At 37.6% G+C, this 60,554-nt stretch overlaps 5 protein-coding genes and 1 non-coding gene across 6 annotated transcripts in view; 3 read left to right on the top strand and 3 right to left on the bottom strand.

The window, feature by feature from the left end:
• Positions 1-8,506: 8,506 nt before the first annotated feature.
• LOC133297402 (extra-large guanine nucleotide-binding protein 1-like) lies at positions 8,507-15,063 on the bottom strand. Its single transcript, XM_061496540.1, has 9 exons — positions 14,002-15,063; positions 13,761-13,898; positions 13,526-13,630; positions 13,252-13,437; positions 12,772-12,949; positions 11,536-11,777; positions 10,371-10,534; positions 8,627-9,404; positions 8,507-8,550 (listed from the first exon to the last, which is right to left on the bottom strand). Exons 1-8 carry the CDS (start codon positions 15,061-15,063, stop codon positions 8,819-8,821), a joined length of 2,661 nt encoding a protein of 886 aa, XP_061352524.1. The 3' UTR covers positions 8,507-8,550; positions 8,627-8,818.
• Positions 15,064-19,110: 4,047 nt separating this feature from the next.
• Positions 19,111-19,665, top strand: LOC133297401 (serine/threonine-protein phosphatase 7 long form homolog). The gene has a single exon (XM_061496539.1). The coding sequence runs from the start codon at positions 19,111-19,113 to the stop codon at positions 19,663-19,665; it is 555 nt and encodes a 184-aa protein (XP_061352523.1).
• Positions 19,666-24,875: 5,210 nt separating this feature from the next.
• Positions 24,876-24,981, bottom strand: LOC133297409 (small nucleolar RNA R71). Its single transcript, XR_009749633.1, has one exon. It is a non-coding gene; the product is annotated as a small nucleolar RNA R71 (small nucleolar RNA).
• A 13,548-nt stretch (positions 24,982-38,529) lies between these two features.
• Positions 38,530-41,029, bottom strand: LOC133297400 (pentatricopeptide repeat-containing protein At1g62260, mitochondrial). Its single transcript, XM_061496538.1, has 2 exons — positions 38,882-41,029; positions 38,530-38,767 (listed from the first exon to the last, which is right to left on the bottom strand). The coding sequence occupies exon 1, from the start codon at positions 41,027-41,029 to the stop codon at positions 39,059-39,061; it is 1,971 nt and encodes a 656-aa protein (XP_061352522.1). The 3' UTR covers positions 38,530-38,767; positions 38,882-39,058.
• A 7,701-nt stretch (positions 41,030-48,730) lies between these two features.
• On the top strand, positions 48,731-49,918 carry LOC133297399 (uncharacterized mitochondrial protein AtMg00810-like). Its single transcript, XM_061496537.1, has one exon. The coding sequence runs from the start codon at positions 48,731-48,733 to the stop codon at positions 49,916-49,918; it is 1,188 nt and encodes a 395-aa protein (XP_061352521.1).
• An 8,210-nt stretch (positions 49,919-58,128) lies between these two features.
• LOC133297407 (GDSL esterase/lipase At2g23540-like) overlaps positions 58,129-60,554 on the top strand; it is a 3,553-nt gene continuing 1,127 nt past the window's right edge. The window contains exons 1-4 of the mRNA XM_061496544.1: positions 58,129-58,387; positions 58,749-58,879; positions 59,189-59,437; positions 59,562-59,817. Of these exons, the coding sequence (XP_061352528.1) occupies positions 58,129-58,387; positions 58,749-58,879; positions 59,189-59,437; positions 59,562-59,817 (895 nt within the window). The remainder of the gene's footprint in view (positions 58,388-58,748; positions 58,880-59,188; positions 59,438-59,561; positions 59,818-60,554) is intronic.

The raw sequence follows: 60,554 nt of genomic DNA, 5'->3' as shown, positions 1-60,554 counted from the left end.
ATGAGTAACAAAAATGAGAATGTTAAGGTACAATTATAGTTATAAAAAAATTAATAAGACAAGAAATGAAAATATTTGATAAAAAAATTGAAATAGTATCTACTAAAAAAATGAGAAAGGAAATTAGGTTAATATATTCTTTAAATGTTGCAATAGGAAAAGAAGATCAATAAGAGCACGACATAAAAAAGGAAACTAACATCTGAATCTTAATGAGAAATAGATTAACATATAGCTTGTATTAAGATGAAATTGAAGAAAGTTATTAGCATTATAGAAAGTGTTGAGTTGGGTTTATAAAAATTAAAATAAATTATTAATTAAATTAGTGAAATAATAAGAAGTAAAATAATTATAATAATATTTACAAAATACAAAATAGAATAAGGATTGAGTTTGATACAAAGAGAGAAACTCAATTGTAGTGATTAGCGAGCTGTAAGGATCATTAATTCATAAGAGAGATGCGTTATGAGAAGAAGAGAAGAGTTTTAGAGTGAGAGAAAGGAAGATAGATATTTCCAGCAATTTTCTATATTTTCCATTCCACCCCTCTTGGGCTATATAGTGCATTGATTACATATTTGTTCCCATTTACTCATAAATAATAGCAACAGAAATTATAAAGGACATTTATTATTAAAAAGGCTTTCACTACTCATTGTGAGTAGTCCAGTAAATATGTGGGCTTCCTAATAACACGTCTGGGCCTCAGGGTATCGATTTGGGCTGCAACAACCCCCCTCCATCGAAAGAGACCTCGTCCACGAGGTTAGGTGAGTCAAGAGTCACGTGCTGGGGTTGGACAATTGGGGTCAGCTTAAGAGATGGGGATAAGGGAACAGGTGGAAGCATGTGAGTGGGTGGTGAAGGAATAAGAATCGCTGATGGTCGCGTGTGATTGGGCGAGCTGTCGGTGGGCTGGGAAATGTCTCTATCCGATAGAAGTGGGTGAATGTCTTCAATGTGGTTCACATTAATCTCCTTGGAACTGTCGTTTGTAGCTGAGTCCTCTGGTCGACCAAAAGAAGGCTTCTTTGAAAAGGAGTCAAGGGAAATGAAAGACTCATCTTCCCAGGTGGAAGCTTCGGGTGGAAGACCTTGCCATTGTACCAAGGCCTGAGGAATATGCCGTCCCTGTCTCCAAACAACACGTCGAGCAACAATGGCCGCCGATGTATGGACCGGAGTTGGCCGATGCAGATCAAGTGGCCAATCGTGGATCTGGTAGTTTCCGGTGGGTACAAATGGACGCAAAAGGGAGACATGGAAGACGGGGTGAATGCGAGATCATGCGGGTAGTTGAAGGCGATAAGCCATGGAGCCTATCTTCTCCAAAACTTCAAAGGGTTCAAAGAACCGCAAACTGAGTACTGAGTGTGCTGGAGGAGCGACGGTGAACAGACAGCTATCTGAAAGGTTGAAGGCGCAGAAGCACGCGGTCTCCCACTTGAAAGGTCAAATCTTTGCGCTTGCGGTCTGCCTGTGCTTTCATTAACATTTGAGCTTTTTTTAAATTATTTTTTAATGTTGTCAGAAGCATGGAGCGCTGCTGGAGGTCGGAATCGACTGCCTCCAAAAAAGTAGTATACATGGTATATTCCAGAAGGCACGGTGGGGAGCGGCCATAAGTTGCCTGGAACGGTGAAAAGCCTGTGGAACGATTATGGGCGATATTGTAGTGAAATTCTGCCCCGCTCAAGTAGCGGTGCCAGACAGAGGGTTGGTCATACACAAAGCAACGCATGTATTGCTCTAAAACACTATTTATTCTTTCGGTTTTCCCGTCTTCAGGTGATAGGCGGAGCTGAAGTGTAACACAGTACCCTGGAGTTTGAACAGAGTTTGCCAAAACTCACTCATAAAAATGGGGTCTCTATCAGAGACAATGGACTTAGGTGGACCGTGGAGTTTGCCGATGTTATCCCAGAAGACTTGGGCCACCTTGGGTGCTGAGTATTTAGGGGGAAGGGAAACAAAATGGGCCCCTTTTGTGAGTCTGTCGACCACCACCAAAATGGCTGTAAAGCTAGCAGAAGGAGGGAGGTAGGTAATGAAATCCATGGATAGGTCGGACCAAATATCATGGGTAAGGGTTGTAAGAGGCCATATGGGTAGTGGTTAGCTGGTTTGGACTTCTGGCAAATGTCACATTGTTGGACAAACTGTTGAATGTCTCTTTTCATATTTCTCCAGGTGAATTTGGCACCGACACGAAGAAGGGTGCGACGGACGCCAGCATGCCCACCTATTTTCGAGGAATGGAATTCAAGCAACAGTAGAGGAATCAACGTCGAAGCAGCAGGAATGTACAACCGCTGTCGATGGAAGAGCAAACCATTAGTCAAGGTCCAGGAAGGCCTCTGTGAAGGATCTGCTTGTAAATCCTGTAAAATTTGCTTAGCATAGGGGTCGTGTTGTAAATCGAACTGTATGATGGAACTGTATTGAGATGTGGGACTGCTGAGGGATGTGAGAGCAGGGGAAGAATTCCCCTCTGGCTGACGTGAGAGTGCGTCAGCCACCGTATTAGACTTTCCAGACTTATATTGTATCGTAAAATTGAACCCCAACAATTTCGCAAGAAATTGTTGTTGATCTGGAGTTTGAATCACTTGAGTCATCATGTGATGTAAGCTCTGATGATCAGTCTTAATAACGAAAGAAGTGCCAAGAAAATATTGGCGCCACTTAGCCACAGCAGACATGATGGCGAACATTTCTCTGAAATAGGTAGATTTGGCTTGCATAAGCTTGGACAATTTGCGACTAAAAAACGCAATGGGATGCCCCTCATGTAATAGGACCGCCCCTACTCCTGCGCCTGAGGCATCAGCTTCTAGGATAAATGGGAGTTTAAAATTTGGTAAAGCTAAAATTGGAGCAGTAGTAAGCATGTGTTTAAGGGCAGTAAAGGCCTGATCGGCTGCTGTGGTCATAGAAAGGCATCTTTGGACAGTAGGTATGTAAGGGGTGCAGCAATCATAGCATAGCCTTTAATGAAACGACGATAATATCTGGAGAGGCCAAGAAAAGCCCATAGTTCAGTGTCGGATGTAGGAATAGCCCATTCGCGGACCGTTTAAACCTTAGACTGGTCAGGGGACACCCCCTCAGCTGAAATAATGTGCCCTAGGAATTGAATTTTCTGTACAGCAAAGGAACACTTGTAAGCTTAGCAAAAAAATGTATGAAGCCGTAATGTTTACAGTACTTGCAACAAGTGGTCCACATGAGCCTCGAGGTTAGGGCTGTAAACGAGTATGTCATCAAAAAATATGACAACGAATCGTCGTAAGAAACGTGAGAAAATATGGCTCATAGTAGCCTGGAAAGTGGACGGGGCATTAGACACCCCAAAGGGCATTACTAGGAACTCAAAATGTCCACTATGAGTGCAGAATGTTGTCTTGTGGACGTCACAGGGCTGCATCAGAATCTGGTGATAGCCAGATCGCAAATCGAGCTTGGAGAAGACTCGGGCACCATGTAATTCATCCAGAAGTTCATCCATTGTTGGGATAGGGAACTTATCGGGGACAGTAATGGCATTAAGGGCACGATAGTCCACACAAAAGCGCCATGTGTCATCCTTTTTGCGAACCAAGAGAACTGGGGAACTATATGGGGAGTGGTTAGGTTGAATAATACCAAATTCCAACATTTCACCCACAATCTTTTCAATCTCAGCCTTCTGGAAGTGGGGGTACCGGTAAGGTCTCACCTGTATGGGTTTGGAGGACGAAATCAGGTTAATAGCGTGGTTGGTGTATCTATCAGGGGGTAAGGAGGTGGGTTCATGGAATACATCCTGGAATTGGTGAAGAAGGGCTTGGATGGGCGGTGGTAATGGGATCGGGGATGCAGGTGTTGTGGGTTGGTAGCTAATGTTACTAGTGAGACACATAAAATAGGAGGAAACTGAATCCTGGGCCACTAGTTTCTGTAATTGGGCTAGAGATAGGGGCTGGGAGCAATAGTAAGATCCCCTTGGAGAACGATAGGTGAGCCCTCATAGGTGAAAGACATTGTCATCAGCAAATAATCAATGAGGATAGGTCCTAAAGTAGACAGCCATTGGATCCCTAATACGATATTAGCACCCTTGAGTTCCATAACAAACAAGGAAGTGGAAACCACCTGAGATTGGAGAGTAAGTGTGACATTAGGACAGTAAGCAACATACTGCAAGGAGTCACCGTTTCCAACCTGTACCTGGAAGAAAGTAACTAATTGCAAAGTTAGATTGAGAAACGTGGCCATACGTTCGGTGATGAAATTGTGGGTACTACCCCCATCAATCAAAACCTGCAATAATTTGCCCTTGATTGTGCCGGAAAGACGGAAAAAGCGTGAACTTCTATTACCAAAGAGAGCATTGAAACTGATTTCCGGGGAAGGCTCGTCAGGAACTATAGCCTCAGTCAGCTCTGGTAGGTCAGTGTCAATAGTGTCGTCAGTACCCTCCATATATAACAGGGCAGCACGACCTTTGCACTTATGGCCGAAGGAATACTTTTCGTCACATGTATAACATAAATTTTTTTCACGTTTCACTTGCATTTCTGTCAGGGATAAACGTCGAATTGGTAAAGCAGAAATTGGACTGGTATTTGGGGTGGGAGTTTGGGTTGTAGGAGAAATGGAAGTATTAGGGTGAGGTTTAGGGAATGTAGTCCAAGGACGGGTGGGTCTTTGATCAGCAGCGTGGTCTTCATAAATGCGGGCCAGGGAATAAGCCGCGTGATATTAATGTGGCCGTTATGTGAGAATAGGCCGACGAATATGGGGTTTCAACCCCGATATGAATATGCTGCGTAAAAGGGTGGCTGAAAGACCTGGTACCTTGCTGACGAGCTTCTCAAAAGCTGATTGATAGTCTACAACGGATCCAAACTGCTGTAATTTAACTAACGCACCTACAGGGTCCTCAAATTCGGAGGGACCAAAACGGCAGTGCAAGGCGATGCAAAACGGCCTCCATTCAGTGAGTAAATCGTTCTGTTCAAAACCGTAGAACCAGCTATTGGCGGGATCTATTAAGTGGAATGCAGCCAAATTAACACGATCTGGTAAAGGTACTTGATAGAAGGTAAAATACCGTTCAGCAGCGATGATCCATGTAGTTGGATCATCGGATGAAAATCTGGGGAAATCAAGCTTGATTTGGCGAGATCGAGGTGGGCCACCCAGGAGCAGAGCCACCGGAGGGACCAGAACCTAATAAACCACGATTATCAGGAGAAGACTGCTGTAAATCGAGCAAGCGTTGCTGATCTTGATGAATCCGATCTTGGGAAGCCTGCATTTGTTGTTGGGATTCCAATAAATTGAAATGGGATTCATGTAGAGTCAAATATTGTAGTTCCCTGACAAGATCGACAGATCGAAATTGCTGCTCTAGAGTGTCTAGTTGTTGCTGTAAGTCACGCGAATGAGTATTTTCCGCCATTAAAGGGAAGGTTGAGGATCAATGAAAGCACCAGCTGTAGGGATCATTAATTCAGAAGAGAGATGAGTTATGAGAAGAAGAGAAGAGTTTTAGAGAAAGGAAGAGAGATATTTCCAACAATTTTCTATATTTTCCATTCCACCCGTCTTGGGCTATATAGTGCATTGATTACATATATGTTCCCATTTACTCATAACAAATAGCAACAGAAATTATAAAGGACATTTATTATTAAAAAGGCCTTCACTACTCATTGTGAGTAGTCCAGTAAATATGTGGGCTTTCTAATAACACGTCTGGGCCTCAGGGTATCGCTTTGGGCTGCAACACGAGCCTACATCCATTCTCTCAAGCCAAAAATAGTCTGGAGTTTCCATTCTCTCAACCCAAAATACTCGGATATTACACAAGTAAAATTTTTTTAGAAAAAATAATAGAGGATGAAAGAGAACGAGCTAATTGGCTAACATATATTAAATTAAGGAAAAAGTGTTTGTCATTTTAAATGACATAAATTTATGTCATTTTAAGAGAGAGATAGACACAGAATAAATTTTTTTATTTAAATTTTAAATTAAAAAAAAACCACCTACTTTCTCTCTCCCCATGATTTTCATTTTCGGTGTCTGTCTCTCTCCTAAAATGACATAACTTATGTCATTGAAAATGACAAACACCAAGCCCATTAAATTAAAGGGGCAACTAGGAACATAAAAAAAAAATAGAGGTTAATGGCATATAAGGATATAGATGAGCTTGTCCAACACCATAAACAACTGCCTTGGTGCCATTAGCAAAAGTAATAGAGGGTAAATTATCAGAATAGTTAAGAGATATCCTTATCACCATAGAGGTGATCAATAGCATCAGAGTCAATTATCCAGGGCCCAAGAGATATTTGAGAAAAACAAGCAATATGATTCCTAGTTTTTGGAGCATGAGGTTGGGAAACAACCTTGAGTTGGTGGAGAGCCTCATAATCTGCACTTAAGATAGTCACAGATCCAACAGAGTGTGATGTAGTGTCAGTTTGAGCTAAGTTGGCAATAAATGACCTTATATAAGGGTGATTCTTATAGCAATGCTATTCCATATTGCTTAAGTTATGACAATAATTTCAACGAGACCTTTATCCACGGCCATGATCACATCCAATATTCTCGTTATAATCATTAGTATGAGAGATAAGAATAGTGGAATTTGACATGAGCATTGTTGAAAAAGTGGAGACAGATTTTGGCACATCTGTGATGTTCAGTAAATGCTAGAATGTCTAAGACAAAGCAGGAGTTCTAGACTGGTTAACATCTACTAGCGATTGACATCTAACTCATGTCGAAGATAAGAAAGAGGCATAACCATAAAGAAGCATTCATGTTGCTTCTTGTGCTCAAATAGATCCTTAATAGGGTGTAGCATAGTAGATAACTCATGCATCAAAGAATAACTTCACCAAAATAAGTTTCCATTCGAGTGGTTAATGACTTGCGCAATTCCATCATACGGGAAATAATCGAGTAGAATTGTTGGACATCATTCATATAACAATTTTGGTTTCCTCCTATACTTTATAGCATGTCTCAAAGGGAATAAAAAACTCAATGGCTACTAGATTAATGGATTGCCAAAAGATATAAAAGAGCTGGGCATCAACATTAATACAACCTGATACAAGCCCATCAAATGAGCTAAGCCCAACAACTCCAAAGCCCACGATGGATACACTGCATGCATGGCCAACTAACCACAACAGATTACCAGAAATCTGTTAACTGCATTAGTTTGTTATCTAAGTAGTTAGATAATTTGTTATCCCTTTTTTACTCGTTGATGGTAGAGTATATATACGGTTCTTGTAAGTATTGTAATCAGTTTTTCAATTAATCAATCAAGAGGTAATACAGTTTTCAATGACTTCTCTGTTTTTTGTTAAACATTCTTCCATTCCGAGTGTCGGTCCTTCAGAATATCATCAAGTTTTGTCATGAGATGGTTCAAGTATCCTTGACCTATAAACCAAATATTAACAGATGTGTTTTGACCACCGTAGAAAGGAGCGGCACATGTGAGAACGTTCGGTGACTTTTGGTCTTTAGAGTTGGACGGTTATGTGGGCAGGCCTGAGTCCGTCATGATGAAGTGGTCATCTATCAGAATGGACACTAGAAAATTTTCTAGTGGCAACAATAGTCAGAAGGTGGGGATCAGCCGAGAACAATGGCTAAAAGGATGCTTGGACGATAAGAGGCTATCAGAATGACCCACAACAAGGAAGAAATGTTATAAGTATGACATCGGACAATGGATGACGACAATTGCTGTGTAGTGGGTACAATTTGTAAAAACAAAGTTCCCTAGAACGTAAGCTCTGGTATTAATTTGAAATTAGAAATTGTGTCAGTTGTGATTAATAGGGATTATATTTATAATAATAAGATACATGGGCTTAGGCCCTATTTACATGATGTGAGACAATACACTAAAACAATAACCTATACATACATGCTATCACTTTTCACTTGGTTGCCTCATTATCTACATACTTAAGTATTCAAATTTGACATCATCAATGATATTAACAAAATACCTTACTTAGAGTTTAACTTAACATTATGGAAGATAATATCATTTTACATTTTGTCCAATTCAAATTCATTCAATAATCTTTTTAATTTTTATTTATTTATTATCATGACATATTAATTCTATTAGCACAACGGAGAGATTTTTTCTTTATCTATTATTATTATTATGCAATTTTTTTGTTCTCAATCAGTTCTTGCTTCTACCTCAATTCATAGACTACCAGTTCCAACTAATTAATTGTTTGGTGTATAATTCCAACTAACATAGTGTATATAAAAGGTAATTTTGATGTTGATGAGTCACATGCTCTGTTCCAGTGTCCAAAGCCGATTTGCTGGCTGAAAAACATCATCATCTTCCACACACTTAAAGAGGGAAATACGCTAGCTGACTGGATAGCTTCTGCTGCCCACCAATTTTATGATTGGAATTCTACTCATATTTTTGTTGATCCTCCAATAGGATGTCGTCCTCTTTTAGCTAGAGACTCTATGGGCATTACTAGCCCTCGTCTTTGTAACCTGTAATTTGTATTTTCACTCTGTTTCCAAAAAAAAAAAGAAATATGAACATCAAAATATTACTTACCATGTGAAAAAATGAATTTGAACATTACATCTTGATCTGTGTGGCATCTGCTAACATACCCTAACAGCGTGAAGACTACAGGTGTCTAGTGCATATTACAACTCGATAGCCTATGGAAAAAATGTGCTTCCATATTACTGCTCCTAGTTAACAATGTATGTACATGAACCAGAATCTTGTCTGAACTAGGAATCAATGAGAGAATGAACCCGCGTCAGTATTATACATCGAGTCATCACTTATGCTAAAGTTTGGTCTCTCTTCGTTCCACTTTAAAATCTCTTTTGAATAATTAAGTGCTGCATCAACACTACCAGGTTCCAGACCCTTCACCAAGGACACATACAAGTTTCGCCCTGTAAGAGAGGAATAGAGCCTCTTGAACTTAACTGCTATGTAATGGGAAGCCAGATGACCAAAAGAGGGGTTATTATTAATGCTGTTGCTGCCAATGCCATGACGGCTAATTACTGGATGAAAATCAGAGAACCACTCACACTGAGTCAGTGGAATTTGTTCTGTTTTCTCCTCAAACTCATCTAGTTTGTTTAATATCAACAGGAAGTCCATTTGCTCAAAAGTTGGATGAGTAACTATAGTTTCAAAAAATCTCCTGCTCAATATCATCTTGTTTGTGAGACAACCATTTCCGTCAACAGAAAACTGATCATAGTCGCTCAAGGCAACACAGAAGATGACCATTCCAACATCCTCAAACATTTCTAGCCACTTGCAATTTTCTCCTAGCCTTTTTGCATGTATTGTAATTAGTTGATACCTGCATCGCAGCCAAGGAGAACAAAAAGCACCGTACAGATCAGAAACATTTCATAGCGGTTCTGCTAATGGGTTTTTTCTCCAAAAAAATTAACAAAACATAATGTATTTAAACGCAGCCATGTGAGGCCTGTTTCTACGTACATAAATTTCCTCATTTCACCCAAACTCATATATGAAAATCAGCACCATCGTCACATTTCCAGTGCATGCACTATATGACTGCTAAATCACATTCATGCCAGCGGAAGGAACCTCCACTATGTTTGCTAAACATCATAACAGCAGCCAAGAACAGAGAAAATCTGAGCTTAAATGAGAATTGAGTCTGCCCTAAGGACTTGACTCATTTTCTCCTTGTTAAATTTATAGGCTTTGGCTGCATAACAAGCTAAAATTCTTTTGCAGTGCTCTGTCTTTGCTGTTCTTGGTGTCTTTGGACGGAAAGGAATGCTAGAATTTCAAGGGCACTTTGTCGTCTCTAGACAACATTTGGGATAGGCTTATTTTCTTGGCATGTCTGTTGTGTTCTGCTCATGGACTGTTTAGAGGTGTTTCTTTATTGGACATGCAGAGAGATAGGCATGCCTTGTTACATGACTCAATGTCTTGGCTTCTAGGTGTTTCTTTTGTTGATTCTCGTGAGGATGTCTTTTCCTCTATCTTTGTACTTTTCTTTCCTTCCTCAATGAAATTTCTTTATTACACCCACTCCCCCCCACAAAATAAAAAAATAAAAAAAATCATTACATCTGGTGGAAATAGACAGTCCCTACAGTAGATAGCATACTTATTTCCCATTTTGATTTTGTCGGTGTTTTCAGGTTGTGGTGTACTCATTACAACCCCTGCCATTTTCAGGAAAATTATTATTTCCCAAGAGCAAATAATTATGCAGTAATTGGGTCAATCATGCTACCCAGAACAATTCTGACATATAAGAATAGGCGCAAATATTTTCACCTACCTAACCAAAGAATCATGTAGATCAGCAGTGTTGATAGTTTCCTCAGGAGCTGATTGAGGAAATGAAAACTCTACACAAGCTAGCCCATTGGATGAAGTAACTCCTTCAGCATAGAGGATATCTAAATCCGAGGGCTCATAATCAGTCGTTAATATATCAATAGCCTAAACAAAGAATTGACATGTTAGATTATCAAAGCCACTAACCTAGCAATCTTTCTCAAGAGGAAACAAATAGAAGGAAAGACATAAGAATTTAGTATGCAACATGGTACAAATATCTGCAATAATAATCCAGACGAAGCATTCCAATGCTTAACAGACGGATATAAAGCAGTTTGAGTTTTGCTTGTTAACGAAACCTAAAAACTCAATGTAACTCTGGCCAAATAAATGAGCCGAGAAAGCAAAAACCATATGCTAAGCTCATTTAGACTCAACATTATTACTCTTCAAGCTAAATGCATCTACTAAATGTCTATAGCACAACTTCACTCCCTTTGCCTGATGAAAGATCCTTTTATAAAGTATGACTCTATGAACCAGCAGCAGCACCTATCCTCACAAGCATTAACCTAAGCACCTTGTTAAAATTAATCCCTCCATCAGTTTGTTCATTTAGCAGAAGACCCTAATTGCTTGAAGCTAAATTCCTTTGATAGAATAAAAGGCATTTCCATTACCATAATTAACACAGGTATTTATATGGAACTTCAAAATAATCATAATAAAATGTGTGGTTATTATTCCGAGAAGAGTGGTTGTTCTGTTAAGATTTCTGTTACCCAGATTTTTTAAGAAAATGACCACACATCAGAAGATCCTAAGCACAAATTCACCAGCCTGAAGTTCATACAACTTGACTAAATTAGTTGTTTACTAGCATACTGTACTTCATACATATCATCAATAAAAATTTATTTATGCTGCTTAATGGAGGATCCCTTATCATTGGTAGTCACAAAATTCACCATATATACCTTAATTCTTCTACCACCTCCCCACCAAAATATATATATATATATACCCTGCTCTTAACATTTTCTTCTATATGCAAGTAAATAACAAATAAATATGTCAATGTTATATGCACTATAGTTGAGAAGAGTACGTGAACAGATCACACTGTTAATATAAATAAACTCAACAATACATTGATCCTATACCCGCTCTAAGAAATAACTGGCAACCGTGGGTAGCATTTCTATTTCATTTCTTCTTTCATATGTGGCCTTAATGGCTGCATCATTCCACAGTTCCTCTATCAATGGTGTGTATTCACGGGTAGCTGCTGGAAAGATAGCATCAAGCTTGCCTGAAACCATAGTTTTCAGCAGCCAATCAGAGAATGCTTTCAGTCTTGTGCCAATGGAGTAAATCGTCTTGTCGCCAAGTTTTGGACTAGCTCCTGTGCCATAATCATACCAGCCAATCTTTTAGCACAAATGGACAATATATGAAAATCCTATACAGGAATTTCTAGTCATCTATTATTTAAGTGACTATCAGTTAGTTGCATATCAATATAATTTTTCCTTTTGGTTGAATGCATATCAACATATTCAAAACCTACAAAAACGAACACTTTCGGCTATATGAACAAACTCGACAAGTTTATTATTCATAACTTTAAAGTCCCTATAATAAATATATCTAACTTCAATACCAACTAAAACTATCAAATTTAAATAAATAAAGCTAAATAATGATGATTAAAACATAAATGCACAGAATGTGCAATCAAGCTGATGTAAAACACACACGCGCACACACACAAGAGAATAACATCTATCTCATAGTTCTACTATTCTATCTACTCAACAACAACAGCAAAAGCTTTCTCCCTCTAGGTGGATGGTCCAGAAAATTGAGACATAAACATGTGTTTCATATCTTAAAGAGAAGATAACTTTACAGTAATTTTCCTTCGGATATAATAATTTCCATGAACAAATTCCCCACAAGTGTTGAGCATGCGTATATATGACCATTTTTTTGAAAGCTCACTCCATAGTGGTCACTTGGAAGAAACAAGGTAAGATTCAATTAATTTTTTTTATTTTTTTATTTTTTTATTTTAAAGATTCAATTATTTTATATTCAAAGCAATAAGAATGAGTTGGGTTTACAGTTTACTGTGTTTCTTCATTTTGAGGGGAAGGGGATAAAAAACAATGAAGTATGAAACCTAGTGACCCCTTAAACACACGGATAAGCTTGCTGAAAACCATTTGGACGAACAACTAGTCAAGTGTCAACTAGATGGTGCACAGTTGATGCATACTCAGCCACATATGGGTTGCTTTAAAAGGAAGAAAGCTTGGCTACTGAGTCCAAATTCAATCAAAATTAGCAAAGTTCAGTGGGAGAAGGGGATAAAAGGGAGAAAATTGAACTCATACCTGTGCTGTCAAGAACAGAAAATTGAGTTTTCTTTAAATTCCCCAGACTTTCTTCTTCAAAACGCTCACGACCCTCAAGGAGTATGCCAAGATAGGCATAGACATTGGTCTGAATGGTAAATTTTATATTCTCACGTTCTTCTTTTGAGAAGGGGGTGCTTTTGTAAAGAATCTTGGCCTGACATAAGCATTTACAATTCTATAAATACATTGATTTCTTACCTTTTAGCAACAACAACAAAGGATTGACAATATCATAGCATCCACAATATATTATGACTGACTAATTTTATATTCATGTTTAGACTTCAGACTACTCCCAGGAGCTTTTCCCATGTTAGTTTTCTAAGTGACTTAAGAAATGATAATTTTGATGAAGACATGCTTATGGCCATAATTTGTCCTATGTAATCTTCCTGACCAAAAGAAAGTTCTAAGCATGACGCAATAAGCAGGCTCAATTATCAAATGAAAAATCACCTGCTTAAAAATGGTGCTTGTTCCTGAACCACTGTAACCAATTAAGAGGAGCTTCCGAACTATTCCATGCTCGAGGTAGTCAGGAACCGTTCTGGTAACCACATTGGAGGATAGAAACCCGCAAGAATTTGAAGATTTAGAAGGAACTGGCAAGGACAGGAAGGCACATACAAGCTTCGTTCCAGTCTAACAAGTGACGTAAAAGAGTGTGTAATAATGCAAATGAACATTGGCGCAAAATAATATAAGAGACAATAAGCTAAAAAAATGTTACCTTTCCCCATATACACCCTCTTGTATTTTTCTGTCCCTCTTCTTGGTATGAACCATCCTCATTAACCCAAAAATGTGGGTTACCAGCACACTGAACTCCTGCCAACTGCCCAACCAAAACAAGAACCATTCAACAAATTTTTTATTTAATTTTTAACAACAACAAACAAAATTTATTTACTAAGATAGACCCTTTCAACTTTTATTTTATTTTTCTATACACAAGAATTTTCAACCTGCAACATCCGAAGCTCTACTTTTGTTATCTCCCGGCCATTAATGAAAACCTGCGTGTTTCCATTGCTAGCATCCGGTTTGATGGGACCTCCAACATTCATATGGGCACTAATAATTCTACAAGGCTTCTCTCCTTCCTGTAAAATTAACAACAAAAAAATCAGCACCCCTTTTACTTTCAAATGCATGGAGAAAATTATTCATATTTAAAACAAACAAACAAATAAATAAACAACATACCTTCCCCCAAAAACCAGATACTTTATCATACCAATAGTTTCCTGGCTTTAGCTTCTTCGGAGGGTTAGAACAGTTCTGCAAGGTAACAAGTTCCTCAAAAGAAAGAGGCTTTCCATTCACACAAACACATTCAGGTGGAAGCTGATTCACTTCACAAAACCTCTCAGCCTTCATTATCTGTCGAACCTCCAAGTGATTAAGCAACCTCTTTAGCATCCGAGAGCATTTCCCCAACCTCCCCCTTTTAGATTCGTCAATTGGGTAACCAATGCAACTAACACATTTACGACCTTCAGGCATTGAACCCATAGCTCTCAGCACACAATTCCCACAATACTTGGCACCACAAACAAAACAAACCTCCTTCTCCGTTAACCTATTCCCCTTTAAGCAACGGTAGCACGAAAATTTCTTACCCTCTCTCTTAACCGGTCCGGTTCCTGTCTCCTCCGGTTCGCATTCTTCATCGTCTGAACCTCCCACACCGAAAGTCAAAACGTGTTCTTGTTTAACATCATATTCAGGTTCGTTGTTCTTTAAAGAAGAAACCTGCGACGATGGATAATCTGAACTCAACGTTGAAGCCCAATCTCGTTGGCTCAAATCGTTGAAATCCAAACTCTCTTTCTCACCGTTCGAATTCCTTAACAACAACGCACTCGAGCTACTCAACTCGCTCGATAACTCGCAACCACCGTTGCTCTCTGCGGCTCCGTCTTCAAAGGCCGTCACAGACGCCGGAGACACCGTTGTTCTCCCGGAACCGGCACCGCCGTCGTTGCTCCGGTCAAAGGCAATCACCGAAGTGGGAGAAACCGCGGTCCCGGAGGCAAGCGTTTTGAGCTCAGGCGACGAGAGCGGTTGCACAACCGGCAAAGACAGAGCGTCGGAGAAAGGCACCTGCGCAACCACCGTGGCCACCGGAATCCCGTCTACGCTTACCGGCACCGCCCGGGGAAGATCGTAGGCAGGCGGCGGTCCGTTGTATTCCACGGCTAACGAGTACTGGACCCCGTCGTCGACGTCGTCGGCGGGCACCGTGGTTGTCATCGCCGGCGACATTGTTGCCCTGATTCGGTGATTCCCAAGCCGAGCCAAAATTGAAGAATAAAACCATTAAAAGGCGACAGGCTCAAGCTTCGTACCAAAATTCAAAAAATTGAATTTTCAAAATAAAGAAAAAGATTACTACATTTACTTACTTTTTTTTATTTTCTCTAAAAGATGCCTAATAGGCTAAAAGGGTACACTTAATTTGAACCTACAAAGAAAGGTGAAGGTGTGTCATATTATTTTCTCGAGAACGTAGCTTCAGAGGAATGTTCAAATTTCAAACCAGCGAAAATGAGAAAAAAAAAAAAAAAAGGAAAAAAAAAAGGGGGGATTAGCGATGAAAACGAGAGAGAGAAATCGCGGAGAATCCATTATCGAGGAGAGCAGTGTGTGTGTACTGTGTAGTGTGTAGTGTGGAAAAAAACACGAAAAAGTGTAAGTAAGGGGATGGAATCTTTTTCTATCTTTCTTTTTTGTTTCATGTTTTTTTGTTTCTGTGTGTCGGCTGCGAAGACTGTGTCGTTTTGCAGAGCATAGTATAGTTGTTGTTGGTATCCAAGTTTTGGCATTAGGTTGCAATGGATAAGGACCACCACCATTTTTACTCAAGAATGAAGGAGCTGATGCGAAAGTACACTGGTAGAATACGATCCCACGGGCTTGGCGTGAAGTTTTAACTCATGTTTTGCGTGGCAAACAGGGTAACAGAACCTTTTCCCGCTAATTTTGCTCACACAAAATATTTACTATTTATAGACCCCAAAAAAAAAAAATATGAAAAAATTACTCTTTTCTTTCTCTACAAGACTACATCCAATCAAATTAACTGAACAAAAACTCAGACAGATTCTCGGGGTAAAAAGGGGCCTTTTGTCCATTATAATTCAAGTTTTTTTTTTTTTAAAAAAAATTCTAAATAAAAAGAATTATCAAATTAATGCAGTAAATTGCATATGGAAAGGATGTGCATTTAGTCATTTTTGCTACACTATAACTGTGATTAATGCTTATTAAAGAGAGCTGGATAATTTGCTATGTTGACCAATTGTGCATGAGGTGGTCAGGTGGATACATGTTTAATAAGCGTAGCCAATTAAGATTATGCAACTTGACAACAACTGAATAGATCAAGGCAAAAAAATTTATTTATTGCAATTTAATTAAATAATTACACAAATATGACAGTTTGGGGAGTATTTACAGATATATTGCACACTGTGACACTCCTTTTGGGCGTCACATGTGACGCTCCAGTGAGGCATCTCTCATGATGGAGAAAACGCCCCAATGGAGCGTCACATGTGATGCCCAAAAGGGGCGTCTCATGTGCAATGCTATAAATACCCCATTTTTTCTATTTCACTCCTCGCTCATTCACCTCTCTCTAACCTCTCTCTAACCACGGTTCGTAACGAAGCTCTACCGACTTAGGTAAGGTCGTAATACCTCCTATGTATACGTTTAAATTACAGTGCTAGTTAGTAATACATGTTAAGATTGATCGTATATTAGAGACTTAGAACATTAGGATAGTTACTTAAAAATTTTGTGCCATGCTATGAATGTTGTAATGATACTCCCCTTTTTTTGTTACGTAGTTATTATTATTAATAGGCTAAATTACCTAAAACCACCTTGTATTTAGGTGGTGTTTCAAAAAACTACCCTAAACTTTAGATTGATGCAATTAACCCACCTATACTATCTCATTCCAACAATTAAACATATCTGTTAAATTTACATTAAACGTCGTTAAGTAAATATTAAACACCTTTGAGTAATCCGTGCATCTGAGTAATTATTCCAAGGTTTTTCAAATTCCTTTTCGCCATTAATCTATTCTCTTCTCCAACACCAACCTTTTAAGATTTTCACATTAGACCCTTCTTTATAGACCGAGGAAGCAAAAAAATAAACCTTAACCCCAACTCCTTCTCACCTCCACTGTTCAGCCTATTATTTGTTCCTCTCTTCAGACTCTATGCTTTCTCCTATGAAAAAGTTATTTAGGCAATTGTGATGGTAAAAGACCTCTATGGAAAAACTATTCAGTTGGCGAAAAAGCTATTCATTTGGTGTTTGAATTGATGAGTTCCATGGAGGGGGAAAAGGTTTGTTTGTGTTGATGGATTTGAATTCTAACTTGATGAGTTTCAATGGGTTGTGTAAAGTCGGAAACTGTCTAACACTCACCCTTTTGATGCTCGGTACCTGTTCGATAAAATTATTTACTGAACCTGGTTCCCAATAAGGTTGCTTATAATATGCTGGTTGAGGGGTTCTAAGGTGGTTGACATAGAGGAAGCTTTTAACTTGAAGGACGATAAAGAAAAAGATTGAACTTAGGCTGCAACACAAGATTTAGTTTGGTTGTTAAGCGCAAACTATGGGTGCAATTTCTGGTTGTTGATAACAAGAGTTGTGTAGTTCGAGACATATTTGGTTTTTATTTTACACTTCTAGACTGTTGTGTAGTTTGATAAATTGAAAACTTGTATGGGTCTTGACAAGGCCATGCTGCTTCAATGTAATGTATGATTTTGGAAGATTTGAACGAGTTTCGTGAATTGATTGAAATGTATGTTGAACAGGTTGAAATAAATGTATGACTTTGAATTAATCCACTCATTTAGTTGTGGAATCTAATATAATGTCATTGATTTTGCAATCTGATATTATTATTGCTGAACAATGGAATTAAAAGTTAAACATGTATTACTATAGTTGAATCAAAGTATTCAAATGTTCCTGATTTGATTTGGACCTCTTGCATGCAGGTATTCATTTGAGTTTGCCATAACTCTTGATTTTTTTCATATATTTTAATGTGGTTTTAGGATGAATAACTATAGACATGGAAACAGAACATCAATTTTAAGATTTTTTTACTCTCGAGTCAAACACAGGAACCAAGAAATACGACGCATGGGAAGAAGACGCTGAATAATGGTGGTGAGAAAATTAGAGTTGTGTTTACCTACTGGGTCTAAAAAAAGGGTCCAATCTTTGTAAAAAGAGGGTATATCAAATACTTCGAGTTGAAGAAGAGAAGGGATTTGAGAAATCTTTCAAAACTCACCTTATTAAACCAACCAGATGCGGGGATTACTTAACAGTGTTTGATATAGAGTTAACGGATATGTTTAATTGGTGGATTCACATAGTACATAGGTTAATTGTTTCAATCCAAATAAAATGGTGGTTTTTTGAAACATCACTAAAGTACAAGGTGGTAATTTGCAATTTAGCCTTATTAATATTTAATTATGCATTAGGGTTTAGCGTATTAATTAGTGATTTAGAAAATAGTGATAGCGAGATCGTAAATTTTGTATGTATGATGTTATTCATGCGGGAGTTTATTCATAATTTTGTACATATTTATGAAGTTATTAGTGACCTAGGGTTAAGTATTCTGTAAGTATTACATTATTTTTGTCCAATGTTTTTTTATTATTTAATTACAAATAAATGACTGTACTACGTATTAACATTATTTCATTAATTTCAATTCTAGTAAAATAAATGACGCATATGCTTAAATTTTTTGATAATAAATTATGGCATTACATGTGATTAATTTAAATGTTGTTTTATATGATATAGTTGAGGGTAATGGCTGATTCATCATCTTCATCGGGTTCTGCATCGGATGTAGAGCCTACCGATCCCAGCATGTACATCATACATGGGCCGTACATATGGGACGTCCTTCATAAGAGGACGCAGCGTGCTCATATTTCACAACGAGTGTGGAATACGGAGCATGTCAGGAAAATAAAGACCAGGCGTGGGAACCCAACGAGGGGCCACCTACCGGCGCTATCCCAGAGGTGGTCGCAGACGACCTGACACAGGCAGGATTTATACATGTTGCCCGGATGCGACATATCCAAGTATGCAATTTAACTTGTTTTGTATTTATGTAATTATTCAATATCATTCGCTAAAACGCTGTAATTACGTAATTTATCACAGATCGATGCCTTTTTAATTAATGCTCTGGTCGAGAGGTGGAGACCAGAGACACATACTTTCCACATGACCCAAGGTGAGATGACTATCACCTTGCAAGATGTGGCAGGCATATTGGGCTTGCCTACTGACGGGGATGTCGTCACCGGCTCTACCTCTGAGGATTGGCTCGCTGTTTGTGGGGCTGTATTTGGCGCGGTTCCACAGCCAAATGAGTTCCATCATTCAGGCGACTTGCGTATCTCATACTTAGATCGGTTATATACCCGGTGGATCGATCATACCGGGGATCATGATGCCGAGATCTACTTCACAAAGGCGCACATTGCCAGGATGTTGGGTTCTTGGTTGCTGGCGGACAAGTCTGGAGGCAGCAATTTCGGTTTTCGGCTAGTCCCGTTGCTTGGGGGAGGATTTGATGAGATTGGCCGCTTCAGCTGGGGATCTACGGTTCTGTCACACCTGTTCAGGAATTTGTGTGAATTGACAGATGCCGGTCGATCTGACATGGGTGGTTGCCATATTCTCATTCAGATCTGGGCATGGATACGATTCTCACCCATTGCTCCGCCGCTTCCTCCTCATCCAGAGCCGGGCACGCATTATAGATGCCGGTATGCTTTGTTAAACATATAAAATAACGCTAATGATTTATCATATATACTATATGTATACTTCTTGATTATGATTGCTGATGTATGTTTCTGATGACAGGTTCAATACAGTAGCAAAGTTTAAACCTCATGAGGTAAACATTCATCATTACCATCTTGGGCTGTGGCCACCAACAATTTGCCTTTGTACTTCCCATATAAATGTGTTCCATCAATTTGTACGACGGGTTTGGCAAATTTGAACGCCTCACAACACTGTCTAAACGTCCAAAATATGCGATGAAACACCTTTTTTCCAGTCACTAAGGTCTGCTCTGCATAAAGGTCATTTGTTTGGACATGATAAAATGAACCTGGAGAAAAGCGAAGCATGTATTCGCACCACCTTGGCAAAAAAGCATACGATTCCTCCCAATCACTGTACATAACTTGTCACCCAGTTGCCACGGACCTTGTATTGAACCCGATCCTGAGACTGAACCATCAGTGCATGATTCTTGTTTGCTCCGATAACTCCAATCAATGTAGGAATAATGCGGAATTCCTTCCTAAAAAGGAATTACAGCTTCATCACCTGCAACTGCGGATTGTAACTTTTTAATACAAAAACCCTAATTCAGGTATTATATCAGGTGTAAAATTCAACTATATACAAGTTATTTTAATTACCTTCATGATGAATACCTAATGGGGTAGACGCAACGTCATGCAACTGCGGCATTTGCGCGACCACTGGTCCATGGAATATTGGGATTTGAGACGCACCCATCTCAGCACCTTCATCTCCTTCGGAAGCACTAGCATTCTCCGCAAGAAGACGTTCTTCCATTGCGATATTTTCATCATCATCGTCATCGTCTTCGTCGTGCATTTCCCAAGTCGGATCATTTTCATCTCCCTCAGAATAGTTACCAACTGGAGATGAACGAGCGGAAGACAAAGATGGAAGACGGGGAGAATTAAAATCAACTGACCTCACCGGTAACGGAACATTCTCGGTTGCGGCGATGTCGACATACAACTCCAGAAAATCTGTCCTTGACTGGTTGGAAAATTCTTCCATTGTCATCTCCAGGTCTTCATCGTCAACCACTTGAAAACTAATGTATTTATCACATTGCCATAACCTTGTCGTGATCTGAGTGATACATTGGTTGCCTTGAAGACTTAACTTCTGTCGAATTCTCTAATGCAGTTCGCCAATAGTTGCGTTGCGGTGGATACGTGTCAGCCTTTTTTCACCTTCAAACATGACACCTCGTCGACCTTCTACCTTCCTACCATAGTAATATAACACAACACGAACAGAATCAGGACGGGAACTCATTCTAAAATAGAATAAGAAATAAAATTCAAATACTAAAATAAAGAGAAGATATATGAAGAGTGAGAGAAGAGGTGTGAAGAGTGAATAGAGGGGTGGGAGATTATATAGGGTGCACAATGTGACGCCACTTTTGGGGCGTCACATGTGATGCCCAACAGTGGCGTCACATTGTGCAGTACATTTGTATTTATTCCCCAAACTGTCATAAATGCGTAATTATTTAATTAAATTGCAATATATAAATTTTTTTTGCCAATAGATCAATGTTAAACATGCACCTACTCCATGTGCGACTTAAACTTGTATTCTCCCAATGCACATTTGCTGCATTATTCTGATAATTCTTTTATCTTTGAATTTTTTTGGTCTTTTTTTAAAGGATAATTGATGTGCCTCTGGCAAGTGTGATTTTTTGTGTTAAAATTGATAAGAATTGAGTCATAAAAGAGCAATTTAAATATATATTTGCTAACTATATTGATTCTTTCTATGTCAATAATATTTCTCACCTATTGGTTGTGTTAATTGTCGATTGGTTTGAAATTGAGAACTAAAATAAAGACTTATTTTTGTAATTTTTATATTGAGAAAAAGAACAATACAATAAGAATTAATGTTTTGAAAATATGAGAAAAGAACATTGTAGCTAGAGCGCACTCACCTTATGATCCTCACTTCTTACTTTGGATTGATTTACAATATTCATTTATAAAACTACTCGGATAAATTATTATCTAAAATAATTAGTTAAATCCCAATCCCTTGGCAATTTAACCCTTTAATCCCCAATGGAATCCTAATCCCTTAGCAACCCCTCATGAAAATTAAGCGATGAACTCTATAATTTAGGCATCCGCAATTCAATACACATCTATACCTAGCATGCATACGAACCGTTATCCTACCCCCTTTCAGGATGAAAACCCCAACATCCCTATCTAGGGTTCTAACCCTCAGACTATTATCAACTATTAGAGTGATCAATTCTAATAAAGAAAATATAAAATACGAACAGGGTAGAGATAAAGATAATGATATAAACGAGCAATTATAAATCAATCCGCGTAACAAGGGTTTGTGACCCTAACTACAATAAAAATTACTAGCCAAGCATAATCATGGCTAAAAATAATCCAATATTCAAAAGCATAAAATTTAAGGAGAAATGAGAAGAAGAACTTGATCCCAGGAATCCTCTCGGAGCTCTGTCGTCGTCTCTGTTCAGAAGAATAGGTCTGAATGCCTAATTCTGTCACAAGGATCCTATTTATAAGTCTCTTTTTCTTCTTCCAAAAATACTCATCCGAAAACACAGAGTAAATTTCTCGCAACCCGGCGCCAGATGGCGCCGGTACGGCGCCACTTCGCGCGGAGTTACTGTCCAATTGTGAAAAGTCGGACTTACTTCTACGTGGACCGGCACCAGTTGGCGCCACCTCTTGTATTTTGGGCGCCACTTGGCATGGTTTGGCGCCAATTAGCATAGTTTGGCGCCACTTAGCATGGAATGACGCTACTTGGCATGGAATGGCGCTACTTGACTTCATTTGGCGCTGGTTGGCATGGTGGCGCTAGTTTGCGCCATTATGGCGCCAACTAGCGCCAATTCTCTGGACTTTGGCCTATGCGACATGATGCAACATGGAACTTTCCTGTGTGTGGAGTCGCGTCAACAAGTTTTTTATAATTTGTAATTTTCACTCCTCTTTTTCCTGTAAAAACACAACCAAAAGGTGAATATTATTGACATAGAAAGAATCAATAAAAATAGCAAATATGTATTTAAATTGCTCTCTTATTACCCAATTCTTATCAATTTTAATACTGAAAAACCACACTTGCCAGAGGCACATCATTTATATAGGAAAAAAGAGTGAAAATTACAAATTATAAAAATCCTGTAGACGCGACTCCACACAGATGTATCACAGTACAATGGACAGCAACATGGCGCAGACCGGCACCACACTGGCGCACATCCGCTCCAGTTTACGGAATTCACAGCTTTGCAAGTGGCGCCAATTAGCACCAATATGGCGCCAAATTAAAAGAAAGCAAAAATGTCACAGTAGCATGGCGCCGCTTGGCGCCAAAATGGAGCCAAGTGGCGCCAAAATGAAGTGTAGGTGGCGTCATTTTGTATCAAAAAAAAGCCAAGCCATGTTGCGCCAAAATGATGTTAAAGTGGCGCCAAAATTGTGTTAAAGTGGTGCCAATGTTAAAGAAGAATGGCGCCAACTAGCGCCAAGTTACATGAAAGCTATTCCGACTTTGCAATTTTGGGCAAAAGCGCGGCGCAAACTTGCGCGACACCGGCGCCAACTGGCGCCGGGTTGCGGGAAAACTTCTCCGTGTTATTTGAAGGGTATTTTTGGAAGAATAAAGGAGACTTATAAATAGGATTCTCAGGACAGAATTAGGTATGAAGACCTATTCTATTGAAGAGAGACGACAGTGGTGCTCGGAGAGGATTCTGCAGATCAAGTTCTTCTTCTTCTTCTCTTTTACTTTATGTTTTTATGGATATTGGATTTTTAGCCATGATTATGTTTGGCTAGTTTACTTTTTATTGTAGTTAGGGTCACAAACCCTATATGAACCCTTGGATTGGTTTATTTCTACTCGTTTATATAAAGTTCTTTATCTTTACCTTGTGCGAAATTTATATTCTCTTTATTAGAATTGATCAATCTGATAGTTGAGGATAGTTTGAGGGTTAGAACCCTAGATAGGAATATTAGGGTTTTCATCCTGAAAGGGGGTAGGATAACGGTTCGTATGCATGCTAGGAATAGATGTGTATTGAATTGCAGATGTTTGAATTATCGTGTTCATTGCTTAATTCTCATGAGGGGTTGCTAAGGGATTAGGATTCCAATTGAGATTAAAGGGTTAAATTTCCAAGGGATTGGAATTTAACTAATTAATTTTAGATGATAATTATCTGAGTATTTATATAAATGAATATTTTTAAATCAATCCAAAGTAATAAATGGGGATCATAAGGTGAGTGCGCTCTAGCTACAATGCTTTTCTCACATTTACAAAAATCAATTTTCAATTTATTGTTCTATTTCTCATAAACAAAATTACAAAAACAAGTCTTTATTATTAGTTCTCACTTTTACACAAATCGACAATATTTGTCAAAAACCATTTGAACTCATCCATTCTTGAAAGGAATATTAATTGATATTCGACCCAATCCCTGTGGAGACGATACTCTACTTACTTTCTATATTACTTGTACGATCGGTATACTTGCCGGAGAGCATCAAGTTTTTGGCGCCGTTGCCGGGGATTGGCGTTTCTTATATCAATTAATTTTGATTTTTAAGATTGGATTTTATTTTTATTTTTTTTATATTTGAACAGTGCTACTAATCTCTTTTCTGAGTTTTATGCGAGGTAAAGAGCCAAAATTTCCACTTGATTTGGAGATTACCAAGACTGAAAGAGATACAGAAAACTTGCTCGAAAGAAGCTTGCATTCGACGAGTCAGAAATTCTGTTTGAAGAAGCACACACCATGGCATGGAACAATGAAGAGGACAATTCACTCATGGATACTATCCTAACTCCATTATTCAACAGGCCCAATGCGAGCATTGTTCAGCCAAATGTTGCCAAGAATTGGGAGCTCAAGTCTTCTCATATTCAATTGGTGGAGAGAGCTCAGTTTGGAGGAGAGGAGAGTGAAGATCCTCACCGATTCTTGAGGATCTGTGACTCAACCAAACACCCTCAGGTGTCGAACGATGCGATCCGGTTGAGGCTGTTCCCTTTTGCTCTTAAGGGAAAGGCTCTTAGTTGGTTGGAGAGGCAGCCTGCAGCAAGCATTGCTACATGGGATGATATGTCTCAGAAGTTTTTTGCTGAGTTCTTCTCGATGGATAAGTACAACTAGATGGTGAATGATATCACCAATTTCACTCAATCTGAGGGTGAATCAATGTGTGAAGCATGGAACCGGTTCAAGGATTTGATGAGAAGGTGTCCTCAGTATAACCTGACTGCTCGTAATCAGGTTAGAATCTTCTTCAATGGTTGCAAACCAGAGGTTCAGATGGTGTTGAATGGTGCAACAGGAGGCACTATTAAAACTCTGAGAGCAAATGAGACTCTTGAGCTGATTGAGAGGATGGCTGCCAACGAAAACCAAGTATTGTCAACAAAGCCTAAGAGATGTATCCTTCAACTGGAAGGTAATGATGCGGTGCTGGCTGAAAACAGTTTGTTATCTCAGCAGGTAGCAAACTTAACATCAAGGCTTGACAAGATGCAGCTTGCTAGTGTTCAGACTAAAGCTGCTGCTGTTGTGTGTGAATATTGCCAGGACAATCATGAGTCTAATGAATGTCCTTTGATGCCTTCTGATTCACCTCAACAAGTACAAGTGAATTGTGTTTGGTATGATCAAAGACCTCCGCCAAAAAATACTCCAAGAAATTAGAATTTTCCTTCTGGAAGTAGCAATTTTCAGAGGAGAGGTCAAGGAGGTGGTTTTGATTATAGTTCTAACAATTATCTGCAGCCTCCACCAATCCCAACCAAGGAACCTTCTGATTTGGAGAAGTTAGTTGGACAAATTGCTCAACACTCCAATGCCTTCATGGAAGAGACTAGGGCCAATACTAAAAACATGAGTGCTTCTATCAGGAATTTGGAGAATCAAATTGGCCAGCTGGCTAAGCAAGTTGCTGATAGAACTCCAGGCACTTTCCTTAGTAACACAGTTACAAATCCCAAGGAGGATTGTATGTTTGTCACAACTAGAAGTGGTAAAGTGGCAGCAGTTCCAGAAAAGCCGGGCATAATTGTGGAAGCTGAAAAGAAGCTAGATACTGCAGGTGAGTCCGAAAAAGAAAAAAAAATTGAAAAACTTGCTAAAGTGGAGAAGCCAATTGAAAAGAAGAAGTTTGAGCTGAGTCCTGAATATGTGCAACCCATGGCACATTATCCTGAAAGATTCAAGAAGGATGCTCAGAAGCAACAGTATGGCAAATTTCTTGATATATTCAAGAAGTTGCATATAAATATCTCTTTTGCTGAAGCCTTGGCTAGCATGCCAAATTATGCCAAGTTCATGAAGGATTTGTTGTCAAGGAAGCACAAGTTGCAAGAATGCCAAACGGTGACACTCACTGAGGAGTGTAGTGCCATTATTACAAAGAAGTTCCCGCCTAAGCGTCATGATCCAGGGAGCTTCAATATTCCTATTGAAATTGGAAACACTAAAATTGGCAGGGCATTATGTGATCTAGGGGCTAGCATTAATTTGATGCCCCTTTCTGTTTGTAATTCCTTGGGAATCACCGAGTTGAAGCCTACTTTAGCATCTCTTCAACTTGTTGATAAGTCTGTGAGGAAGCCTAGTGGTATTATTGAAGATGTTCTTGTGAAGGTGGACAAGTTCATCTTCCCTGCTGATTTTGTGGTGCTGGACATGGAAGGGGGAGCTGAGATGCCTCTTTTGCTGGGTAGACCTTTCTTAGCTACATCTCGTGCACTGATTGATGTTGAAAACAGGAAGCTCGAGCTAAGAATGAACGATGAGACTGTTACTATCCACGTCTTTGATTCTCTAAAATAGTCTTCTCACAAAGACGATTGTTTTAGTCTTGAAGTCTTAAGGAAAGAAAAAAAATGTAGCGGTTGAGGTTCTTGAAAAAGCAGATGATTGCAAAGAAGATGGTACCTCAAAAGTGGAATTGAAAGAGCTTCCTCAAACTCTAAAAGATGATGTCAAAGAGGTGAGGATGCCTCAAAGGAGGCGTAATCCTACAAAGAAGAAGGCAATGAGAAAGGAAGTGGTGAAACTCTTTGATACGAGTTGGAAGAGACACCGGGAGCTGAAGTTTGACAAGAGACACCGAGACTCTATCTCTCGGAAAAATCAATGCTTCAAAGAGTTCTTAACATGGCTTCATGGTTTGGAACAAATCTGGGAATTGTGGTCTCATACACCAAAGCATCCAGTACCACCGGACCCTCCATTTGCTGAGTCATCCCACGCTGCTGAAGGAGATGACATGGATGGTTGATTATATCTCCTTGCTGACGGAGATTTTGTATATTAGTTTATTTTTATGTTTCGTATTTTTAGTTACTTTGTGTTAGTATATCTCTCTCTGATGTTTTAACGCGCGCATTATAGTTTATCCTATATGCCACTGTTTGTTCCATTGTGCAGGTTTTTCTTCTTTCTTGTGGTTTAATTATTGCTGAAGACAGCAATTCTCTAAATCTGGGAATGGTAGGCTTGCATCTTAGAACTGCTGCAATTCTTCTATCAGGGGAGATATTCTAACTCTTTTAATTTTCTTAGTTATTTTTGTAGTGTTTTGTGTGCCCTTGATTTAAAAAAAAATGATCTGTTTTTCAAGTAATTCTCAGGTTTAAATGTGCTTATCTAGTTAATGTGCTTGACTGAATTCTTGGAAGCATGTTGTATGACTTTCTGGCATGACATTGCATAGATACAATTGGATTACATGATTGCTCGTTTTCCTGAACTGATGTTGTGAAATTCTGATAATGTCTTAAGTCAATTTTCTTGAGTCTATATTGATACCATAGCTGTGAGGTTTGAGCTTAAACACTGAATTTTCTTGTTCAGAGACCTCACTGTTGTAACATTCTAGAACTTGCTCTGTTTCTCTAAGATACGTGCATTGATTGATATGATAAAGGCATTTTGTTCTTGTTAGCTAGTGGCCAAAATAAACCACCTATATGAAAATTTCTCCATTGCTAACCCCCTTGAGCCTGAACTTATTTTTTGCTAAATGACTTGTGGCCTGATTGATGGCTTAGCTTATATCCAAGTGACTTACCTTGATTGAGATTGAATTACTGAAATGTTGAAAATAAAACAAAAAAATTGAGGTAAGCTCCACAAAGGTCAAGTAATTAGGGGATGTAAATTTCATCTATGCCCTTAAAGAAAAAGTATGAAAAAGAAAAAGGATGAATATGCAAAAAAGGTGGCTGAAAGGAATTAATTTCCGAAATTCTGTGGGAATGTTAGTGGAGCAAAACCATTGAGTTGAATGTGTTAAAGTGAAATAATATCAGTTTTTCAATCTCATTTTTGTTTGAGCTACTATCCATATATTCCTACCCTTTAACCCGGCCAAGTTACAACCTGTAAAGTCCTTTTGATCAATTGATGCATGTGTTTGATTCTTCAATTTTAAGAATTTTTTAGAATATGATCAAGCCTATGGTAGTGTTATAGCTGTGATTGATTGAGTGATCATGATACCCTTAAACACTGAGTGTGAGTGAATATTATTTATCTGTGTGAGGGTAATCAATGTAGACTTGTATCTTTAAGAGGCTGATGACATTGTTGGAAGCTTATGATATTGGGACATTCATGCATGGCATATTGTGTCTGAGAGTGTCTATGGATTGTCATGATGGATTAATTGAATATGTCCTGGATTGAGTCTTGTACATTGCTGGGGACAGCAAAGTTTAAATCTGGGAATGATTTGATGTGCCTCTGGAAAGTGTGGTTTTCTGTGTTAAAATTGATAAGAATTGAGTCATAAAAGAGCAATTTAAATATATATTTGCTAATTATATTGATTCTTTTTATGTCAATAATATTTCTCACCTATTGGTTGTGTTTATACAGGAAAAAGGAGTGAAAATTACAAATTATAAAAAGCCTGTAGACGCGACTCCACACAGATGTATCACAGTACAATGGACAGCAACATGGCGCGGACCGGCACAACACTGGCGCACACCTGCGCCAGTTTACGGAATTCACAGTGGTGCTTTGCAAGTGGCACCAATTAGCACCAATATGGCGCCAAATTAAAAGAAAGCGAAAATGTCACAGTAGCATGGCGCCGCTTGGCGCCAAAATGGAGCCGAGTGGCGCCAAAATGAAGTGTAGGTGGCGCCATATTGTATAAAAAAAAAGCCACGCCATGTTGCGCCAAAATGATGTTAAAGTGGCGCCAAAATTGTGTTAAAGTGGTGCCAATGTTAAAGAAGAATGGCGCCAAGTTACGTGAAAGCTGTTACGACTTTGCAATTTTGGGAAAAAGCGCGGCGCAAACTTGCGCCACACCGGCGCCAACTGGCGTCGGGTTACGGGAAAATTTCTTCGTGTTATTTGAAGGGTATTTTTGGAAGAATAAAGGAGACTTATAAATAGGATTCTCAGGACATAATTAGGTATGAAGACCTATTCTATTGAAGAGAGACGACAGTGGTGCTCGGAGAGGATTCTGCAGATCAAGTTCTTCTTCTTCTTCTCTTTTACTTTATGTTTTTATGGATATTGGATTTTTAGCCATGATTATGTTTGGCTAGTTTACTTTTTATTGTAGTTAGGGTCACAAACCCTATGTGAACCCTTGTTACGACGGATTGGTTTATTTCTACTCGTTTATATAAAGTTCTTTATCTTTACCTTGTGCGAAATTTATATTCTCTTTATTAGAATGAATCAATCTGATAGTTGAGGATAGTTTGAGGGTTAGAACCCTAGATAGGAATATTGGAGTTTTCATCCTGAAAGGGGGTAGGATAACGGTTCGTATGCATGCTAGGAATAGATGTGTATTGAATTGCAGATATTTGAATTATCGTGTTCATTGCTTAATTCTCATGAGGGGTTGGTAAGGGATTAGGATTCCAATTGAGATTAAAGGGTTAAATTGCCAAGGGATTGGAATTTAACTAATTAATTTTAGGTGATAATTATCTGAGTATTTATATAATTGAATATTTTTAAATCAATCCAAAGTAATAAGTGGGGATCATAAGGTGAGTGCGTTCTAGCTACAATGCTTTTCTCACATTTACAAAAATCAATTTTCAATTTATTGTTCTATTTCTCATAAAAAAAATTACAAAAACAAGTCTTTATTATTAGTTCTCACTTTTATACAAATCGACAATATTTGTCAAAAACCATTTGAACTCATCCATTCTTGAAAGGAATATTAATTGACATTCGACCCAATCCCTGTGGAGACGATACTCTACTTACTTTCTATATTACTTGTGCGATCGGTATACTTGCCGGAGAGCATCAATAATACTTTTTTATGTTACATGATAAAGAAATTTTTCTCTTGCTAACACATAAAACAAATGGGGCCCACGTGGGACTCATAACAAACATCTGTAACCCACATATTTCATATGCCAGTAGAAGAAGAATATCTTTTCCTCCGACATAAGAAAACAATGGCCTTTTTTTAAAAATAATGACCTTTAAATGGTTATAAAGTCTAAGAAAAAAGATAGAGAAGGCCATATCATGCAAACGTATAATGCAGATAAATAAATATAAAGATAAGAAATAATCCAATTTATTTTCTTGGGATTTTAATTTTTTTTATCTATATTTAATCCATTTGTGAATCACTTTTCATTATTGTACAAAAAATATAATTAGTAAGACAATAAATGCTATTTTGTATGAAACACTTTAATTTTAATTTTATTTTCATTTTTTTCTATTTTCAATTTTTAGTAATATTTATTGGTTAGAATATAACAAAGTACTAGTTCAATTTTAATTTTCTTAAGAGGCCCTTTATAGAACCAAAAATTTTTGAGTTGGAATTTTTAATGAAGAACAATTTGCTACTTGTGGTATTTTGCATGTTGTACACCTTAGAAAATTTGTTGAATGACTTTACCCTTATACACAGAAGCTTATAGTTAAGGTATTTACACTAATTTGAAGTACAATAATGTGAATCTTAGATCTAGACTCCGAGGGGTATCATCTTCTGCAACCAGTAATGATTGGATTGAGTTAATTGGGTATGAATTTGATGGTGCACATATTTTTTATGGGAGAAATTTTGCTGGTTTTGAAGAGTACGAGAGGAATGATTTTGTCAAGACCATTAAGAGCCTTCATATAAACTTCTCTTGGCTTTCTCAAATTGGGACCAAATCTATCACAATTAAGGCCAGAGTTCTGCACTATGTCATCATACACGTATTCTCTTCCCGTGAGTTCATAACTTGGAAAACTCTAGAGAAAAATTTATTTATGATGTGGGTAATTTCTAACGCGGTTGACATCAATAGGTGCCACATCATTGTGGGTAGTTTAGGATTATTTGTTTTGTGCTTTGTTCTTTCTTGTATGTCCTGACTATGTACTATATTTTTTATTTGTACTTGGATCACATGACTCTTTATGGTTATAATTAGTTGATCTTGCTTTGTATGGATATTTTATGATTGGATTAATGATATATTATGCATTCATGGTCCATTTGCGCTTTCATGCTTACTTATGCTTGTTGATCTATCTTTCCGAATTTGCTATATACTTTAGATTATTTAATGGTTTTTTATGTTGCCAAAGGGGCAAGTGCAAAATTGAGAAAATGGCACATTCCTACCTAATATATTGATAAAAAGGTAAAAATTAAGGTTGAAAATGGGAGAAGAAACTCAAAAAGGTAAAATGAGGGTTATGAAATCTAAAAACTCACACTTCCCAATTATTTTCATTTTATCCATGAACTAACAAGGAGCATTGCCACTTTAAAATTTTGTGTAACACTTACAATGCTAACCCATTTTATCCATTCAAGTTTGTCATCATAAAAAAGGAAAAAATTGTGAAATCAAATCACAAATGTGGAATATATGTGCACTTGAGGTTGATGAATTGATGGTTCCATGTCAACATGTTTTGATATTAACAAACAACATGGTGGATATGCCTTAATTACACATCAACAAGAAACAATCAAGAGGTAATCTAACTAATGTCAAAGTCATGCAAGAATGAACAAGTCAAGTGACAATTCAAGATCCAAGCATCAAAGCATGAATCCAAGTACAAAGATCACATTAGAACACTTTTCTAGGACTTAGATATAACTATAATGATATATGATATCTTGCATTGCATGAGTTCACTACATTTCCAAAAATTGCATACTTCAAAAAATGCATGATATTTTCGATTGATAACTCAAAAATTAATCTAAAAGGTTTTAACATGTTTTGAACTTACAAAGATTCTTACATGACCAATTATATGCGCTAAAACTGTTGGAATTTTATTTGGATAGAAAGATATCATATGTGCACTAAGAGTTTGCCACCTGTCATGATTTATCCTGATAAATGGGATAATTTATTTGAATAAATGAAAATTTACATGGATAAATAATTATTTTATCCAGATAAATTGTAAAAAAATAATTTTTTCGAATCTATCTTGATATTTATTTGAGGAAATGGTTTTCAAAAAACTTTACAATGGTTATATTTCATTAGACACTATTTTATCATTTATTGTGTCATTACTCTTGCACCTAACTTACTTTTACTAATTGATTACTCCCTTCTTTAATAATTCAATTCTTGAGCTCATCTCTTTATTATAAACCATATACCCATTAGACTTCAAAACGTATAATTTGCACTTTGCGAGTGTTATCAATTCCAAACCCATTTCTATTAGTGAGACCCAAAAAAATTGAAAGGTTGCCCCTTGCCTAAGAAAGTTGGGAAGAATTGTAAGGTGACCAAACACCACAAATTTGGGAGTCGTAGTAGTTTGTTCAAACACCCTAGAAATCTTGACAAATAGTGAAAAAAAACCTAAGGTGATTTTCTCAAGGATTAGACATAGATCACAAGTGATAGTCGAGCTAGGATAAATTGCATTTGCAATCTCTTACCCTTAAACTCTTTACATTCAACCATTTATTACTTTATTTGATATTATTCACTTTTATATTATTGTGCTTCTTAGTTCACATACTTGCATATACATTTAGACTTAATTACCGTAAGTAAGAGATTCTTGAAACTTGTATTTCATCCAAGGAAAAAGGCAATTTATGAAAAGATTTTTAAATTCAATTCATCACCTCTTGAGTTATTGAAGCCACTTGTCTGACATATACATCATTTTTTAAAGAGTACAATGCTCAAATAATGTTATGAAGACTTTGATGTGGTTTTGATGATGTTTAACATGACTAGAAATTGATCATATAAACTTGATTTTCAAGGTTTTGCAAGGTTTAAGATCATTAAGGTTTTTAAAAAATTATTATGTCACTCTTTTGACTCATCACATAAATGTCGATGTTGCTCCTTATGTTCATTACATAATCATGAACTTAGACTTGTATTAAAATTTATATTAAATATTACTTAATTCATGATTCATGTAAAATTTAAAATAATAAAAATATAAGTAATTGTTCAACATGTATCATATTAGCTTGTACATTTTTAGTTGATCAATATCTGACAATTCATGTCATTGTATCTAACTGTAACATCTTGTTTGCAATCAGTTTATCATCATACATTATGGCATTAAGCACAACATAATTAAATTATTAAGCAAAAGACTAAATTATAAGTCACAATTACACCTAGGTAAATATGTGAGTTAACTTTTTTTTTCTTCCTTATGTATTGCAATATATTTATTTCCTCTCACTTTTATCCTAAGTGATCAACAATCTCATTAGTATCCCTCATATCATCAAATTCAAAACTTTGTCTATCATTCTTAACCATGGGGCCATCGGCCTTCTAATCACCAAACGATGGTAGTTAACTATACAAATGTGATACTCTCCTACCATCATTGGTCAAAACGAAACGAACAACATTCTCTCTGTATTTTGAACAACTGAGGGTATTCCCACCATGATAATTCAAACCTGATTGACAGTTTAATATAATCTAGGCATAACACAATATGTCCACTAGTCTAACCTAGAATCCGTCCACGGATTCTTACACATTGTGCTCTGTTCCCTTTCATTATATTCATGCGTATATCATCCATCAACCACCGTACACACATCTCAACATAATAAGTAATGATAATATCATAGTCTCATCTTGACATACATCATTACTACATCAGAATTACATAGGCCATAATTACATACCTTGAATCAAATGTACCAAAACTAGTACAAAATAAACATGGCCATCAATGAAATACATCAGTATACATCATGTCCATACAGTCCATATACAACAAAGTCCCAAAATGACATCATATATTCGATTATACATATGCATCCAAATGTATAAAGGCTATCAAAAGTGCATGATTATACAATATATCCATCATGTCATATACATATACATCATGCTAATGCCACATCCCAAAATATATACATCCTCTAGCTCTACATGGGCCTCTTTCCCTGTGAAGCTCAACCACCGTCATTAAGGGTACCTGAAACATAATCCTCACACGGGAAGAGATAAAAATCTCAGTAAACCAATGGTCCTTTGAGGGTCACTCCACCCTTAGGTTCACTTCTAGTGCATATACAATAATAAAAGCAAAGTATAGCATACATTTCACAATCCATGGACTTCCAAGAGAGATCCGCCAGAACCGTTTCTCTTAGGCACTAACTACATGGAGATCCTCAAGGACTATATCCAAGGGAAGTCCATCGTACCACATACCATGTGATACCCCATTGGGAACTTCTAAGAGAGATTCGCCCGAACTCTTTCTCTTAGGCACTAATCAATTAGAGATCCTCAAGGATCGTGTCCAAGGGAAGCACTAGTGCCACATATTCCACTGGCCAAATAACCACACAACTCATACATTCAAGTAATTCATCATATTATATCAATGCATGATCATAACATTAACTAGTATTACATGTGTCACATCATATAAATCATTCCTCCCAAAAGGAGCACGATGGAACACATAAGGGGAATAACCCCAAGGTCCGATGGTTTACCTCTAGTAGACTTTCTTCCTTGCCAATCACAAAATTTTACCCACACTTTGTAACTTCACAAATAAGACTTATTCATAAGTTACCAATTAATTCAACATGCATATACCAATATATTCACATCAATCAACATTTTCAATTTTCAACAAGGATTTAGGTTGAAGACTTACCAAAAGCTTGGAATTTCAAGAACCTAAGCATGGTCACTTGGAGGCTCCAATGGAAGCTCTCCTATCACAACCTCACTTGGCTCCACACTATCATATCAAACAAGCATACACATTATCAACAACATCCATTTCTAAGATTACACATACAAGACAACTAGACTTGAGTTTTAGTCCAATTTTCGAAAATGAAATAAGTTATGGTTTCAATGATTTTTCTTGGCTAAAACTACATTCCTAACATAATTTGTGAAGGCACCAAGGCCCAAATCATCCCAACATAATTAACCATAGTAACCCCCTTTGATTACTCTCAATAACTCTAGTCTTAAACAAGTGTTGTCTCCAATGGGTGTTCCTCAACCACCAAATCACACGGCATAACGCTATAACATTAAACAACACCAAACACACCATTATAATCCAACCAAAGTGTCACAAAATAGAAATTTTGAAATTCCTTCACATGTTCATGAGCAATTTTTCAAAGGTTGTTCAAGTGGTAATTTCTTAATTTTTCCTTCATCAAGAACCAGTCCTAAGCATATTTTACAAAAGAACCTACACCATTTCAACACTTTAACCACACCAACCAATCTTTTCGGAATTTACACATAACAAAAGCTAGATTTGTCAAAACTCCATGAAAACTTGTAATAAGTGTAGGTTTCTTACCACAAATCACCTTAGGAGACTCGGAGATGAAGTTCCTAAGCTCCAATGAACTCAAAGGCTCTCAAAATCCATAAATCTTCCAATATTCTCGCAATTGCAAATAAAGAATATCTCACTTAACAATGCTCCAAATCCAAAAATAAGGTGAGAGTTTTGTTCTTAGGAGAAAACTAAACAACTTTGTCTTTGAATTCACTTGATTTCGTTGCCTCTAGCTCATTCTATGGTTTTTTGAAGATTCAAAAATGGGCAGGAAGGGGACCTCGATTTTGGCTTTCCAAGAAGGAGAAAGAAGAGAGAAAAATGTGAGGAGGGTGATGTGTCATGGTCACTTAAGTGGTTTGACCTTTGGTCAACACTTTAAATGAGAAATGACTAATTTAGGACTAATTCATGGATTAATTTAGGACTAGCCTAGTGGTGTGAGTGTTTGTAATAGGGTGTGTGTGAGTGTGTGGTGTGGGTGTTTGTAATAGGGTGTGTGTGAGTGTGTGTGTGTGTCTGTATTCGATTCCTATAACCTCCAAAAAAAATGACTAATTTACCTTAATGAAATCACCTCTAATCCATGAATTTGATCATCTAACATTTCTTTTAACATTCACTAAAATTATTTAATAGTACGTCACTACAGTATTTTAAAGTTTCAGGTAACATTTGCACAGTTGCATTTTTATCCGGAACCTTCATTAATTGTACTTTTGTTCCGAAAAGTAACTTTATTCTTATAATTAGATTTCTCATACAACTATCCTCATTATAATTTGATTCCCTAATTTTATGAGCTTAGGGTGAAGGGTATTTCACAAAATTAGTGCCCTGGTGGAAATTTAACCCGAAATTCAAGATTTTCACTCGATTAACCCTCTAATTAGACATTTATTTCTAATTAGTGTAATTTGATTATTTGAGTTATTATACTGACGATCAAGTTTTCTTTAAAAATTGCAACTTTATATTAACAAATTCTAATAGAACAAATTACACATAACAGAATGGACAATGACAGATTTCAAATTGACCAAGAAATTATTGAGGTGTTTTCAGCCTAGATTGAATTTGGGATCGCAAAGGTCAATTTGCCTTAGAAAAGAGTGTGATGCATAATTTTTCATCTGATATTTTACTATCTTTATTACTAGAAGAAAGAAGCCACTAGATGACAAAAATGTCATGTGTATGCTTTAAACCCTATTAACCAGTTTCATTTTCACCCTTCGGTTAATAATAATAATAGTATCTTTATTAATATCTTCATTTTTGCACAGAATTTATGATCAATTATGTGTCCAATTGAAAGACCCACCCCCCTCCGAAAAAACACCAGGGCAGTCCTGACAATTTTAAATACAAATATATCTAGTCTTATCGTACTTCACTGATAGTGGGATATGCGTATTTTGTTCGGATACAATCACTTCACACACAAATAGCTTACTTTCCCAAATCTAACTTCGAAAATAGGGTAGGATCTTGCACCTTCTCTATTAAAATAATGAACCAAGTCGGCAGTAAATTATTTACTATTCCCCATAAAAAGATTTGTAGCCTCATATGCAGGCAAATCCAGATCTTGTCACAATGACCGTGTAGCATGCTTTGTGGCCAACTTGAGTCTTCTCCACTGGTAACCAGAAATGCACTCCCCATTCTTGGTCCGGTGCCATGACATTCTACATCTCTAAATTGATGGAAGAGTGGGATGATGTCTGTTCTCCTTCCAGCGGCAGAAAAAATTGAGCAAAAAATATCCTTTTAATAGGCACCAAAGTATTATCAATTAGTTGAATGACATAAAAGAAAAAAATTAGGACTAAGCTGCACAAATTGTGCTAAAATGGTGACTAGAAACATATGATAAAATTTAAAATAACAATGCCTCTGAAAGTGTTAAAAGTTAATAGCCGCAAAAATTATACATCATAAAGGGGAACCTTGTTTAGCAAGCAAGAGTGTAGAGAATTAGTTCTTTTCATAGCCATAATAAAAAATTCCCGCGAGTAGAAGATTTTCCATGTATTTAGGGGTGTCAATCGACATAAACATGACACGAAAATTCGTGTTCAAGTTGACCCATATTTAAATTCGTGTTGTGTTCGTGTTGACAAAATATGACACGCAAAAATTCGTGTTGTGTCGCATGCCAACAAGCAAACACGCATTTGACCCGTATATTTTTAGCTATTTACCGTTTTGACCAACATGTTCATCCGGTTGCACCTTATGATGTAAGGGTAATTATGTAATGTGTTTTTCGTGGCGTGTCGTGTCAACCAGTACAAAAAATGATTCGTGTTGGTGTCAAGAACTCATAAGTTTCAATTTGTGTGTTATCCGTGTTGTGTCGTGTCAACAAGCAGAATTTGCAGGTCGTGTTCATGTTGAATATTTTGAAATGAATAAAAATTCGTGTTGCGTTTGTGCTGATGTATTTGAGTGGTTTCAATCAGAATTGATACCCCTACGTGTATTATATATGCTTCAATTACAGATTCAGACAGATAGCCGTGTCAAACAATTTATGTTCAACAACTACCATATTTACAAACAATGTAAATCTGAGTGTATGATGCTTGGAAAAATTTGAAATGACAGATCTAGAAGAGTTTCGGTTACTAAGCCTAATCAGTCATTTTACACACAAGGCTTATCGATTATAAATATTATTAGTTCAACTGCATCAACTGTTAAGCAGATTCGAAGTTCCACAGCTACAAAATATTGGTTAATTGGTACGAATAATTTCAGCAAAGACTCTTGAGTCTTAAATACAGGAAGAAATACTGGGAGTAAACTTACTCAACTTTGTCAAATCTTCGAGACTATCAAAGCCAAATAATCACAGAAAGACTACTTATATGGTAGAAATATACAAAGCCTACAACATTTGGAATATTGGTCCACTGAACCCACAAACCTTAAATATTATTGTTAATAATAAATCCAACTTTAGATTCAACTACGTATAGGTTGTCTTGTTTGTTACATTAGCAAAAAATAAACCAGCCCTTAAAACAGTAATTTGCATAATGTTTCCCTTTCTGCATTCTTTTCTTTCTCAGAGGCAACACACACATACACACACTAATGGATGCTTATCTCATCAAGAAATATTTATTTGAGAAGTAGTTGAACAATGGTAGTAACATACCAATTTTCCAGCCATCCAAGGTTGAAATCACTTATTGCTCACACCGGCAAATAGATCTATTAAAAGAAACATGAAATAAGTTATGGTATTTATTACAGTAACACGTAAGCTACAAATTCACAAAGTTATACCCATCAAAGAATAACAAAAAAACTACCACTTTAGCTTACCTGTGAATGTTTGCCAGAAGTCTATCTATTTCTTCCATGTCAAACTAACATTTACATCACTATCCATTCATTTTTCGTGTCTGACAATAATAATGCGGTGGAAGTTGAGCGTGAGCATCTCTAATCACATGATTGATATGCATTTCTGATTGAAGTCCTTCTGAAGCAGCAAAAATATCATTGGCAATTGGAAGAATCTACCCAACTATACCCTGCTTGCTTCTTGATCTTTTTTTCTTCCATCAACACTCTCACTCTCTCAGCATCATCCCATTGTCCTAAATTAGCATACATATTATATAACAACACGTAAGGAGCAGAACTTTCTGGTTCGAGCCTGATCAAAGCTTCGGCTGCTATTTTGGCCAATTCTACATTATTATGCACTCTACAAGCACCTAGTAATGCACCCCATACAGCCTTATCTGGTTTAAATGGCATGCTATTTATCAAATCCTTAGCTTCCTGAAGCTGCCCCTGCCGTCCCAAGATGTCCACAAGGGAGGCAAAGTGCTCAACCCGTGGCTCAATACCATAGTCATTAATCATGGAATTGAATTGCCTCCTCCCTTCTTCAACTAATCCTGCATGGGCGCATGCACTCAAAACCGAAATAAAGGTTATATAGGTAGGGTGAATTTTAAGCCTTTTCATCAGTTTGAAAAGCTCTAAAGCCTCTGGAGCTAAACCATGAGATGCATAGCCTCCAATCATTGCATTCCAAGTGATCACATCTTTATAAAGTTTCATCTCATTAAATACAGTGCATGCATCAACTATTGCCCCACATCTCGAGTACATGGTAATGAGGGAATTATTTATTGGCAAATCTGGAAGAACAGTCTTTGTGACAAGCTGATGTATCTGCTTACCAAGGTAAAGATCCACCAACCCAGTACACACACTGAGAACTGAAGATAAAGTGTGTCTATCTGGCCTCTCTCCCTCAAGTTGCATCTGAGAAAAGAGCGTAATAGCACCCTTATAGTCTTCATTTTTCTCGTAGCCAGCTATTAGTGAGTTCCATGATATCAGGTTTTTGCAGGACATCCTATCAAAGAAATCTCTTGCAAGTTCTAAATTACCAATCTGCGCAAACCCAGATATTATCGAATTCCATGAAAGTGCATCAGGACTTGGCATTTTCCTGAAAAGCTTTGAGGCCTCATCCATGTCGGAGATTTGAACATAGCCACTGATCATGGTGTTCCAGGAACAAGTATCCCGCTCCATCATCCTATCAAATAGTTCCCTAGCAGAAACAATGTCTCCTGCTTTTACATAGCACATCATCATTGAATTCCACGAGACCACATTTCGCCTGAATCTCCTTTGACCCTCATTTCCATCACCTTGATCATTTGGGATTGCATCAAAAAGGCACTGAGCTTCTTCCACCTTGCCCCTTTGGCCAAAGCCAGCGATCAGGGTGTTATAAGCTTGCACCAAATCATCTTTCCCGTCATCCTGATTCCCACATTCAAGCAGAATCCTAGCAGCCATATTCAATTCATCATTTCTTACAAGCCCAGATATAAGTGCGCTAAGAGAAGCCGAGTCATGCTCAGGCATTGTCTTGAAAAACCCAACAGCTGAATCCACATCGCCATTCAACAAGAACCCAGTGATCACAGCATTGGAGGACACAACATTCCGTTCAGGCATGGTCCTGAAGAGCTTCAAAGCCTGGTCCATCCCACCATTCTTCGCATACCCGCTGATGACAGTGTTCCAAGAGACACAATCTCTTTGGGGCATTAGATCAAACAGCTTTCTTCCTTCATCGACAAACCTGCTTCCGCGGCACGAAAAGTAACCAGATATGATGAGGTTCCAGGACACAATGTCCTTGTGGGGCATTTCGTCGAACAGTTGGCGCGCCTTGGCAATCTCTCTCCGATGCACGTACCCACTAATCATGGAGTTCCAAGTTACGGTGTTTCGGTGCTTCATGGAATCAAAGAGTGCCCTCGCTTCGCTTAGTCTACCAGTTCGAATCAAATGGGTTATCTTTTTGTTGGATTGGAACAGCAACTGTGGTGTGTTGTTGGTTTTAGTTAGAGAAGCGAAGCCACAACAATAGTGGATACGAGGGAGTTCTATGTTTCGCTTGCTCAGTCTCAATAGAGCGCCGTACAATGTTGCCATTGTCGAAACGACGAAAACGGAGACACCGATTGCACAACTTTGTCTGGTTACTTGGTAAATATCAACTGAACGACCGCCGTTTTAGCCTTGTGTTCCAAGTTTTCTCCGTGTCATCGAGGCCACACGTCCTGCTCGAAATTGAATTGGACCAATCAAAAGCTACAAAATAGGTGTATAAAGTGCGGGAAGATTATGCGAAGACCAATTAGTACAGAGCACGATTACACCGACCCATATTTTGCTTGTTATTTGTGTCGTATTATGTTAACCCCGCAAAAAAATAAATCATATCGTGTTAGTGTTGAAGATTTTGACATGAATAAAAATTCATGTCGTATTCGTGTCGATGTATTCGTGTCGTGTCAACCCGTGTGTTCGTGTTGATGTATCCGTGTCGTGTCAACCCGTTTTGACACCGCTAAGGATTATGCTTTAAAATTTGATATAACATAAAGGAAAAAAGGTGTGTCATTTTGTATCTTTTTATTCTCATAAAGAGATAAGACTCACACTTTTAAAAAAAATTCTCCCTTCTTTCTTATGATTTATCTCTTTCTCTCGACACAACTTTGTGTCCTTTAAAATGATACACGTTTTCCCCTAACATCAAACATAATTAAGAAATTTGATATAAACTTTTTTTTTGGAAGCTAGGCAGAAAAAATATTCTTCCGTAAAGACAAAAATATAGAGAGAGAAAACAAAAACACGAGAGAGAAAGTATATGATGGGGCCGCTCCAATTTATGTCATTGTTGCATAATATTTTTTCTAACTTTGGAACAGAATTGATATTCTCTTCTTCTTTTTTAGGTAAAAATACGAGGCTAAGCCAAAAAGAAAAAAAAAACGCCTTGAGGGGGCGTTTGATAGAGGAAAAAAAATTATAAGGAAAATACAATTATTAGGAATATGGTGGAAAAGTGAGCTTGGTAGGAAAGTTAAAAAAAAAGTTGTTTGGTACGCTAAAATTTTACCAGAGAAATTGGGTTAAATTTTCTGAGTCTATGTTTGGTTGAAGGTAAAATATCGATGAAAAAATGGGTTAAAAATACTAAAATAACCCTTTTTTACTGTTTGAATGTGAATAACCCTTGTATAAAGTATCAGTGAGTGTGTCTTCGACATTTCTACCAACGTCAATATTCAAGTTTTCATATCTCTATATTTCTCTCTTTCTTTCCTTTCTCCGTCTATATATTTTGGAGAAAGAATTTATCATTGCATGAGGTGGTTGCAGATAATGAGATAACTTTTGCAAATCACCTTAATCGAGCTTGCAGGATGCAGATCAGGTGTTGGAGAAAAAAGTGCGATCTCGTTTTTCACGTAGAAAGCTGTTGTTTTTACCACCTTCACTCTCAGAGGTGGATAGATTGTAATTTCCACTAGACTCGACTGAATATGAGGTTCAACACATTGTATTTAGAAGAGGGTATTTTTGTCTGTAATTTCTTGCTCTTCTTGCCATTTAGCCGGTTAACTACAAATACCACCTTCCAAGTGGTATTTGAAAACAGTATTTTTTATCCCATTTTCCAAACATTTCTCAAACACTTCTCAAACACTGGGCAAATAAGTTTGTTGGGAAAATATTTGAATATCCTGTATCAAACATGGACTACACAAAATACCAAAGTCAGATGCATGGTATCTTTTGTGAACTCTCATATCAAACACTACCTAAAAAGCAGAAATGTCCTATAGATTTATAAGTCTTATGTAAATAACATAAATAGCCATCTAATTTACAAGGTTTGTTGCATTTGTGATCCTATCCACCTTTAATCCTTTGGGTAAGCCCCAAAGTTTCACCTGTAAAGGTTCACGGTCCCAATTTTGTAGGTTAAACCAATGATCTAAGTACTTTCTCGTCTCGAAATACCCCATCACACGCAACTTTGTTCAGAGGCTATTTAATTGCTACATCCACAATAAGCTTCCGGCCACCACCCTTTTTGAGGAGGTTGCTAACCTATGGTTGAGTGGTTCGGTGAAGGAAGCAATGATAACTCTTTCTTCTTTTTGTTGATCTAACATCTGAAACATAGATTAAGATATCTTATATTCGATTAAGGGTCGAGTGAAACCTAGAACATGTATCTTATTGTTTCTCCATAGCCATAGGACTAGACGTGTAATAATGAAAATATATCTCTAGTCCAAGCCCAAACATGTATCATGTCCATTGATCCTACCAGAAAATAACCTCTTGCCCATCCTCGACATCGATCCCAATTTAAATTATGTAGGAGTCTTGTCATATATGATATAATCATCACCAAAGAGAAAAATCATATTTTTGACATTTATCTGTCTTCTTAAGTCCATGCCCGCCCATATATATTTTGCAAGTAAAATCGGGATCCATAGCTTGCTTCATTAAGATCTACCATGCTATTTTATGGAGAAATGCATCATTATGGTATTGTAGGAAAAGAATGTCAAGACCGTCAGATTCCTTGGACGACAAAAAAACTCCTAAAATATTAGATGGGCTTTCCTATGAGTCTTTGTATCTCCTTATATAAATCCCCGTTGAACCTGTTCAATTTCATTATAGATTGACAGGGGTATTACTCTATGTTGCATTTGATAGAGGGATAGTTCATAATACAAAGTTAGCCGGGTGACTCAGTCAGCAAATGAAAGGTTTTGCTTCTTCTATACCAGACTTGCTGGCAAAAAAATTTAAATATTGTTTTTTAATAAATAATTACGCAAATGTAGTTGTTTTGAAACTATTTACGCAGGTATAGCAGTCAAACACGTCTACATGGGACGTGACCCAGTGGAGAGAGACACGCGCATCTGGGGCGTGACATAAGAGCGAGGCACGCCCATATGGGGTGTGACCCAGTTGGAGAAAGACACGCGCATTTGGAGCGTGACCTATGTGAGAGACACGCCCACATGGGGCATGACCAGGAAAGAGACACGCCCAATAGGGGCGTGACCTTCCTGGTAAAAAATTTTGCCCAATTAAAAAACTCGACTAGAAGAAAGCATTGTTTTCTCCCTCTGAGGTATTGGGGTTGTTGGGGTAGCTTCTTTTCTCCCTCTGCGGGACCCTAAATTTTTGTTAACTTCCGCGTGGAAAGCATTGTTCTTAGGACGACTAGAAGAAGAGGAAGCCATAGTTGCTTCCGCTTTGATTTCTTTGGTCATTATTTGCTAGTTTTATACGTACTAATGTTGGTTGAACATGTGATTTCATTTCATTTTTTTTAATTCAAATTTGGGAGTGTGAAAGCTATTATCCAGTACCCCATTGCTGATTCTAGATGGCGTATGGACAAAACATTAAACGACACACATACATGTAATGTAATGTAAGACAAAGAAGTCATGCCATTGCGATGTAGTAAGATTATATATACATTTTATATATAATAGATTGAAGTAAGAAGAAATGTGCTGGGTGAAGTGTGTTGTGTTTATTCTTACATGGAAAGATGAGAGTGACAAGAACAAGCAGATGAAGTGAATACTCATGTTGAGCTGTTGAGTGTGTTATATTGACCAGGGAGGTCACGCCCTTGTTGGACATGACCCAGTGGAGAGAGACACGCCCCATGTGGGCGTGTCTCTCACATACATCACTCCCCATATGGGCGTGTCTCTCTCCACTGGGTCATGCCCCATGTGGGCGTGTTTGACTGCTTTACTTGCGTAAATAGTTTCAAAACAACTACATTTGCGTAATTATTTATTAAAAAAGAATTTTTTTGCCCAGACTTGTTACTATTCCAAAGAACTTGGAATTGAGGTGATTGTACATAGGACATAATAAGGTCCACTAGAGGACTGGATATACCAATCTCAGTGAGCAATCTTCGTATGAAACTCCAATACAATTAATCTGTCATATTTTTTTCTAAGCCTATTTTAATAGACATATATGTTTATCTACCTATTAGCCGGTTCATTGAGTGAGTCATTTCTCGGGCCATAATCACATTATCATGAATATTCCACCCTGGTACAAAATTGGTCTGAAGAGGGGACATTAGTTTGTCTATAAAAGTTTCAATTTGTTAACTAGAATCTTTATGGCCTTATAAAAAGCATTGTAATGGAATATAGGTCTAAATTGCCCTACCTTTTCTGACTTCTCTACTTTAGGGATGAGATTTAAGAGAGTTGCTTTAAGGATGGTAATATATTATTAGGAATTTTCAATGAAATCTCTAACATCATTGCATAACCCATCCACAATTAGCTCTTAATTCCTTTGAAAAATGTTGTTGGAAAGCCATATATAACAAGTGCTTTATGAGGTATTATTTGAAAGAAAGATGTTTTAATTATTTCTTCACGGGAAACCAGTCTTTGGAGGGATATTCTCTCATTTTCTCCCAAACAATGTCTCCATTTGATGTCACCCACGGTCTCTTCAGTGAATAATTTTTTTATTTTTTGTGTGCAAAAACCACCACCACCTACCCAACCGCATTATCATCTCTAACCTAGTAACCCATCTCATTTCTTAGAGAAATGATCTTATTTTCTTTCTTTCTTCTAGTGATAGTCCTGATAATCCATTTGCTTCCTCAAGACTGTATTCGTAGTATCCAAATTTGTTTTTGAATCTTGACTTCCACTAATCCTGGGCTCCAATATAACCATTATCTCAACTTTATATTCTTTGGTAAAGGTTGTTATGGTGCCTTTGAAGCATTTTTTTGTTGAATAAACGTTAAATGTTAGTTTTATTTTTAGTGGGAATAATTTAGCAGACGTTAAATGTCAGTTTTATGTTTTTTAAGTTTCTGAAGTTATGTGAGTTTATTGTGGTGTTAAGTGTCTTTATATTTTTCTTGTGGAGTTACAAGTTTTGTAATTTAAAAATAATTGTTTGAATGTGAAATAAATTACTTTTGCCTTAGTGAAAAATATATCTCATATGTTTTTTTTACTCTTCTCCCTTCAAATTGGTATCAGAGCCAATGGAGAGTGTGATCGGTAATGTGTTGCTACCCTGACTGATGAAGGCGAACTACGAGAATTGGAGCATCCAAATGAAAGCTCTTCTCGGGTTTCAAGACGGTTGGGAGGTGGTCCAAGAAGGTTTCGAAGAACCGGCAACTCCCGCGGGATATACGGTGGCTCAAAACAAGTCGTTGAAAGAGACGCGGTCGAAAGATAAGGCGGCGTTGTACATGTTGTTCTGAGTTGTTGACGAGTTAGGCTTTGAGAAGATTGCGAGTGCGACAACTTCAAAAGAAGCGTGCGACATTTTGGCAAAGGTGTACAAAGGAACCGACCGAGTTAAACAAGTCCGCCTTCAAACTCTTCGCGGCGAGTTGGAAGGCATGAAGATGAAGGAGCCAGAAGATGTCTCTAACCACATCACGCGTGTTCAAACCATGGTGAACCAACTCAACCGAAATGGAGAAGCATTAACCGATGCGCGAGTTGTGGATAAGATTTTGCGGTCGTTAACCGACAGTTTCGAGAATGTCGTATGTGCCATAGAAGAGTCAAAGGACCTAGCAACGCTCACGGTCGACGAGCTCGCTAGTTCTCTCAAGGCACACGAACAACGTTAGAAAGAGAAGAAGGAGGAGTCACTCGAGCAAGCACTTCAAACCAAGGCATCAATCAAAGACGAAAAGGCACTCTATTCTCAAAACTTTCGAGGTAGAAGGTGTGGCCGTGGAAGCCGAGGAAATGGTCGCGGTGGTAGAGGTCGCGGTCAAGAAAGGTATTATGAGGAGAAGGGGCAATCAAACCAACAAAATTGGCGTGGAAGAGGACGCGGTCGTGAGAGAGGCGGTCGGTCTAATTATTCCAAAATCGAGTGCTACAAATGTGGCAAATATGGTCACTGTGCAAAGGATTGCAACTCTGATAAGTGTTACAATTGTGGCTAGTTGGGGCATTTCGCGAAAGAATGTCGAGTCGAGAGAAAGGTGGTAGAGACAACCAACCTAGCCACGGAAGATGAGGCGAAAGAAGGTCTTATCATGATAACACACAACGAAGGAAACACCGACAATGACACGGTGTGGTACCTCGACATGGGTGCAAGCAACCATATGTGCGGGCACGAGCACCCATTCAAAGAGATGCGTAAGGTGAAAACTAGACGTGTCGTTTGGAGATGCATCAAATGTTAAGGTTAAAGGCCAAGGTACGATTTGTTATTTACAAAAGGATGGCTTAGTTGGGTTAATCCAAGATATGTATTATGTATCAGAACTCAAGAACAACATTTTGAGTATGAGGCAACTCATGGAGAAAGGTTATTCGATACTTATGAAAGACCAGGTTTTACACTTGAAAGATAAGCAAGGGCGTTCGATCGCTCGAGTTGAAATGGGGAGAAATCGCATGTAAGCTGAATTTGAGAAGCGTGTGAGAAAAATGTTTGCAAGTCGATGTAGAAGACAAGGCGTCGCTATGGCATCTCCGTTTTGGACACCGACATCATGGTGGTCTAAACAAGTTGGCGAAGAAGAACATGGTGCACGGGCTACCAGACATGGACTACGAGGGAAAATTTTGTGAAGAATGTGTGCTCGGCAAGCATGTGAGAACTTCGTTTCACAAGAAGGCAGAATATCGAGCTAAGCAACCTCTTGAGTTGATTCATACCGACACATGTGGACCAATCACCCCCGAATCTTTTAGCGGTAAGAGGTATTTCATTTCCTTTATTGATGATTTCTCACGAAAAACTTGGGTTTATTTTTTGAAAGAAAAATCTGAGGCGTTCGAGGTGTTCAAAAAGTTTAAAGTGATGGTGGAAAAGGAAATCGGTAGACACATCAAATTCGTACGATCGGATAGAGGTGGCGAGTATAATTCAACGGTTTTCATGGAGTATTGTGAGGAGCAAGGCATAAGGAGATTTCTATCCGCACTGTACTCTCCACAACAAAACGGTGTGGCCAAGAGGAAGAATCGGATCATTCTCGACATGGTTCGGTCAATTCTCAAGAGCAAGAAGATGCCGAAGGAATTTTGGGCGGAAGCCGTGCAATGCACGATCTATGTGCAAAATCGTTGTCCACATGCAAAGTTGGATGATCAAACACCGCAAGAGGCGTGAAGCGGACAAAAACTGACAGTTTCTCATCTTAAAGTATTCGGTAGTGTGGCCTATGCACACGTGCCGGATCTGCGAAGAACGAAGCTTGAAGACAAAAGCAAAATGTATATTTTTATTGGATATGATGAGAAAACAAAAGGATACAAGCTACTCGACCTGATAAGCAAGAAGGTTGTGGTGAGTCGTGATGTACGAGTTAATGAAGGAAGCGAGTGGGATTGGAATAACTCAACGAAGGTTATTATCGAAGTTGGAGAATCATCAACCGCTACACCAACAACCATACCGACAAATCCTGAAACTACTGATGATGAAGATGAACTACGACAACCCAAAATGAGAAGTTTGCAAGATTTGTATGATTCGACAAATGAGGTACACCTTGTATGTCTTTTGTCGGATTCTGAGAACAATAGTTTTGAAGAGGCGATGCGAGACAAGAAGTGGCAAACTGCAATGGACGAGGAGATTAAAACAATTGACCGCAACAACACATGGGAGTTAGCGGAATTGCCGAAAGGAAGTTTGCCCATTGGTGTGAAGTGGGTGTTCAAGAGAAAGATGAATTGACTATGACAAGGTGTTTGCTCCCGTTGCTAGAATGGAGACAATCTGATTGCTCATTTCACAAGCGGCTCAATTCAAATGGCCGATATTTCAAATAAATGTCAAGTCGGAATTCTTGAATGGTTTGTTCGAAGAAGAAGTCTACATCGAATAACCACCCGGGTACATGAAAATCGGAGAAGAAAAAAAGGTGCTGAAATTGAAGAAGGCGCTTTACGGGTTGAAGCAGCACCGCGTGCATGGAATACTCGTATCGATACATACTTCAAGGAGAACGGGTTTGATCAATGTCCCTATGAACATGCCCTTTATGTGAAGAACAGTGGAGGTAATTTGTTATTTGCTTCTCTTTATGTTAATGACCTTATTTTTATGGGGAACAATGATGAGATGATACAAGAGTTTAAGAGCACAATGACACGAGAATTCGAGATGACAGATCTGGGTTTGATGAAGTTTTTTCTTTGTCTGGAGGTAAGACAAGGAGAGACAGATATTTTTGTGTCACACGAGGTATATGCAAAGGAGATTTTGAAGTACAAGATGGAAGATTGCAACCCGGTATCAACACCAATGGAACCGGGTGCAAAACTCTCGAAGTTCGATGGAGGAGAACAAGTTGACGCGAGCAAATACCGAAGTTTGGTGGGAAGCCTTCGCTATCTCACATGCACAAGGCCAGACCTTTCGCTAAGTGTTGGCATTGTAAGTCGGTTCATGGAGGAGCCAGTTTATTCACATTGGAAGGTGTTGAAGCGAATCCTACGGTATATCCAAGAAACAGTGTCACTCGGGTTATTCTATTCAAATTTGAAAGTTTACAAGTTAATTAGGTACTCCGACAGCGATTGGTGCGGAGACTTAGACGATCGGAAAAGCACATCGGGATATGTGTTTTTTATGGGTGACACAACATTTACTTGGCTTTCAAAGAAGCAACCGATTGTGATGCTCTCGACATGTGAAGTTGAATATGTGGCAGTGTCTTGGTGTGTATGTCATGCAATATGGCTCAGAAATTTTTTGGGAAAGTTGGAGCAACAACAATTCAATGCGACTGTGATACGAGTTGATAACAAACCAACAATTGAGTTGGCAAAGAACCCGGTGAATCATGAGAGAAGCAAGCACATTAACGTTCGCTTTCACTTCATCCGAGACCATGTGAAGGAAGGAAGTGTGGAATTAGTACACGTGGCAAGTCGGGACCAAGTCGCGGTTATCTTCAAGAAATTGATCGGCATGAAGGATAGCAGAAGCATTTGAGTTTACGGGGGAATTTTGTTGAATAAACGTTAAATGTTAGTTTTATTTTTAGTGGGATTAATTTAGCAGACGATAAATGTCAGTTTTGTGTTTTTTAAGTTTCTGAAGTTATGTGAGTTTATTGTGATGTTAAGTGTCTTTATGTTTTTCTTGTGGAGTTACAAGTTTTGTAATTTAAAAATGATTGTTTGAATGTGAAAGAAATTACTATCCTATGTATATCATTTTCTACATGTGTAATGTTGAATGGGTTTAAAGCATATGTATTAGGAAAATTGTCTGCATCAATCTGCATGGAGTTATGATTTTGAGTTTGTTCAAGTTATTATTGCATGCCATTCGCCGCCACTGGAGTAGATTTTCTCTGTTGATCATTGTAACTTTTTTCTTTGTTGGCTCATCTTTCTGATTGTATACAAGATCAACTATTATTCCATCTCTCAATACCTCGTACTTGTCCCTACCTTCCACGAGGATAGTTTTTCCTTTGCGAGCTTCCGTATGCAAATTATATGGGGTTTTTTTTTTGTATAACCTGAAGGGTATCCCATTCAACCTCCTCCGGTTACTTGTTCTCGGAGTACGGCCCGGAAGCTATCCCTCATTCATTACTGAAGGAAGAATGAGACTAATCCCCCTTCGAGAAAAGAGGCACATCCTCTGGCCCCAAAGATTTTCCAAGAATTTGTTTGAAACATTATTTGAACCCCTAACCCAAGCAAATTCTTGGAAGTTCAGTTGCCAACTGAGCTACCATCGGGGGGTTATTATTTGGGTTTTTTCATTGATGCTTCAAGTACTTCATGTGGGGTGGGGTCACTTCGTTTCCCGTTAACCTTCATATATAATCTCGATCCCCCTCTGAATCTAATAACGTCAACACTTAGAACCCATAATCATTATGTTGTACGTTTTTAAATATGGAGGAGTTACTTTTAACGTCCTATTTTGAATGTTCGTTTGTAAACTATACGATACGTGGATGAAGCCATTATAGTTTAGGAGACTAGCTGTGGCCGTTGTCGGCTTTGATTTTGAACTGCTAATTTTGGCATTATAGATTCTGGCATAACGATCTCTTGTTTTCTCCATTGTCGTTATATCAATTCTGATTGTTATACTAATTTTGTTTATAACCCACCGATTTCAAGAAAAGCCTTTCATAATGTCCCATTGGGACATCTAACAAGCTAATATACACTGCTATTTTCTTAATTGTATCCCCATAGGGATTAAATTCAGGTTCACACTGTCTTATAGTAAGATAATGATCTAGCTAGGATGATCCATAGATCTCCATTCAGTGTGACCGTAAGATCCTCCTTCGCAAAAAAAAATTACTAATGAAATGCTCATTTCCAATGTTAAAGACTGTAATTGAACCTCTCTAAGCCTAGAATGTTTCAAGCTTCTTCTTTATATATGAAAGTAGCCTTTTGTAGGCCATGAACATAAAAGAGGGAAAAAGTTAAATTTTTGTGCGGAAGAAGCAACCTTTACCCACCCTCAATCATGTTCAACCCATGAATCATGCAATATACATGTTAGGGTTTAAAGTTGATACCTTTATTCGGATAATTATTCCTGATCAAATGGGTTCTTGATCAATTCTTCAGACTTGAAGAACACAAGTCCTCCGATGGAAATTCACACCACCTTGTTGTCTTGTAAGAGAAGAACACTTCTTCGAATGCCCAATATCCTTCAATGGAGGTTGCTAGACTCAATAGAAGAATACAGATTGGGCGGTGCCTTTGGTTATTCCAAGAGAGAGATAGCCGCCACACTGATGTGTGTTGGCTAAGGTTTTTGTGGAGAAAATTAGAGAAGAAGAGATACAAAACTAAGAAAGAAGAAGGGCTATATATAGATGTGGCACCTCATTTACCTACGACTAGGTCAAATCAGCGCCCTCATCAAATCCTAATCTTATTGGGTAATTTCTGTAATTTTATCCAATCAATCCAATTGATTGGTTTCCCCCATTTCAGCCAATTAATTTAATTAATTGGTTTTCTTAATTTTATCCAATCAATCCAATTGATTGGTTTTCCAAATTTCATCCAATTAATTTAATTAATCGGTTTCCTTAATTTTGGTCAATCAATCCAATTGATTTGTTTCCCTAATTTTAGCCAATTAATTTAATTAATTGGTTTCCTTTAATGTTGGTCAATCAATCCAATTGATTTGTTTCTCCAATTTCAGCCAACTAATTTAATTAAGAGTAAATACCCTTTTTAGTCCCTGGCAATATCCACGAAGGCCTTTTCAGTCCCTAGCAATAAAAAAGGAACAAATTGATCCCTGAAATTACAAAAAAAGGGGTCACGTTGGTCCTTCTGTGAACTCCACCGTAACGGCCCAACTAACGGTGCTCATGTGGCACGTTAGTGTGCTGATGCGGCTTGGACGTTGGACAGCGTGGATGAGCAAACGACGACATTTTGTTGCAAATGGGTTCAGAGCTTTCCAAAGTAGGGCACGACGTCGTTTCTTGCTTTGATCATGAACCCTAAATATGAAAATACCCCAAATTCCTTCAATCGAACCCTAAACAGACACAAATCCCCCAAATTGATGAGCAAAACCCTAAACAGCAATACGCCCCCAAAATCTCTGGACGTTGATGATTGAAACTCGACGACAGTAGAGGACATCAACCGAATTTGTTGGGCGTGGGAGAAGATGAGTGTTTCTTCTGGCATGGGGGGATCAAGTGGGAGTACTTCAATGGGGGGAAGAACACTAACAAGGACCGCCGGTCGTAGGTGCAAATGTGGGAGACAAAGTATTGTATATACCTCCAAAATGAGAGAAACCCAAACAAGGCTTTCCTTGAGTGTCCTAATTTCAAGGACTGCATGAGCCAACTGGCAAGGACTGCATATAATGTGGGAGTAGTGCATGAGCCAACTGACAAGGAGTAGTGGGAATAATGCATGTGCCAACTGACAAGGACTGCATATAATGTGACTGACTTTTTTGTAAATTTTGGCCATTATGTTTTTGGAGGCCTCATATAGTCAATGTTTTTTTTTTTTGAATTATGGCCATATTGTATTTAGGGGCCTTTCTTTTCATTCCTGGCAGTTGGCTTTATTTTGTAATGCACTACTCTTTTGTAGTTCTTTGACAAATATATTTAACTGAGATATGTTTGTTAACTGAGTATTGCATGTGTACTGGTTGAACATATTGGACAGCATCTGTATCTGATGTATTGCACTTCTGTTTTGAACAAATTTGGACTGCATACAAAAGCAGACAAGTATGTGCAGCCATTTCTCTGTTTAGGGACTAACTGAGTTATGTAATTGTAGTTGTTGGACCTCCATGTCATCTGTTATGCACTTTTGTTCTGTAAACTTGTACTGGACAGAAAACCAATGAAGTCATGTCCTATTTTTCTGTGGTCAGGGACCAAAATGGGCCCCGTGTATTTTGTCAGGGACCAAAATGGTACTCGATGTAATTTGTCAGGGACCAAAATGGCCCTCGTGTTTTGCCCTGGTTAACAAATGTGCATAACAATATGGAACTTCTGTAATAGCAATTCATGATTTTTGCATCTATATCTGTACATGGGTGGTTTGTGATACAATGTAGCAAGCTATTGGCCTTCATTCCATGCCTAACTATGCAATATACCATACTAAAAGAAACTTAGCATCCAGTAGTGCAGTAGTTGATACACAAATATATGATGCCAGAAGATATATAGGAATACATTGAAAGCTTCTTTATAATAGGCCATATGATACCATACACAAACAGACAGATTTGAACAACAGAGAATGTTCCATATAATACAACCTTCTTCATTAATTTGTATAACAGCAGTACTGAGTACTCATTACAATTCATTGAAGGAAAAATACATTGGGGTAACTTGTTTTCACTTTTACCTCACTAACAACAAACATACAGATGATGATCACACCAACACAAGCAGCACCTAAGACCCTAGCTGACCTATCAATTGTCCTAATTTGTTTGTCCATCCTATCTAACTCCTCCACCATCTTCAGGTATACATCATTCAGTTTTCTTTCCTGCTCATGAAGCTTCATTCCTTGCTCAGTAATCTTCACATCTTGATCTCTCATCATCATGTCCACATACTTCAACTTGAAATTAATTTCAGCAACATCCTACTCCACAGTGTGAATTCTTGCTTCTTCCAGCTCCATGGGTTCATTACACTGTCATCTACCCATCTAAAAAAAATCACAATAGGGCTTCTTCTCCTGCAAAAAAAAACCACGGTTAGCAAGTGTTTCAACTTAATAAAGGGGCACATTACACATGTATACCTTGAAATTAGGACACCCAAGGAAAGCCCTGTTTGGGTTTCTCTCAGTTTTGGAGGTATATACAATAGTTTGTCTCCCACATTTGCACCTACGATCGGCGGTCGTTGTCAGTGTTCTTCCCCCATTGAAGTACTCCCACTTGATCCCCCCATGCCAGAAGAAACACTCATCTTCTCCCACGCCCAGCAAATTCGGTTGATGTCCTCTACTGTCGTCGAGTTTCAATCATCAACGTCCAAAGATTTGGGGGCGTATTGTTGTTTAGGGTTTTGCTCATCAATTTGGGGGATTTGTGTCTGTTTAGGGTTCGATTGAAGGAATTTGGGGTATTTTCATATTTAGGGTTCATGATCAAAGCAAGAAACGACATCGTGCCCTACTTTGGAAAGCTCTGAACCCATTTGCAACAAAACGTCGTCGTTTGTTCATCCACGATGTACAACGTCCAAGCCGCGTCAGCAGACTAACGTGCCACATAGGCACCGTTAGTTGGGCCGTTACGGTGGAGTTCACAGAAGGACCAACGTGGCCCCTTTTTGTAATTTCAGGGACCAATTTGTTCCTTTTTTATTGCTAGGGACTAAAAAGGCCTTCGTGGATATTGCTAGGGACTAAAAAGGGTATTTACTCTTTAATTAATTGGTTTCCTTAATTTTGGTCAATCAATCCAATTGATTTGTTTCCAATCAATCCAATTGATTGGTTTCCTTTATTTTCTCCATTTTCAATAAATCTAATTTAATGATTATATTTAAATTCTAATTTCAAATTAAAAATTCAAAATTAGAATTTAAATTAATTTTATTTAAATTCAAATTTCAAATTTGAAATTTGAAATTATAATTCAAATTAATTTTATTAATTTAACATTTAAATTAATTAGGTTACATCATGGATCAAGTCCAACTTGACCCATGATGCCACCTACTCTCTCTTGGCCTAATATGTGGGCTTTTCCAACTTAGGCCTATTTGTCTTATTGGGCCCAAACCACATATGCTAGAATTCAAGACAACTTAAGGTGTTTGTGTGCGACCCATCAGGCCCAACATAACCACTGACATAAATGGGCTTGGGCCCATTAGGCCTAATCCATCTAATGACAACACAGAGCACTAGCAATGCTTTGTTGTCCCAGAGCTAGTTGAGTTTATCGAATGATCAACCTGTTATACCTATTTGGTTACCGTGTGAATTATCCTTTTGTCTCGGTTATCCATCCCATTGACCTAGGTCAAGGAAAACGTAACAACCCCTGCGGTCTAGGGTTAGCTTTTGGCGAAACAGAGAATCTTCATTACGGACTCTAAAGAGCGGGTCATCTCATGACTCCTTTATTATGTATAGATTCCTGAGTCCTGTAAATGTCATCCCGGTTTCACCGGTCTACGGATAACCAATCTCTCACAGAGATTGACGAATTTCTTTAGCTTGTCACACTAGCCCTGAGTCCTTAGGGCATGCCCAAGAGTATACCTACGAGTCTCCATGTTTCAGGCAGACAAGATATACAATCAAAGCAAGCCTTCCAGAGCACAGATCTATACGACAACTTCAGGTCTAAGGAAAGACACACCCAAATAATAAGATACATTACCTATTGATACTATCTGTGAGATTTTCTTGTAGTGTCTCTTTGTGGGTCAGTTCAGCGCGAGCTATTCTCCAATAGGTCCACCCACGAGTCAGCTAAGACATCTCCATGTCTGCAGCTCACGGGGACTCTACCTTGCATCTCCATGCAAGTAACTGAGTCGTGCTAGTCTTACCCGAGATAACCAATGCCATTATCGGTATATCTAGACTAGGAACATATTTCTGACAACGGATGTGTGGTGTCATTGAGCCCTCATGATCGTGATCCCTATCACAGATCCTCAATGTGACACTCGTTCCATTCCAAGGGCTTTATCCAGTTACTCATATTCAATATTTGAGACATGCAATATGAAACAAGATAAAAAATGCTTTTATTCATAAAATTTATTCATAATTAACAAAGAAGTACATGGGTCCTTCTGACTCTCAGATTATCTCTAGGACACCTATGTACTAACAATATGTGTGACACCAATCTTCTTGCCATGAAGTTTGTCAAGCAGCTCAAACCTCCACAATCTTCGTATCCTTTGACTCGCCTTTGGAGTGCATTAAAATTGGAGGACTATAATGGATTTGATTCTCTATTCATTGGCTTTGCCGTCATCTAATGAACCATCTTGTAGCTCGTCCTCCGTCTCCATAACAAATTCATCATCACAATTTGCTTCTCCATTATGGGGAAGGTTATACTTACAACCTATTTTCGTTTACAACCTCTTACAACCCATATTTTAACCGTTGATTTTCGTCAATTAACGGTTAAGATTTTCGCAAATAAAATTTATTAATTAATTATTAATTCGTAATAAATGATAATTGTTGATTGACAGAAATCAACGGTTGAGATATAGTTGTAAGAGGTTGTAAACGAAAATAGGTTGTAAATATAACCTCCCCTTCCATTATTATGTTCAAGCTACATTTGACATTATACTTATGTTGCTATTGGTTGTCCTCTCCCCAACCTTGTTCCTCTTAGTGCTATATCGGAGTAAATCATCCTCCTCCACCGTTGTTGTCGGAAGTTACCTCCTATGTTCCCATTCTTTCATGGGAGTGATATTTTAGAGGACTCTAAACTTAATTTCATGTAATTTTAAATATGGATTAAGTGTACTATAAAAAGAATCTATATATTATATAAGATTGATAAATAATTATTACATTAATATCTAATAATTTAAAAGATGAAATAAATCATTAATTATTTACTAATAATTTTTCAAAAGGCTTACTTTCTTTTATGGAACTATAAATTATTTTTATTTCAGATTTTCACTTACATGTTTGATGAGGAGCAATGCTAAATAAATAGCCCAAGGACTAAAATTTACCCATTACATCTCAGCAAATTATGAATTGTTAACAGTGTTAAAATCTACAGCTAATTTTAATAAAAAATTACAATATAAAATTTTCAAAAACATTTTACTGTCTTTTTTAAATATTTTGCTTGGTCCCTCTGAACCTCTATTTTAATTTTTGGGCCTTGTTCACCCAGTTCAACTTCTCCAACACAAATGTTATGCATTTTTTTGGAGATAGTTGGGCTCGTCCATAAGGGTTTTGGCTCAATCAAACAACCCAATACGGAATTTTGATTGGTACAAAACCCACCCAAAATCCTACGTCATGGAACTCCTAGTTTATCTACTTGTTAGCTAAAAACAAAACAAAGAAAACGAAAAATCTTGATTACAAAATCCAAAGAACAAATAAGAAATAAAAGACTAAGTTTGAGCTTTTTGACCAATGAAAAGGTATAAACAAGAGACAAACTTTGTTTTCCCGAGTTGTTGAACGCAGATTGATTGTCCTATCACTTAATGAAATGAAGTCATGCTATGCATATGTATTCAATAACATTGTGAATTGGAAAAATAGGCACTGCTTTTAATGTCTTTCAGTTAAGATCACCAAACACCACCAAAGATAGCTTTCTTCCTCAATTGTGCCTCGTTGAGAAGGTCATCATGAGTAAAATTAAGGTACTCTGGGACTCCGAATTGCAGGACTAACTTATTGTAAAAGCAAAATCTTTAGAACAAGAAGAAAAAAAAACAGTACGTTGAGAAATCTTCATATATGTTGATGACCTACCACATGAAAATTTGAATTCCCCTTTTGCACTCCTTTAGAATTTTTTTCTAAAATAACAAAAGGGGTCAAACCAAATCGAACTTCATTAATACAAGATTACAAGTTTTCTCTTTTGAAGGAAAACAAAAGCGCCTTATAATAACATGGTGCTGTAGTGCTTCTTTAGGTGAAGTCTCGTGAAGCATGAAAGCCATGTCCTTGAAGTGTTATAACATGTTGGTCCTTCTGCTTTTGGTTGTCTATCATAACTTTTATGGAAATGTTGCTGCTCAGAAAAATGGCTTAGGAGCTTCTTTCATCTTTGGGGACTCCTTGGTGGATGCAGGAAACAACAACTATCTATCAACTCTCTCTAAGGCAAACATCCCTCCCAATGGAATTGATTTCAAAGCCTCTGGAGGAAACCCCACTGGCCGATACACTAATGGAAGAACCATTGGTGATTTAGTAGGTAATTTTCTCTTCTTTCTCATGCGTCTATGTTTTTGTGTGCACCACCTATTTGTTATAGCATTAATGAACGTTACAACCATCATCAATACTATATTGGTAAAACTCATCGATGCTACAATCATAACATTATATTAGTTTTCCTTGTTAACAAACAATTAACATATTGATTTTGCTAAGCAATAATATTACTTGCATATTTTTTTTTTTATCTTGATATAAATAATATTACAAGAGAAAAAGTATTCTAACAATCTCTTTATTGTTCAAGGAATGCTGATGAGAAAGTAGTGTGCAAGAAACATTTTTTTTTTCTTTTTTAAATATAATGTCTTGCTATTTATTTCTTTTAACCTTTTCAGGGGAGGAATTGGGACAACCAAATTTTGCTGCCCCATTTTTGGCGCCAAATGCAACTGGGAAAACCATACTTTATGGAGTGAATTATGCTTCTGGAGGAGGAGGGATTTTGAATGCAACAGGAAGAATATTTGTCAGTATTAGTAACTCCCTTATTTATTTACTAATTAATCATATTTCTCCAGGTAGATAAGTTATCATCGGTGAGTACAAAACGATGTTGTTTTGTGACGAAAATTAAGATATTTTTGTAATTCTAATTTATTGCAAAGTTATATTAGTTTTTATCATTATAATTTTTTAATTTTACAACCTAAAACGATATGATTTTGGACTCATTGAAGATAACTTTATGACTGGAAACTTTTCCCTTAATCATATTATTAATCATGTTCATAAGAAATATAATTGTTTCTTGTCACGTACTTAAATTGGTTTTCAGGTGAATCGCCTAGGAATGGATGTTCAAATAGATTACTTCAGCATAACAAGAAAACAGATTGACAAACTGCTGGGAGAATCAAAAGCTAGAGAGTACATAATGAAGAAATCCATTTTCTCTATCACTGTTGGGGCCAATGATTTTCTCAATAATTATCTCCTTCCAGTTCTCTCTATTGGAGCGAGAATTTCCCAAAGTCCAGATTCTTTCATAGATGACATGATTAATCATTTCAGGGCTCAACTTACGGTATGCATCTTAATCTAATTAAATTTAACTCTAATTAAACCCCAAAACAAACTAGGGCTAATTGATCAGAAAGAAAAACTTAAAACTTTTCTAGAAGGGTAACTTTGTGTGTTTTGAATGGCAGAGACTTTACCAAATGGATGCTCGGAAGTTTGTCATTGGCAACGTTGGCCCAATAGGCTGTATACCTTACCAGAAGACCATAAATCAGCTGAATGAAAATGAGTGTGTGGATTTGGCTAACAAGCTTGCACTTCAATACAATGCCCGATTAAAGGATTTGCTTGCTGAGCTAAATGACAACCTCCCCGGAGCCACGTTCGTCCTTGCAAATGTCTATGATTTAGTGTCTGAACTCATCACAAATTATGATAAATATGGTAAATAATTCCTTTATTCTTTTCATGATCTATTATAATCTTCATTTAAATGATTGTCTAACTTAACTATCTTAGTTAAATCCATGTTATGATAGTATAATTTTTTTTAAAAGAATCAATTCAATGGAAAATCTTAAATTGATAAACTTCTCTAACTTATCCCCTCAATAAGAGTTCATCGGCTTAAAGAGTGGATAATGCACGAGTCCACCTATTTATGAACTCATGATCATTTATAAGGGTGTAAATGAGTTAGGACAAGTTAGGTTTTAGCTTAAATGAGTTAGGCCTATATAAATTATTTCAAATCTGACTTGACTTGTTAACCTGATACAAATCAAATTATAAGCTTAGCCTGATTTGTTTTAAAAAATATAATGTTTAGCCTAGTCTATCAAGCCTTCAAAAATAATATATTGCACTATATAAATTATAGATTATAATTACTTTCACAATAACTGATCACAATCCGAAATATTGATAATTTAAATGTTGTTAAAAATAAAAAATGATCAATCGGATATGTGTATGTATGTGTGTGTGCACTTGCACATGTATAAACTTTTAATTTATTTTAAATAAAATCAAATTTTAATTTTATAATTAAAAATAATACAATTCGATCCGATTGATTATGCATACGCACATGTTGAGTGTGTGCATATGCGTATGCATGTACGTGGGTGTATGAGCATTCGTGCGTCTGTGAGCACAAAAGTCTTTATTTTAAGACTAAA

Source organism: Gastrolobium bilobum, unplaced genomic scaffold (assembly GCF_033153095.1).
Source record: "Gastrolobium bilobum isolate Gb01-03AN ecotype WA unplaced genomic scaffold, APGP_CSIRO_Gbil_v1 utg12149, whole genome shotgun sequence".
NCBI classification, from domain to species: domain Eukaryota; kingdom Viridiplantae; phylum Streptophyta; class Magnoliopsida; order Fabales; family Fabaceae; genus Gastrolobium; species Gastrolobium bilobum.
The sequence above is the reverse complement of the archived record's forward strand: the minus strand, read 5'-3'. Positions and strand labels throughout refer to the sequence as shown.

Bases quoted from the DNA above. Each gene is read 5' to 3' on its own strand.
- LOC133297402 (XM_061496540.1), bottom strand. From the start codon at position 15,063: ATGTCGCCGGCGATGACAACCACGGTGCCCGCCGACGACGTCGACGAC. The intron at 11,778-12,771 runs GTATGAGTTCAA...ATTATGGCACAG, and splicing joins TTCTGTTCTTGACAGCACAG to GAGCTAGTCCAAAACTTGGC. The intron at 10,535-11,535 runs GTATAGGATCAA...TTCTTTGTTTAG, and splicing joins CCAGTTATTTCTTAGAGCGG to GCTATTGATATATTAACGAC.
- LOC133297401 (XM_061496539.1), top strand. From the start codon at position 19,111: ATGACTATCACCTTGCAAGATGTGGCAGGCATATTGGGCTTGCCTACT.
- LOC133297400 (XM_061496538.1), bottom strand. From the start codon at position 41,029: ATGGCAACATTGTACGGCGCTCTATTGAGACTGAGCAAGCGAAACATA.
- LOC133297399 (XM_061496537.1), top strand. From the start codon at position 48,731: ATGGCCGATATTTCAAATAAATGTCAAGTCGGAATTCTTGAATGGTTT.